At 48.6% G+C, this 66621-nt stretch overlaps 2 protein-coding genes across 6 annotated transcripts; both read right to left on the bottom strand.

Moving 5' to 3' along the window:
• Positions 1 to 6273: 6273 nt before the first annotated feature.
• TMEM184A (transmembrane protein 184A) lies at positions 6274 to 27688 on the bottom strand. 2 transcript variants are annotated; one of them, XM_048495365.1, is made up of 9 exons: positions 27569 to 27688; positions 17006 to 17263; positions 15282 to 15447; positions 12602 to 12692; positions 12042 to 12117; positions 11138 to 11229; positions 10682 to 10851; positions 9111 to 9308; positions 6274 to 7817 (listed from the first exon to the last, which is right to left on the bottom strand). In XM_048495365.1, the coding sequence occupies exons 2-9, from the start codon at positions 17261 to 17263 to the stop codon at positions 7570 to 7572; spliced, it is 1299 nt and encodes a 432-aa protein (XP_048351322.1). In that variant the 5' UTR covers positions 27569 to 27688; the 3' UTR covers positions 6274 to 7569. The 2 variants fall into 2 exon arrangements, with proteins under 2 accessions (XP_048351322.1, XP_048351321.1); XM_048495364.1 differs by having other exon boundaries at positions 17006 to 17266; positions 27569 to 27677.
• A 4102-nt stretch (positions 27689 to 31790) lies between these two features.
• PSMG3 (proteasome assembly chaperone 3) lies at positions 31791 to 38171 on the bottom strand. 4 transcript variants are annotated; one of them, XM_048495368.1, is made up of 4 exons: positions 38021 to 38104; positions 37505 to 37605; positions 34128 to 34358; positions 31791 to 32765 (listed from the first exon to the last, which is right to left on the bottom strand). In XM_048495368.1, the coding sequence occupies exons 3-4, from the start codon at positions 34341 to 34343 to the stop codon at positions 32613 to 32615; spliced, it is 369 nt and encodes a 122-aa protein (XP_048351325.1). In that variant the 5' UTR covers positions 34344 to 34358; positions 37505 to 37605; positions 38021 to 38104; the 3' UTR covers positions 31791 to 32612. The 4 variants fall into 4 exon arrangements, with proteins under 4 accessions (XP_048351325.1, XP_048351326.1, XP_048351323.1 ...); XM_048495369.1 differs by having other exon boundaries at positions 38004 to 38090; XM_048495366.1 differs by lacking the exon at positions 37505 to 37605 and having other exon boundaries at positions 38021 to 38171.
• Positions 38172 to 66621: the final 28450 nt, after the last annotated feature.

Genomic DNA, 66621 nt, shown 5'->3' with positions numbered 1-66621 from the left:
TCCCGATTCTACCGGCATTCCACCGGCTTACCAGGATTTAGCCAGAGTATTTCAGGAGCAAGAATGCGATCAATTGTCACCCCATAGAGACACTGACTGCAAAATCGTATTACAGCCAGGGGCGCAACTGCCCAAAGGTAGGAAATCTACCGCATGAGGTCCCAATGAGAGGAGAAGGAACTTAGTGCCTTCTTAGACAAGAACCTCGCTCGCTGGTTCATACGGCCGGGCTACCAAACACACGCATGCTGCTCCTGTATTGTTTGTGAAAAAAAAGGATGGTCTTTACGGCTCTGCACAGATTACCGAGGACTCAATGCGTGTCTCCCTGTCCAATAGAAATACCCTTTGCCATTAATCAAGGACCTTTTAGATGCATTGGGCAAGGGACGCATTTTTACTTTAAGTTGGACTTGAGAGAAGCTTACTACAGAGTCAGAATTGCGGAAGGCTATGAACATTTGACTGCATTTAACACGAAATTTGGACAGTTTGAATACTTAATAATGCCATTCGTTAAGTGGGGCCCCCGGAGCTTTTATGGCCCTTATCAACTAAGTTCTCCATGATTTATTATACAAGGGAGTAGTGGTGTATTTAGATGACGTTTTAATTTATTCACAAACCATGGAAGAGCATGAAGCATTGGTTCGGGAAGTATTAAAACGCTTGCTCAACAACTCCCTCTTTGCCAAACTTTCTAAATGCTGTTTCCACCAAACCTCTATCGACTATTTGGGTTACCGGATCTCTCCCGAGGGGCTAAAAATGGATCCTGCTAAGGTTGATGCAGTCCTCCAATGGCCTGCCCCTACCAATCGAAAGGAACTCCAATCTTTCCTAGGGTTTGCTAATTTCTATCGGGACTTTATACCCCAATTCGCTGAACTGACTCTCCCGCCACAGACCTCTTACGCACTAAGGGTAAAGATCCTCAGGCTGCCAAGCCCGACCCCTTTCCTGGTCTAAAGAATGTCAGACAGCCTTTCAGCTTTTAAAATCAGCTTTTACTACCGAACCTATCCTGAAACACCCTGACCCAGATCTCCCGTTTGTGGTGCACGTGGATGCCTCGGACAAAGCGCTTGGGGCAGCCCTGTTGCAGAGAAATAAAGATGATAGGCTGGTTCCGTGTGCTTATTTATCAAAGAAATTCTCCGGTGCTGAACTCAACTGGACTGTAGGGGATAAAGAGACTGCGGCCATCAAAGTAGCACTTTCCACTTGGCGCCACTGGTTGGGGGGGCTAAACACCCCTTTCAAGTTTGGTTGGATCACAAGAACTTGGCCGCCCTCTCCACCCCCCTCAAGATGTCCGCGAAGCAACTCCGTTGGGCCGATTTCTTTTCTCGTTTCTCTTTCACTGTCCATTTTTCCCCCGGAAAAAACCAATAACTGGCTGATGCGCTCTCGCTACTACCCGAGGGGTGGAGCTGCCTTCACGGGATATTCCACAAGCACTGTTCTCTCCCCCTCCCAATTGGGGCTGGCTGTCACCCGATCTCAGACGTCCACTCCTCCTTCTCTACCCATTCCCAGCCTGGTCTCTCCTTTCCTACGGGAACTCGAAGAGGCGGGGCTGCGCGAGCCACCAGCGGAGGAAGGTGACTCCCAATTGCACTGGAGAATGGTGTTTGGAGGCTTGGGGATTGTTGGTACGTGCCTCCCCCCCTCCGTAGCAGGTTCTCGAGGCCTGTCATGATGCCCGCCGGCTGGACATTTTGGCTTCCTAAAACTCTGCATTTGGCCCGCCGTCAATTTTGGTGGCGCAGCGATGCGCAAGGACATTGAGACGTATATTAAAGGTTGCTCTGTTTGTGCGGAAGCCAAGAACGTTCCGAAAACCCCATGGTCTGTTGAAACCTCTCCCGTGGCCTCCCCGCCCTGGGAAGTCATCTCCATGGATTTTATTACGGATTTGCCAGAAAGTCAGGGCAACACGGTCTTGTGGGTGGTGGTGGACTTATTTTCTAAGCAAGCCCATTTCATCCCATGTGCTTCCATCCCCTCCGGCCTCCTAAGCTAGCTGCGTCTGTTCATTCAGCATATTTATCGTCTACACTCACGCCCAAGTTAAGGTGGTCTCCGACCGCTGGCCCCAATTCATTTCAACGTTCTGGAAAGCTTTTCTGGGTTTGTTAGCCGCCCCGGCGGTTGCCGCCCCCTACCACGTTCAAAGTGACGGTGAGTCAGAGAGAACGTAACAGAACCCTGGAGCAGTATTTACGTTGTTAAGCACCAACTACCACCAAGACAATTGGTGCGAGCTAATTCCGTTTGCAGAATACGCCTATAATAATGCGTTCATAGCAGCACAAAAAATCCCCCCCTCGAAATTGTGTCTGGTCGGTCCTTCCCTCCGTTGTCGCAACTACCTGCGGAAGCGTTGAATCCTCCGGAGTTTCAGCAGTGGATTTCATCTCTGGCCGAGGGGTGGAAAACGGTCCAGACTGCCTTACAGCAGGCTAAAGACTCCCAAAAACTTCAAGCGGATAAGCACCGCCGGATTTCCCTTTGCGTGTGGGCGCCTGGGTGTATTTGTCTACCAAAAATCTCAGAGACGTGCATAAATTTTCAAAACTAGGCAAAAGATTCGTGGGACCTTTTAAGATTACTAAAGTGATTAATGATGTCACTGCCCGATTGGACTTGCTCTAATTCTCTAAGTAATATCCATCCTGTCTTCCATTCCAGTTTGCTCAAGGAGGCTCCCGTTTCCGATGCCTGGCACGACCCGCCGGAGAGACCCCCACCGACTATAATTGATGGCCACAAGCATTACGAAATTGACGCCATCCTGGACTCTCGTTTTAATCGCAAACGCTTGCAATATTTAGTCTCTTGGGTGGGGTATTCCTCTGGGTATAATCAATGGGTTTATTCCGAAAATATTGACGCCCCCGCCCTCATTTCTGCTTTCCATCGCACCTTTCCGCACAAACCTGGGGGGGAGAAGTCTTTTTTAAGGGAGGCAGAGTGTAAAGGATTCAATGGTGTTGATGATCGGGTCAGCCGCCTGGCCTTGACTACATTCCACAACCCGGGCGATGGGCCAGCTTCTGCAGCGGAGACCTTATCTCTGCGAGGGAGATGAGACCTCCGTTCCCATGGGAATCCGGGAGGGGGGATGGGATGGACAGAGTTATAACCTGTGTTTCTGGCGGGAGACCTTATTCCTGCCACGTCGTGTATGTGAGCTTTCTAGGATGTCTGAATAAACGGTCTTTTACACCAAAAAAGCCTTTTATTTCTGCTTCTATGGAATTCCTTACATTGAGTGCCCAGATTGCAACCCAAACCCCATTTATTTATTGCAAAGTGCCAACCCGGCAATTTAACCTGAATGCTGAGGTTTTAGTTTAGAAAAAACCAGTTGGCTCCCTCTTCCTCCGCCCCACCTGCTCGAGCAGGGGCCAGCCTGCTCTAGCCTCCAGCAAGTCCCACACACGCACCACTCTGTGCCTCTCTAGCATCTCTGCCTCCTCTGCACCCCCCCCCCCTCGGGCAGCAGCCACCTGGAGCACAGGCACCAGGCCCGCCAGCCGAGTCCTTCCTGATCACCGCGGTGCGTGCACGCATGTCACGCTCAGTGGCCCAGGCCAACCTAGATGTGGGTGCGTGATTTTCCGCCTCCCCACATGACGAACTCTGTGTGCGCGTGCCCACAGGGAGGGCTCCGAGTGCCACCTCTGGCACCCGTGCCATAGGTTCGCCATCACTGATTTAAGTGCTCGTCAAGACTGACCCTGCCTGGTCTTTGAGAGCGGATGAAATCAGCCCAATTTCCTCTTGCTGCTTTTGGAAAGGCTTGCTGCTACCAAGTGCCAGACCTCCCCTCCCGTCCTTGGCCTGCAGAGAGGGAACGGCAGACGTCAGAGGCAAAGCTATCCTCGGATGGGGATGAATCCCCCAGAGCTGTGGCCTCCCTGCAGTGCCCTGCCCCACTCCCATCTCCTGGGTTGGGGTCTCTGTCTGCTGTCCATGGTGCTGGCCTTGTTACTGTTGGAAGTCCTGACAGTGGCTGTCCCGCTTCCTGGTTGTCACATGCCAGAAGCTCAGTGGGTTCCATGTGGCTCGAGGATTACTGGAAAGTTCCAGGTCTGGGTCTGCTCATGATTCTTGACAGGAGAATCCTGCAGTAGGGAGGGGTCACACAAGCCCCCTTCAAGCCCAACCCCCTGCTCAATGCAGGATCAGCCTAAAGCAGTGGTGGCGAACCTATGGCACGGGTGCCAGAGGTGGCACTCACAGCCCTCTCTGTGGGCATGCGCAAACAGAGTTCATCATGTGGGGGGGGATCGCCCCCACCCCCATCTAGGCTGGCCTGAGCCACTGGGCTCAATTTGGGCACTCGGTCTTGAAAAGGTTCACCATTACTGGTGTTGTGGGTTTTCCAGCTCTTTGGAAGGAGGATGGGGGTCTGTCTCCTACAGTCTGGCTGGCTGCTCTATCAGAGGGGATGCTGGACTGGGCAGACCACGCCGGACCCTTTCTAAAATCTCCTATTCGCTTTAGTAATAAAGACGTAGCAGTGTGAACTGTTTACTGCGTGCCATCTTGGGTCTTCCGTAATAGGCAGCAACTCTTTTGAGTCACAGGCGATGTAATTGACGATGCATTAATGATGCTTTTCTTAACCTTGCAAATTATGATGAAGTAATTTATTCGTATTTATTATTTATTAGTATTTATTAGTATTTGCCACTTCCACCTCGGTCTGAGGACTGATTTATTCTATTGCAGTGAAATAAATTCTTTTATTTTATTCCTGTGACACCTGTCGCCACCAGAGTCCCTGATCGACGTTTTGAGTCTTTGGGGATCCAATTCTGATGCATGAACATGCCGTATCAGTCTGATCCACCAGAGCTCTGTTGGTGATCTTATTCCCTCTATTCCCTGTTGCTGGATCTAAGGATCCAAGGACGGTTTCTTTAAGAAGAGAAGAAGAGTTTGGATTTATATCCCCCCTTTCTCTCCTGCAGGAGACTCAAAGGGGCTGACAATCTCCTTGCCCTCCCCCCTCACAACAAACACCCTGTGAGGTGGGTGGGGCTGAGAGAGCTTGGAGAAGCTGTGACTAGCCCAAGGTCACCCAGCTGGCGTGTGTGGGAGTGCACAGGCTAATCTGAATTCCCCAGAGAAGCCTCCACAGCTCAGGCGGCAGAGCTGGGAATCAAACCCGGTTCCTCCAGATTAGATACACGAGCTCTTAACCTCCTATGCCACTGTCGCGCCACCCCCTTGTTTAACCTCCCCAGGGGAAAAAAACCCAATTTAAGGGAGGCGTTCTTACGGTCAAAATGCACTCGGTAGAACCCGTGGCCACATCAAACAGCACTAGACATATTTCATTAGAAAAAAACAAAACTTTTAATAAATAAGATTTTGGAAAACGTACATGTTTTTTACACTTTTTATAGTTTCTGGCAGTTGCTGCTGCAGGATTTCCACGGTCATTTATCACAGTGGGGTGGGGGCGGAGGGAATCTCTCCCATTCCAAAACTGACAGATTTCTCTTCCATAATCAGGCTCAGAGGCAAAAAATTTCCGAAATGATCACTACGGGGGAAGAAGGGGGGAAAGAGAGGGAGACACCCGGCAATAATTCCCAGCCAAGGTACCTCTTGTGCTTTCAACAAAGGAGAAACAACCCCCTCTTCCTTTCAGGTTAGAAAACAGGCCGTCTTCCCCTTGGTTAACCAGCTGCCTTTGGCCTCCAGATCCTCAAGGGAGTTGGGGGCGGGAACGTGAACTCAATAACAGACTCCTCTCCTGTGCCATAGGTCACTTCTGACACCGTCGGGCAAAGGTGCTGATTTTATCTGAGTGGGGCTCGCTCAGGCAGAAGTGGCACAGATTTTAGTGTGGAGAGGGAGAAAAGTTGGCATAGTTTCTGACATAAGTACTACAAGCACTCCCCATAAGCAGACAGCCAGATTCGAGTCCAGCCAAATCTTGCAGATCAACACGATTTATTTGGGAGCAGGGTACGAGCTTTCCACGATTTGACAAGGGTGCTTCGACTCTCAAAGAGACAACCCAAAGATCTTAATTGTCTCTAAGGAGCTACTGGACTCGACTCTAACTCTTCTACTGCCGACCAACACGACTACTCTTTGAAGCAGGGGTCTTCAAACTATGGCCCTCCAGATGTTCATGGACTACAATTCCCATCATCCCCTGCCAGCATGGCCAAGTGGCAGGGCTGATGGGAATTGTAGCCCATGAACATCTGGAGGGCCATAGTTTGAAGACCCCTTCTCTGAAGCTAAATATATGGTTTCAGAGAGTAGCCGCAGAGAGTCTGCAGACAAAGAGCTGGGTTCGAGTCCAGGAGCACTTCAGAGACCAAGAAGATTTTTGGCTCATAAACATTCAAGAGTTAAAAGCCACCCAAAGCAGAGTTGAACGACGCAGTATGCCCGTCAACTTTAACAAGCTTACGCCTTTCTGACGCCACTTAGATAACATCACTAGTGGGGAACGTGTGCCATCTTCCCATAAGTGCAATATGAAGGGGTATGGGGCGTACAGCTGTACCAAACGTGCCCATAACTGGGGGGGGGGGGGGGGGAGAACAGGACCTACACACAACACAGCTACGTTCATAGCACCTACGTCGAAGCATAGGATGCAGACTCACTCCAGGTATCGAATCCGCAAGGACCCAGGTGCGAAACTAACCCCTGCAGTAATATACCCAATGAAACACGGCTTTTCCGCCTGCGTTCCTCAACACCCTTTCCTTCCCCACGTACAGGCATAAGCAAGAAGTACCCTTTCCAACTGCTCTGTGACACCAAGTTTTCTGAAACTGGACACTTCTCTGTTTCAACACACTACCATTCGAAGACACGTATACAAAAAATTCAGCGTCCAGAACAAAATGGCACCATTGATGCTTCATCGGATAGCCTCCAGTCGATCTTTTGGGGACCAAAGGCCTGTCCTCTCTGGGGCCAAAGGACACCATCTGGAGAAGAACAGGACCCTGGTACCCCATTGAGGTCTCTCAATTTCCGTCCCAACACAGTGGGTCGCATCTTGCAACTGGCCCGGTCCCATCGGAAGCGACGTCCGGATCCTACCAACACAGCTTAAGAAACAATTGTTAGATTGGGGCTGCTAGGTTCCCTCTGATATTCTTCTTTAGGAAAAGCTGAGATCTGGCCCGTTCGACTGCTCTTTTTCTGCCCAATTGTGAAAGTAGTTTTTGTGTTTTCAGCCGGAGATGCTGACCCAGAGTCCTCCTCACTCACAGAAGGAGGACAGAGGTACATCTTGATACACCTGGAACCCAACATTCATTTCTTCCTCTCCCGCCATTAGCAGGAGAGAACAGCTCTAGACATAGTCCAAAATCAAAGACTAACACTTTCGAAAAGCTGGGCTTTCAAGTACTCGGTTTCACCTGAGCGTTAGCCGATGGAGCAAATAAGAAACCCCACCCCCACCCCGCCCCGGTTTTCTCCCCCTGCCAGTTCATTTGAGAAAGTCCAGTTCTGGAGGGAGGGGAAAGGGGGGGGGGAGTTCACCCCAACCCTGCTCTCCCTCGGGAGCCGATCTTAGGATTCGTCGTCTGAAAAGATCAGCATCCTTTTCTCAATGTTTTTGCTCTTCTTGCCGGAAGACTCGGCTTTGGGTTCCGCGCTTCCGTTCTCGGCGGGTTCCTGGGTCTCCGCGTCTTTCATGGACTGCTGGGTGTAATGTTGGTACGCCGGGGAGAAGTTGTGGATGGCGTCTTGGACGATGTCTTGGGGGCTCATGGTCTCCTTCAGTCCGCTGGAGATGCTTTGCATTGGGGCCAGGTTTGCTGGGAAGGAGAAAGGAATCGTGGCCGGGTGAAACCAATCCAACATACTTTCTAATAAAAGGCACTAAAGAAGAAGAGCTTGAATTTAAACCCCTCCTTGCAGATGACACCAAATTAGGAGGGGTAGCTAATAGCCCAGAGGACAGAGTCAGGATTCAAAATGACCTGGACAGATTAGAGAGCTGGGCCAAAACAAACAAAACAAATTTTGTAAGATAAATGTAAGATACTCCACTTAGGCAGAAAAAAATGAAATGCACAGATATAGGATGGGGGACACCTGGCTTGACAACACTACATGGTAAAGGGGTCTGGGAGTCTTAGTAGACCACAAACTGTACATGAGTCAGCAGTGTGGTGCGGCGGCCAAGAAAGCCAATGCGATTCTGGGCTGTATCAATAGGAGTATAGTGTCAAGATCGAGGGATGCAATTGTACCTCTCTATTCTGCCCTGGTTAGACCTCACCTAGAATATTGTGTACAGTTCTGGGCACCCCAATTCAAGAAGGATATTGACAAGCTGGAACAGGTCCAGAGGAGGACGACCAAAATGGTCAAAGGTCTGGAATCCGTGCCCTGCAAGGAGAGACTGAGGGAGCTGGGGATGTTTAGTTTGGTGAAAAGAAGGTTAAGAGGTGACATGATAGCCCTGTTTAAATATTTGAAGGGATGCCATGTTGGTGAGGGAGCAAGCTTGTTTTCTGCGGCTCCAGAGACTAGGACCAGGAGTCATGGGTTCAAGGTGAAGGAAAAGAGATTCCACCTAAACATCAGGAAAACTTCCTGACAGTGAGGGCTGTTTGACAGTGAATGCTTTACCTCAGAGTGTGGTGAAGCCTTTTTCTTTGGAGGTTTTTAAAGAGAGGCTGGACGGCCATCTGTCAGGAGTGTTTTGATTGTGTGTTCCTATATTCCAGGGGGTTGGACTTGATGGCCCTTGGGGTCCCTTCCAGCTCTATGATTCTATTCTATAACTCTCTCCTGTAAGGAGACTCAAAGGGGCTTACAGGCTCCTTTCCCTTCCTCTCCTGACAACTGTCAACAGATAGCTGAGGCTGAGAGAGTTCTGAGAGAACCGTGACTAGCCCAAGGCCACCCAGCAGTAATGTGCAGGCGCAGGGAAACAAACCCAGTTCACCAGGTAAGACTGTGCCACTCATGTGGAGGAGCGGGGAATCAAATCTGGTTCTCCACATTAGAATCATTACTGTGCTTAGTTACCCTCAAAACCCCACTGAAGCAATTCAGCCTAATCGAGTTGCATGAATGCCAAAGCAAGATTGACAACTCACTTGTCGAATTTTCCTTTTTCTCCCTGTACACTTGGCAAGTGAACGCATAGCGGAGGGCAATGGCGGCAAACAGCATCTCGATGCAGATGATAAAGTTCTGGTAGCCGGCGGCTACTGTCCCAGCCCCCACCGGCTTCCCGTCGATAATCTGGACCTCTGGGATCACCCCACACTTCTCCAAGATAGCCAGCAACATCCCTAGAAATTAAAAAAGGAACAGTCCCCAAATGTGAAGGTGTATTGGTCCGCATCTCAAACTTCTCAGACCTACAAACCTTTCTCATTGTAAACAAGTATTATTAATCCACAAGCACATGGACAATTTCAACAGAAAGGAAGAAACCGTGAAAACAAACAGAACTTGGCTGCCAGTGTTGAAAAACACTAGAGTCAAGTGACTAATCAGATCCACACAAACACAGGATGACTACAGACAATATACAATCAAAGGGAACAAAGGCCAGGCTACTTCTATTCAGATGCCCTCACCTATTGACCTAGCTATCTTAATTGCTACTCACAGGTATATATACTCCACTTGCTTTCCTTTCCTACTATCAGATCCTCTGAAGATTCCAGCCACAGATGCAGGCGAAACGTCAGGACAGAATGCTGCTAGAACACAGCCATGCAGCCCGGAAACCACACAACACCTCAAGTATTATTTTGGCCTGACCTCTTGGCCACCGGGTGGTACCAGAACATTACGGGAAGGGCGACCAAGAACACCTTGACCTGACCTGGTCTCCCGAGCACCTGGACTGTTAAGGCATTTGCAATCTCAGATCAAAGAGGATCAAGACTGGTAGCCATAAATCGACTTCTCCTCCATCAATCTGTCCAAGCCCCTTTTAAAGCTATCCAGGTGAGCGGCCATCACCACCTCCCTTGGCAGCATATTCCAAACACCAATCACACGTTGTGTGAAGAAATGTTTTCTTTTATTAGTCCTAATTCTTCCCCCCAGCATTAATAAGCGTGGTTGGCCAAGGGGCATATTTGGGGCATATATTCTTTCGTTTATCGCATTGCCCTTATACCCGTGGTGGTGAACCTTTGGCACTCCAGATGTTATGGATGTCAGGTCATGCCTATCAGTGCTTAGATGTCTTGCTGTGTGGGAATTGCAAATGTTTCCTATAAATGCTTTCCTGTTTCCCTCTCCCCTCCCTGGCAATTCCCTGGCGCCAGCCCTCCTGCAGGAAGGTGCGAACGTTCCCAGGTTCCTTGAAGCTCTGTAGTGCAAATGTTATACACTCTGTGAAACACATTTGGTGGGAATCAAATGGGGGGTGGGATTGAAGGATATAATCGCTGGATCTAAGTGGGAGAGCTTAGATTCAGCTTTCTCTGTTACTCTACGCGTTGTAGAAATAAACTGCTTTAGGACTTTCCTACGGTCTCTGTTATTTCCACGTTGGAGAGCCTGACAATGGACTACAATTCCCATCAGCCCCTTGCCAATTGGCCATGCTGACAGGGGCTGATGGGAATTGTAGTCCATAACATCTGGAGTGCCAAAGGTTCGCCATCACTGCCTTATACTATATTATAGAGATCGAGAGACTCACCTTGCCAGAACGAGAGAAAGATGACTGCCTTTATGGTGAGGAACTTCAGGACGGGCTCAAAGGGACGCAAAAGGTCCTTGGTGGCGAAGTAGAAGAGGAAAAGGGCGTAGAGCGCCATGCTGACTGAGAAGTTGTAGATGATAGTGATATAAAGGTATCCGCTACGGATGCTGCAAGAGACAAGAAGAGCGAGGGGAGGGGATGTAAATTCAGCTGGATTTTGCTGTGCGGAACAGCAAAATCCACACGCAAACCGTTGTGGAAGTGGACTGAAAGTGCATTATTCTGTATGTGCGGAAGGGGCCACTGTCTGACAGGCCCTGCGGAACTGCGTAAGATCTTACAAGCACCTGGCCTCACTAGGCAGAGCGTTCCACCAGAGAGAACGATGTTCTAAGCTGCCTTTGAGTCCCAGCCCTTCCTGCCTCCCCCCAAAGAATGTTTCAAAATCCTCACTTGAAGTCGCCGTCGTTGTATTTGCCAAAGGCTTGTAGGACAATCGTGAGAACGGCCATCAGGGGCTTCACGATGCAGAACTGCAGCGTTGCCTAGACGGATGGATCAAAATTGGGTTAAAAATGTAAGAATCATAGAGTTGTAAGAGACCCCCAAGGGCCATCCAGTCCAACCCTCTGCCATGCAGGAATACACAATCAAAGCACTCCTGACATATGTTCATCCAGCCTCTGTTTAAAAACCTCCAAAAAGGAGACTCCACCACACTCCAAGGTAGTGCATTCCACTTTCGAACAGCCCTGACTGTCAGGACGTTTTTCCTGATGTTTAGGTGGAATCTCCTTGAACCCATGACTCCTGGTCCTAGTCTCTGGAGCCGCAGAAGACAAGCTTGCTCCCTCACCAACATAAGGTCCCTTCAAATATCTAAACATGGCTATCATGTCCTCCCTTAACCTTCTTCACCAAACTAAACACCCCCAGCTCCCTAAGTCTCTCCTTTTGGGGCATGGATTCCAGACCTTTGACCATTTTAGTCACCCTCCTCTGGACTTGTTCCAGATTGTCAATATCCTTCTTGAATCGGGGTGCACAGAACTGTACACAATATTCCTGACCAATGCAGAACAGAGAGGTACAATGACATCCCTTGATCTAGACACGATATGCCTATTAATGCAGCCCAGAATCGCATTGGCTTTCTTGGCTGCTGCATCACACTCCCAGGCGTGGACCCTGCATTACCATGGCGTGTTCTCCTCTCCACGTGCAACTCTCACGATCCCCATAAGGGGCGGTGGCTGAGCTTTTGAGACCCTTGGACAAGGGGTGCTCCATTCCCTCAAAGTTATTGTGTCATTCCCCTACCCACCCCCGAATGGTTTTCCACTCCAATGGACCTCACCTGCTTGCAAAACCGAAGGAACCCAATTGAATACGACATCCCTTGCAGGCAGCACGTCCCATAGAAACAGCTAGACCTGGGATCAGAAAGAAAAAAGCGCTGGGTCAAAATTCAGCAACAGAGAGGATGAGAAAATGTTTATACCCTACATTCTCTGCAAGAGAAGTTCAGTGGGACCACCCCTGCCTTGGGCAGAAGATTCCGGGCTTAATCCTAGATGCTTCTAGTTGCAGGTAGCAGGTGTTCTTACTTGCTTATTAAAACATTTATATCCCACCTTTTCTCATGGTTCAAGGTGGCATACAATGCTGAATGGTGATATAGGGGGTAATCTTGCTCCTGGATTTCATTTGTAAAAAATGCCAATCCATCCCTGAATCTGAGGTACACTGCCCCTGACCGTGAAGGTTCTGTTTATCTTCACTTGGTGATTTAAGGTCAGCTGCGGCAGCCATTTTGTGACCCCCCACACACACACAATGTCAGAACTCCAAAGTTGCCTGCAGGCTCGATAAGGTCAGGGACCTCCCCGATATAGGGGAACAGCTCTGCCGACTCACACGATGGGTTTCCCCCGGATCTCCGCCATGATAGTGCTCTCTCCGCCGAGGTACTCGAAACAGAGGCTCAGGAAACTGTAGATCACAAACGCTGTCGGGGAGAAAGAGAAGACATGATCATGCAAAACTACTAATGTCTTTAAGGATAACGCTCGTGGAACACAAAGGACCATAGAGTTGGAAGAGACCCCCCCAAGGGCCATCCAGTCCAACCCTCTGCCATGCAGGAACACACCATCAAAGCACTTCCGATATATGTTCATCCAGCCTGTTTAAAAACCTCCAAAGAAGGAGACTCCACCACTTTCTGAGGCAGTGAATTCCACTGTTGAACAGCCCAGACCATCAGGAAGTTCTTCCTAATGTTTAGGAAGTGGTGTAGTGGCTAAGAGCAGGTGCACTCTGATCTGGAGGAACCGGGTTTGATTCCCAGCTCTGCCACTTGAGTTGTGGAGGCTTATCTGGGGAATTCAGGTTAGCCTATGCACTCCCACACAATGCCAGCTAGTCACAGCTTCCCGGAGCTCTCTCAGCCCCACCTACCTCACAGGGTGCTTGTTGTGAGGGGGGAAGGGCAAGGAGATTGTAAGCTCCTTTGAGTCTCCTACAGGAGAGAAAGGGGGGATATAAATCCAAACTCTTCTTCTTCTAGGTGGAATCTCTTTTCTTGCACCTTGAATCCATTACTCCTTGTCCTACTCTCTGGAGCAGCTGCTTCATATTCAGTGTGACACAAATGCTAATAACATACTAAGGAGAATATAGGTTCCACTCCTATTCCCCTGATAGGGACTTCCTTGAGGCAGACAGTGAGCATTGCAGAGTTCCAGCTTACTCAGAAGGTGAAGACAGAGAGGGGTTTTTTTAGAGAATCATCACAGCAATTATTCTGTTTCAGTTGTCTTGGCATACATTCTACACAATCAAATCTTCACTCCTCTCCTCTCGGTCTCGTCACACACTTCAGGGCAAATTGTCCACTCCCCCCCTTTATTTAAAAATGCCAAATCAACCCTGTCTGCTTTTGTCACACCAAGAAGAAGAAAGTTCCCCTTTTTAGAAATTAGTTGCAAAATTAGTTGCAATTAGTTGCAAAATTTAGAAATTAGTTGCAAAACTGCTTCAGGGACCCAAGGTGACAACACGGGTGTTGGCCAGTCAGTGCTGTGCAGAATCCACTTTTCGCAGCAGGCTGGCTGAATTGCTTCCCCTTCACAATAAGGACAGGACAAGTGAGGTACTGAATGAACTTTCTGTTTAGGGGCCTTCTGTTTACAAGTCTGTAAACGTCTTAACCGTGAGTATCCGAGCCAGGAGCAAAATATATTATAAAGCGGCATTCAGGGATCCAGTGTCCCCTCACCAAAATGTTTGTGGTTTACTTCAACCTAGACATTTTCAGCGTGGATTGGCCATTAGGAACTAAACATTCTGCAGGTTTAGTTTTGCCATTGACTTATTTCCTTTCTGCCTTTATTCCTTACAGAGCTCAAGGCAATCAACAAGATCAATAAAATACATAAAAAATACATTTTAAATCCCCCATAACAACCAAATGTTAATATCGCCATTTCAGACTACTAGAAAACCAAACATAGTTCTAAAGCCAGCGTGGTGCGGTGGTTAAGAGCAGGTGGATTCTAATCTGGAGAACCAGGTTTGATTCCCCACTCCTCCACCTGAGTGGCGGAGGCTTATTTGGTGAACCAGATGTGTTTCTGTAACCCCCATGCTCAGAATGGGTTGACCCAGAAAGGGGTGGAGACTCAAAGCTGCAGAGCTCATGTAGTTTGGAGGAGACAAGGCTACCAGACTCGGACCTTGATTTCTATAAGCCCTTAACACCTTGTTAAGGTAACTGCAATGTTGTTGGGAACTACTGGGAAGGTAGTTGTTTATTTTTGCTATGTTGTAAATGTTGGGGTTTATTGTTTCAGGGTTTCTTTTTTGTGGTTGTAATGGGTGAGAGTTCTCTTGGAAACCTTCATCATGTTGAATCCTGTTCATCAAGCCCTTGGAGTCTTCAGGAGCCAACCCACTTGCAAAGAAGAATTGGACTTGGCAGTATCAGCAGACTGTAAATATAAGGACTTGAAAATGCAACCTGAACAGGACCTTGAAGTGTGATGTTAGATGTTGATGTTATATGTTAAGAAAGTAAACCATTTTGTTTTTAAAATTTGTTGTTGCAAACTCATGCCAAGTTCTGCCCCACAGAACCCACAGATAGAGGTTACATTTCTGCACTCCTACATCCCTGCTGGGTGATATTGGGCTAGTCACAGTTCTCTCAGGACTCTCTCAGCCCCACCTACCTCACCAGGTGTCTGTTGTGGGGAGAAGAAGGGAAAGGAGCTTGTAAGCCACCTTGAGTCTCCTCACAGGAGAGAAAGGGGGGATATAAATCCAAAACTCCTCCTCTTCAAATAAACCCAGCTTCAACGGCTTCCTAAAGACTGTAAGTCGGGAGGCAGACATTCCACCCTGGGGAGACTGTCCCATAATGATAGGGCTGCTACTAAGAAGTCTTGTGTACCCACCCAACGAGTTTCCTTGATGGGCCACTCCAAGGGGCCACTCCCTGTAATAGCAATTCCTGGGCTTCAAAGTAGTCTGGGTAAAGCGAAATTGCCCTCCGTCTACTGAGCGATCCAGACCCGGAGAACCAAGCCCATCTCACCTTCGTAGCAATCGCGCACAGAGTCGAAATAAACATAATACTGGTGGCTGCCGATCAGCAAGAGGCTGAGCCAGGAGTCAAAGGCATAGATGGGGACGATGAACAGGATCCGAATGATGTACCGCTGCTCGTTGGGAATGGTGTAATTTTTCAGGTGAAGAAAGATCTGGGGAGGCGGGAAAGAGAGCGAGAGAGAAGACGGTGATAAATGGATTCGAGGCAAATGCTCAGATTCAAGAAGAAGAGGAGGAGTTTGGATTTATATCCCCCCTTTCTCTCCTGTAAGGAGACTCGACGGGTTTACAATCTCCTTCCCCTTTTCCCCCACTCACAACAAACACCCTGTGAGGTGGGTGGGGCTGAGAGAGCACCGAAGAACTGACTAGCCCAAGGGCACCCAGCTGGTATATGTTGGAGTGCACAAGATAATCTGGTTCCCGAGATAAGCCTCCAACAGTTCAAGTGGCAGAGCGGGGAATCAAACCCGGTTCTCCAGATTAGAGTGCTCCTGCTCCTAACCACTAAACTACATGAGCGGTAGAGTCTTCTCTGGGGAACCAGACTTATTTCCTCGCTCCTACACATTCTTTCTGGGTGACCTTGGGCTAGTCACAGTTCTCTCTGAACTCTCTCAGCCCCACCTGTCTCACCAGGTGTCTGTTGTGGGGGCAGGAAGGGAAAGGAGCTTGTAAGCCAGCTTGAGTCTCCTTACAGGAGAGAAAGGTGGTGCATAAATCCAAACTCTTCTTCCTCTGTTAGGTACCGTATATACTCATGTATAAGTCGAATTTTTCAGCACATTTTTAATGCTGAAAAGCTCCCCTCGACTTATATGCAGGTCATTAAATTTTTTGTGTGTTTTTACTTTGCCGGCCAGCAGGGGGCGCAGTTTTTATGCTAGCGACACCAAATTTTCAGGGTACCCTCAGAAGACACTCCTGATGATACCAGCCAAGTTTGGTAAAGTTTGGTTCAGGGGGTCCAAAGTTATGGACCCCCAAAGGAGGTGCCCCATTCCCCATTGTTTTCAAAGGGAGCTATTAGTAAATGGGGTCCATAACCTGTAGATGGGGACCAAACCTGGCTGGTCTCATCAGGAGAGTCTCTTTATGATACCAGCCAGGTTTGGTGAAGTTTGGGTCAGGGGATCCAAAGTTATTGATCCCCAAAAGGGTGCCCCATTCCCCCATTGTTTACAATGGAAGCTAATAGTAGATTTTCCATTTCTGATAATATCCCTCTTAAAATCTAAGTTGAGTTACATTTGGATGATGAGGAGGAATCCAGTTTTGAAGGATTTTAACTCTTGTGTTTTAGCTTGGTTGCTGATTGAGCTAAGGTTTTTGTACTTTTAAAGTTATTGTTGATACCATATTGTTCTTGTTGACCCTCTTTTCCACTTACGGAGCTAGTTTACTGTTTTTCTTTGAAATAAATATTCAAAAACATTTAACCTACTGATGCCTCAATTGATGTAATTTTATTGGTATCTATTTTTATTTTTGAAATTTACCAGCAGCTGCTGCATTTCCCACCCTCGATTTATATGCGAGTTAATAAGTTTTCCCAGCTTTTTGTGGTAAAATTAGGTGCCTCGACTTATACACGAGTATATATGGTACATTTTTATTCTCCAAGAAGCTCAAGGTGGAATTTCAAACTCCGCCCTCTCGTTCGTCCCTCCCCATCAATCTACTGGTTTATCCCAACCATTCTCCTCTTACCTGGTGGAACGTGATCAGCAGAGCAGACCAAACAAAGAGACCGGAGATCGCCTTGGCTGCTGAAGTGGTCAAGAAGAGGTCCTGACCATCGTGGGACTGGTTTTGCTCTGCCCTGAGACGGGAGCCGTCACCCACGACCAAATAACTGAGGTCTGAAGGGAAGAAGCCCAGCCCCATCGTCGTCGTCGGCACCAGGCCGGTCACTTCGCTTCCCGTCTCGGCGAGAGACGACTCGGAAACGTTAGTTGCGTTATTCATCTGCTGTAGGAAAGGAGAGGCAGATGAGGGCGGAGAGCCAGAGAAGCAGGAAAATGTAGGACTGTCTATAAAACAGTGGAGCCCTGAGGGAGAGAATCCATGCCACCAGTAAAGGCACGGGATATCCAGAGACCCCACATAGATACAGAACACAAGATGGAGTCATATAGGCCCCTTAGAGTGATAGAGTTGAAAGAGACCCCCAAGGGCCATCCAGTCCAACCCCCTGCCATGCACGAACACACAATCAAAGCGATCCCGACAGATGGCCATCCAGCCTCTCTCTCTCTCCAGCAGCAGTGGCGTAGGAGGTTAAGAGCTCGTGTATCTAAATCTGGGGGAACTGGGTTTGATTCCCAGCTCTGCTGCCTGAGCTGTGGAGGCTTATCTGGGGAATTCAGATTAGCCTGTACACTCCCACACACGCCAGCTGGGTGACCTTGGGCTAGTCACAGCTGCTCGGAGCTTTCTCAGCCCCACCTCCCTCACAGGGGGTTTGTTGTGAGGGGGGAAGGGCAAGGAGATTGTCAGCCCCTTTGAGTCTCCTGCAGGAGAGAAAGGGGGGATATAAATCCAAACTCTTCTTCTTCTTCTTTAAAAACCTCCAGAGAAGGAGACTCCACCACACTCAGAGGCAGTGAATCCCACTGTCAAACAGCCCTGACTGTCAGGAGGTTTTTCCTGATGCTTAGGTGGAATCTCTTTTCCTTCACCTTGAACCCATGACTCCCAGTCCTAGTCTCTGGAGCCGCAGAAAACAAGCTTGCTCCCTCTCCAACACGACATCCCTTCAAATATCTAAACATGACCATCGTGTCCCCTCTTAACCTTCTCTTCACAAACTAAACATCCCCAGCTTTTTCTCTCCTCGTAGGACACTTTCTATAAAGTAACACTTGAGGCTCCACGGAAAGTACCCACGGCTTAAAGTTCCTACTCCCTCAAATCCATGGTAGTACCCTAAATCCAGCCCCAGAATAAAAAGAAGAGAGTGCTTCTGAGCTTGTGCAAAGTTTATTTCCCACCCAGGCCCTGCAGGGCAAACACCTGGAGTTAAAAATACAGGCAAGGGCTCACAGGTGCTTTGGGAATCCCAACAAATTCTCCCAATGCTAAATGTTAGCAAGCACAAAAAGCGTGGAACGCCGACCAACACTCCGTCTGCCATTAAAAACACCAGCAGAGACGCCCGCCCAACATACCCCGGGCGCTGCGTTCCCAGCAGCCTAATAATACCCTTTTATTTTTAGGCTACTCGCCCAAACAAGGGTCCAGAAATGGACGTTTCCATCTTTAGACGTTCATTCCTGAGTTTCATCTGTTCTTGGCCACAGAGACAATCCCTGAAAAGGAGACTTCCCCCCTCCCCTGATGAAGGCAAACTTCGCCAAATGCGCAGTTTCTCCTAAGGATGAGACTGCTGCTCTGCAGACCAAAGCAATCCCCCAATCCACCTGATTCCACCCAATCCACCTGATTCCACCTGAGACAGGGCAAGCTCCGACCCCGACTTGCAGGGTGGCTGTTGCAAGACGAAATAGAAGGCCATTTGGGGAGAAGAAGAAGAAGAGTTTAGTATTTATATCCCCCCCTTTCTCTCCTATAGGAGACTCAAAGGGGCTGACAATCTCCTTTCCCTTCCCCCCCCCCCCCAAAACAATCACCCTGTGAAGTAGGTGGGGCTGAGAGTGCTCTGGGAGGAAAGAGAAGTATAAATATCTGAATACTTTTTCTTATCGTAGCTTTAATAAAGTTCGGAAAATACAAACAGAGGGTCAGGATCCCATTTCAGGACAGCCCCCCCTTTAAAAAGAAGTCATTAAAAATATTAAAAGCCTGAATGCTAAAAAATAAGTTGGGCTCCATGTTCTCAAAATCTGAGCTCGGTGAATATTCCCTCTCATTTTTTTCTGCTACCGTTAACATGCTGCGACCAAACCAATTTTTTTTTAAAGCATCCAACCAAGCGTGCGTTTATTCTGGCCCCTTGGTTAGTCATTGTCCTCGCCGATCGATAAAAGATTTCACGCAGCCTAATCTAGCAATTAAACCAATCAGGACTTGCAACCCGTGTAATAAAACTTGGCCGGCAACCCTGTCCAAACACACAGAAGATAAACATCTTATCGTTGTCATCATTCGCCCAGAGATGAGATTTCCCTTTGCGTGTCGAGCCAAACAAGATTTCCTACCATCAAGATCCAGCTAAAGGGAGCTTTTAACTCCCAATAGTTATATCCTCCAAAAACCTTGTTCGTCTCTGTATCAACCCTGGTTAGGTATCGATTCCCATGTATCCCCCAACTGCAAAACATTCGGCTTACGTACTCACCCGCCAAACATTTACACTTTGCACGAGAAGTCCTTTCAACGTGTCTGAGCTGCAACAAAATACACAGTAGTGCCTAAAAATACAGCTGCCCCAAACAGAAGGGGAAAGCGTTGGGTGGAGGAAGAGGAACAGACTCAGCTGCTACGGGGCTGGATATTTCCGTCGTTGGAAAGGGCTCCAGTGTCCCCCCACGGACGCCCACGTCGTGGCAACAGAGAGAAGCTAGGATTACCGAGACATCAGCTGACCACAGGAATCCCCCGAAGAGTCAATGCCCCTTGTAAGTCAACAACACTAGCTCATTCGTGGCCCCTGGGGAGCTGGCCGTGGAAACAGGCCTCCAAGCCAACCTTGGCCCAGCCTACCCAAGTAAACATTAACCAGGCTGCGGAGATAACGCCACCGCGAAGGATCCTTTCTCGCTTTTATTTTCCGGCCTCTGTCCTCTTCCTTGTCGACTTTGTGGCCGACCATTAAACGTGGACTGAAAATGGTCACCTTCCCTTTGGAAAACTGCTGGGAAAGGCAGGGTTTGGGGAGGGGGGACATAGATCCCACCCCCCCTATCCAAAGCTGTCGGTTTCTCCTGGTGCTTGTAGAAAGGATCCTGGACTCTGGAAAAATTACGCTCCTCAAGAAATCTGGTCAATCTCTAGGGCAGTGATGGCGAACCTTTGGCACTCCAGATGTTATGGACTACAATTCCCATCAGCCCCTGCCAGCATGGCCAATTGGCTGTGCTGGCAGGGGCTGATGGGAATTGTAGTCCATAACATCTGGAGTGCCAAAGGTTCGCCACCACGGCTCTAGGGTGCTCCTGGACCCGAAACTCCGCTACTCCAGTCCAACATGGCTATCGGCTTGAAACTGAATTTTTTTCCACGGGGACACATCTCCGTCGCCTGAAATGAGATGTAACTCCAAGAGGCCTCCAGACTTTTCCTGTAGGTTGGCAACTGTGACTGCTCAATATTGGGTACAGTGTAAAACAGGAACGCGGAGGAAAAGTCACCATATCCCATAGCTGCCAAATGTGACTCAGCTCAAAGTTCCTGTGAAATTATTTACTAATGAAATAAGTGCAAGCAAGTGCTAAATGCACAGAACCTATGATACGTACATACACAACATATGTTAAACAACGTCAATCATTGGAGTGTTGTGGGGTTTCTGGGCTGTAGGGCTGTGTTCCAGTAGCTTTTTCTCCTGACACTTCGCCTGCATCTGTGGCTGGCATCTTCAGAGGATCTTCAGAGACCTAGCATCTTCAGAGATCCCCTGAAGATGACAGCCACAGATGCAGGCGAACAGTCAAGAGAAAATGCTACTGGAACACGGCCCTACAACCCAGAAACCCCACAACACCTCAGTGATTCCGGCCATGAAAGCCTTCGACAATACAACATCATTCTCGGGAGAAGGAATATCTACAAAACCGTATGGAAGTCTCAGCACAGTACAAAAAGACACTAAAAATATCAAGACTGCTTCACGGTGCTTTAAAATATGGCGATTGTCATGCCCTGTGATTATAGTCTCAATGGAAAAACTTGGGATGGGAACATGTTGTTCCTAATTGCAGAACGACAGCAGGATATTGGCAGGTAGGAAACCATAGACAGGTGTGGAAATATATCACAAGCTGCCCATAAGAGCCCCTTCCCCCTTTTCCAGTGCCAGGTGGAACCGGTTTGATCAGACAGCATAATGTAATAGGATGTTTACATAACGGCGGAGCTAGGTTCTGAGGGCAGAGCAAGCTATGCTATGCTTACACCAAGCAAATGCAATGCAAGGAGGCAGTTTTCCCAAAGAGCCGAGAACGAATATGCTGCCACAGGAGGTGGTGATGGCCACTAACCTGGATAGCTTTAAAAGGGGCTTGGACAGATTTATGGAGGAGAAGCTGATTTATGGCTACCAATCTTGATCCTCTTTGATCTGAGATTGCAAATGCCTTAACAGTCCAGGTGCTCGGGAGCAACAGCCACAGAAGGCCATTGCTTTCACCTCCTGCCTGTGAGCTCCCAAAGGCATCTGGTGGGCCACTGTGAGTAGCAGAGAGCTGGACTAGATGGACTCTGGTCTGATCCAGCAGGCTCTTCCTTATGTTCTTAAGGCCCTTGCTTTCACATCCTGCCTGTGAGCTCCCAAAGGCACCTGGTGGGCCACTGCAAGTAGCAGAGAGCTGGACTAGATGGACTCTGGTCTGATCCAGCAGGCTCTTCCTTATGTTCTTAAGGCCCTTGCTTTCACATCCTGCCTGTGAGCTCCCAAAGGCACCTGGTGGGCCACTGCAAGTAGCAGAGAGCTGGACTAGATGGACTCTGGTCTGATCCAGCTGGCTTGTTCTTATGTTCTTAACGAGTGACAAGGAGGTAAGCGAAAGAGCAGATAAGCGCGCGCGCACACACACACAGATACCAAGATCTGTTCCCAAACGCCTGGCAGGAAAAGCCACAGTACAAAGACTCCCAGTAGAAGAGGATAGCAGCACTATGGCAGGACTGTTGGGACATGGCAGTAATGGAGCACAGCCTTAATTGGAAGTCCATAAAACCTCCTGCTTTGTAGCTTTGTGAAGGAAATCGAGGGTGATCCACAGCTGGAATCGGGGAACCACAGGCACTGAGAGGCCTCGAAGAGCTCGCGCCTCAGTTTCCCAATCAGCGAGTGGAAATTATCGTCATTACAAACATACAATACTGCCTTATTGGAGCAGCAGTGGCGTAGGAGGTTAAGAGCTCGTGTATCTAATCTGGAGGAACCGGGTTTGATTCCCAGCTCTGCCACCTGAGCTGTGGAGGCTTATCTGGGGAATTCAGATTAGCCTGTACACTCCCACACACGCCAGCTGGGTGACCTTGGGCTAGTCACAGCTTCTCGGAACTCTCTCAGCCCCACCTACCTCACAGGGTGTTTGTTGTGAGGGGGGAAGGGCAAGGAGATTGTCAGCCCCTTTGAGTCTCCTACAGGAGAGAAAGGGGGGATATAAATCCAAACTCTTCTTCTCTTCTTCTTATAGCGAGTCGACCTAGCTCAGTATTATTGGGAGACAGGTGGCCATGGTGGCAGGGGCTGATGGGAATTGTAGTCCATGAACATCTGGAGAGCCGCAGGTTGCAGACCCCGGACTAGACGGACCACTGGTCTGAAATGGACGATAGCAACAAGTTCTGTATTTGCCAAAACAATCAACGCACCGATCAGTCGAATTTACCAAGACTTAATGCTGTGCAGACATTACAGCTAGCTTTTCTTATTTGTTTCGATCTTAACACAAAACAGCTTAGAGCTTCGTTGCCGGCTCATCCTCTTTGTCACGCTGGAATTAGAAAACCTGTTTTCTGGTGCAAGCGAACAAATCTGGCAAGAACACACGATTATTATTTTTTTAAGGGACGGAGTTTTGCCCTAGTTTGTCTTGCCTTTAACCCATGACCCCATTCCGAAAGAGGCCAGCCCATTCCCACCTCCGGGACCCTAGTAAATAAGCAGAACATGTGGTTTGGGAGCTGCACCCTAAAGCTTTTGTTTACCCTGAGCTAAACATGTGCTCCGCGCAAAGCAGCTATTCACAGCACTGGCTAGACAGGTTAGCCAACAATGCGCCGTACGCACATTTCGGGACCCCGTTCTGGGCAAGAGCCAATTGAAGCCAGGGGTGGCAAATCAGGAATCAGCCCGACAAACCAAATTGTCACGGTGCATCGTGCGCACAGGGTGGTGGCAGCTAGTAACCGAGAGAGAGAAAGGAAAGATGCAGAGTCCAATCTTTCCCCTCTAAGCTTCATATCCAGCCCCTTAGATTGGCTCTGATGCCTCTGGTGTAGTGGTTAAAGCAGGTGCACTCTAATCTGGAGTTTGATTCCCTGCTCTGCCACTTGAGCTGTGGAGGCTTATCTGGTGAACCAGATTAGCTTGTGCACTCCAAGACATTCCTGCTCGGTGCCCTTGGGCTAGTCACAGTTCTTCTGAGCTCTCTCAGCCCCACCTACCTCACAAGGTGTCTGTTGTGGGGTGGGGGGAAGGGAAAGGAGCTTGTAAGCCGCCTTGCGTCTCCTACAGGAGAGAAAGGTAGGGCATAAATCCGAACTCTTCTTCTTTTCACACTGTTAGGGACGCATGACCCTCCCACAGCCGAGAGAGAAATTTCAAAGCCTGTTGCACTGGCAGATTTTAAACAGGAAAGCAATATCTAGGAGACTGGTTCTGGTGGGTTTTCCAGGCTGTGTGGCCGTGGTCTGATGAATCCACCAGACCACGGCCACACAGCCCGGAAAACCCTAGCCAGTTGAATCCGGCCATGAAAGCCTTCGACAATATCTAGGAGAGGTTAGGCGTCGCTCTACCCCCTCCCCTTGTGCTCTTGGAAGCCCCAAACTCCAAAACATTGTTAACCCTTCTCGTGCTGGAGGAGGGATTTTCAGAGACGCCGCTTGATAATATTGGGCATGCCACTCTGACTGTCGTTATCAATTGGAATTTGAAGCTGCGTGCGAGCACATGAAAGCTTACACCAAGAGCAAAACTTTATTACGGCAGTCCTCCGGTAGTAACTTCCGGGCGATCCTTGGCCCAAAGGATGTTTAATTACCCTTAACCAGAGCCAGGACTGTTTCCGCCCTGGCTCTAGTCGGCTGTGTCATTATGTCAGCTGAGACAACAGCCCTGCGGGGCCTTAGCCAGTCCCAGAGGGCCTACAAGTCAGAGACTTTCCACCCGGCTTCCATTTGTCCAATCCATCCTGCTGTCCTCTCAACATTTTCTGTCCCAACAGCATATATGATGAATCATAGAGTTGGAAGAGACCCCAAAGGCCATCAAGTCCAACCCTCTGCCATGCAGGAACACACAGTCAAAGCACTCCTGACAGATGGCCACCCAGCCTCTCTTTAAAAACCTCCAAAGAAGGCGACTCCACCACCCTCTGAGGTAGTGCATTCCACTGTCGAACAGCCTTTACTGTCAGGAAGTTTTTCCTGATGTTTAGGTGGAATCTCTTTTCCTTCCCCTTGAACCCACAACTCCTGGTCCTAGTCTCTGGAGCCACAGAAAACAAGCTTGCTCCCTCACCAACATGACATCCCTTCAAATATCTAAACATGGCTATCATGTCACCTCTTAACCTTCTCTTCCCCAAACTAAACATCCCCAACTCCCTCAGTCTCTCCTTGCAGGGCAGGGATTCCAGACCTTTGACCATTTTGGTTGCCTTCCTCTGGACCCTTTCAGACATTGGGATGAGGGATTTGGGGCTATGCTACCTGACCCTTCACCATCCTCTGAGTGAAGATTGGTGTTTTTGGTGTTTGGAATATGCTACCGCAGGAGGTGGTGATGGCCACTAACCTGGATAGCTTTAAAAAGGGCTTGGACAGATTTATGGAGGAGAAGTAGATCTGTGGCTACCAATCTTGATCCTCCTTGATCTGAGATTGCAAATGCCTCAGCAGACCAGGTGCTCGGGAGCAGCAGCAGCAGCAGGCCATTGCTTTCACATCCTGCCTGTGAGCTCCCAAAGGCACCTGGTGGGCCACTGCGAGTAGCAGAGAGCTGGACTAGATGGACTCAGGTTTGATCCAGCAGGCTCTTTCTTATGTTCTTAAGGCCATTGCTTTCACATCCTGCACGTGAGCTCCCAAAGGCACCTGGTGGGCCACTGCGAGGAGCAGAATGCTGGACTAGATGGACTCTGGTCTGATCCAGCAGGCTCCTTCTTATGTTCTTCATGTTTTCTTACCATTAATTAGTTAAAATCTTAAGCTAATTTATTCTAATAATTGACAGCTAATTTCCACGCTGTTCATTTTTGCAGAAATTAAGAAAGTTAATTTATTATAATTTATCCTACGTTCCACCTTTTCGTTACGTGTCAGCCACCCTGAGCTTGGTGTTAGCCAGGAAAGGGCGGGGTACCAAATTTAATAAAATAAAAAATAAAGGTGCCACTAGACCCCATTTTTCCCCCATTAACAACAGGGGTTTTGCAGTCTGGTTGTTTGCCGCCACCAGAGGCTAGCAATGTGTAAATGCAAGGTTTTTATTTGGGTTGCCAACCGACCCAACCTGCTCCTGCCAAGTAAACATGGGTTGGATGCGTGGGCGTGGGCAGGAGCGAAAAGGAGTTTCCCCCCTGGATTGTGGTTTCCTCGAGGAAGATAGAGTCAGCCTAAAGTTGCCAATTCTCGATTTGGAACTACCTGGAAATATTTCTTCTTCGTGTATTAAAGTCACATGCGTTTCTCCCCAGATCGGGGGATATTCCCTTCTAGATGTAGCTCCTTCATCGTTTCTTGAAGAGCTACAATTAATTTTTGTAACATTCTGGGATTAAACGATCAGGCCCCCAAACTTTCCCTTTGCCCTCTTTTAGGGCCTGGGATAATTCCCAAATGGATAGGCTCCTGTTCAAAATATCGCTCTGTCCTTCTGTAAATTTCTCCGTGGGAGCCCTGCCAATTCAGCCTTTTAATGGTTGTTCCTCCACTTTTGTGTTTTTTATAAAGCTCAGAAAGGAACTACTTGGGGATGGGAATATGGGTTCTCGGGAGAGTGGGTGCCAGGGAGGGAACCTCGGTAGTTATGTTTTCTGCTGGATACCGTGTTTAACTATTTCTGGTTTCCATTATGAGATTGTAATTTATATTTTTAATAAACTTTTATCCTCTGTACACCGCCTAGAACCCTTCGGGGGTGGGCGGTTGAACAAGTTGAACTAATAAATAAACAAACCATAAATAACGCTGTGCGATCTGCCTTCCAAAGCAGCCATTTTAGTCCAAGAATAAATGTTTTCCATAACCAAACCAGTCATTTCTGCAGTCCGGAGAGCAGGTGGACTTCTTGGGGGTCCCCCAGCCCCCACCCGGGAGTGATCAGAGATAATATTCTGTACCTTTAAGGCTCGCCTACTGTGAAATCAGCGGATAATAGCCCTTTGTTTACTGTATACTTATATTTATGTCAAGAATTGTTGGGTTTGAGACATATCATTGTAAGGGTATACAAATGAGGGTGGTAGTGAAAATATCACGGTGAAGGCAGGAATACCTTTGTGTTCATTAAGCACTGTTTAAGGCAGTGATGGCGAACCTATGGCACGGGTGCCAGAGGTGGCACTCAGAGCCCTCTCAGTGGGCACGCACAACAGAGTTCATCATGGGGGGGGGGGGGAATCGCCCCCCCCCCCACATCTAGTCTGGCCTGGGCCGCTGGGCTCGATTATTAGCATTAAACCTAAGACCTAGTTTTGGGGAAGCAGTATAGGAAACCCTGTTAAGCGCTGTTAAACCCCACTGATTTTCATGCAAAGAACTAAAGCGCGATCCTTTACCTGGGAGTAAGCTCGGTTTGCTGGCAATGTGGCTTTTCTGCTTCTGAGTAAACCCTCCTAGGCTCGCGATTCACCTGTTCAAAGAGTTGCCTGGTTGCTTCAAAGCAAAGCCAACAACTACCACCAAGTTTACTCCCAAGTAACGCAGGCCTCGGAGCCAACCGTTTTTTCTAAACAAAAAACTCAGTATTCAGGTTAAATTGCCGTGTTGGCCCTTTGCGATAAATAAGTGGATTTTGGGTTGCAGTTTGGGCACTCGGTCTCGAAAAGGTTCTCCATCGCTGGTTTAAGGAAACTGCGTTTCACGGTGTTTGAGCCTCGAAGGTTCAGAATATACTTTTTAATAACTTTCAGGTGTACCTACCCTTTTCTTTCTTACGGAAGCTGGCAACCGCAGTCCGGGGGGGGGGGGAGAATCAGGGAAGGGGGTGCCAGAAAAAGGCTGTGGGGGCGCAGAATGCCTTAATGGGGAGGGGGCAGGCGGGGGGGAAGCCCCCTTCTGATCCTCAAAGGCGTTTGGAAATTGGCAAAAGTTCTCCCCAGAGAGGTCCAGGAGCGCGTGTCCTGCCCGCGACGCCCGGAGCTTCCCCCGCGCCCCTTTTCCCCCCACCCAAGATGCTACCCCGGAGTAACTCACCCCGCTTTGGAGCCGGCGAAGGCGCACCGGAGCAGGGGCGCACGAAAGCGCGCAGGGGCGCACGGAGGCGCAGCTCCCGGGACGCGCACCGCTGGGCTCGGCCTCCTTTCCCAGCCGCCCCGAGAGAGCCCTCCCCCGGCCGGCCGACACCTGGCCTTCCTCCCCGGAGACTCCTCCTCCTCCTCCTCCTCCTCCACGCCTCCAGCTTTGTTGGCTGCGCTCCCTAGAGATGGGTCCCCGCCCTCCGCACCTGGCGCCGGTAAGCACGGAATTCCACCTGCGGGCCAGGCGAGGGCAGGCCCATTCTGAACCCCAGCGAATTGAAGGGGGAGACTAAAACCGCCCCAAGCAATAAGAACAATATCTACCTACCTACCAATCCATCGATCTACTTACATACTTAAGAAGAAGAGTTTGGATTTCTATCCCCCCCCCCCCCTTCTCTCCTGCAGGAGACTCAAAGGGGCTGACAATCTCCTTGCCCTTCCCCCCTCACAACAAACACCCTGTGGGGTGGGTGGGGCTGAGAGAGCTCCGAGGAACTGTGACTAGCCCAAGGTCACCCAGCTGGCGTGTGTGGGAGTGTACAGGCTAATCTGAATTCCCCAGATAAGCCTCCACAGCTCAGGCGGCCGAGCTGGGAATCAAACCCGGTTCCTCCAGATCAGAGTGCACCTGCTCTTAGCCACTGCTCTTAGCCACTACGCCACTGCTGCTCCTTACCTATCCACCTATTTACCATTCATCTGCGTCTGTATGTCTACCTACCAACCATTCATATATCGATTATCTAACGATCCATGTATCTATCCATCCATCAATCCATTCCTCCATTTCTTTCTATCTAAACACCCACCCACCCATAAGTGTCAAACTCGCGGCCCTCCAGATGTTATGGACTACAGTTCCCATCATCCATTGCTGGCAGGGGATGATGGGAACTGTAGTCCATAACATTTGGAGGGCTGTGAGTTTGACACTTATGAATCAATCCATCCATCCATCTACCTACCATCCACCTGTCCATGAGTCTGGCTGTCCATCTTTCTATCCATGCATGCATGCATCTATCTTGTATGTATGTATGTATGTATGTATGCTATCTATTCTATCTATTCTATCTTTCTATCTATCTATCCACTCACCTGTCTGCCTGTCCATCTGACAGCCAGCGTGGTGTATGGTGTATTGTTCAAGACTTTCATGGCCGGAATCACTGGGGTGCTGTGTGGTTTCCAGGCTGTATGGCCGTGTCCTAGTAGCATTTTCTCCTGATGTTTCGCCTGCGTCTGTGGCTGGCATCGCCTCTGAAGAAGGAGCCCACACAACACCCCAGTGCGGTGTAGTGGTTAAGTCCAGGTGGATTCTAACCTGGAGAACCAGGTTTGATTCCCCACTCCTCCACCTGAGTGGCGGAGGCTTATCTGGTGAAACACATGAGTTTCCGCACTCCTGCATTCCTGCTGGGTGACCTTGGGCTGGTCACAGTCCTCTCTAACTCAGCCCCACCTGTCTCACCAGGTGTCTGTTATGGGGAGAGGAAGGGAAAGGAGCTTGTAAGCCTCCTTGAGTCTCCTTACAGGAGAGAAAGGTGGGATATAAATCCAAACTCTTCTACTTCCACCCCCCCACCCACCTATCTGTCTACTCCTTCTGGATTAGACCCAGGCTGGCAAAGTCCAGCAGTCTATTCACTCAGGGACCAAGCAGGTGCCTCTAGGAAGTTCACAAATAAGACACCGGGGGGCACTCTCCTGCATGCACAAGCTTCGGAGTCACACTGTCCCCCTGCAAAGCAGAAGCAGGGTTTCTCTCCTGTAAGGAGTCTCAAAGCAGCTTACAAACTTCTTTCCCGCAACAGACACCCCGTGAGGCAGGTAGAGCTGAGAGAATCCAGAGAGAACTGTGACTGGCCCACGGTCACCCAGCAGGCTTCATGTATAGGAGCGGGATAACTATATTCTCTTGCCTCTTTCCCAGGGCATGTTTCTAACTACCCACTTTCCCCCCTGCATTTGGGCTTCCTGCCTCTCTGTCGCTCTGCCTCCTGTCACGATTCCAAAGTTGCCCAGACTCAAAAAGTGACCCGCAATCTGCCCTGTACCCTTAGAGCCATCTAAATTGGTACTTGTCACAGTCACAATCACCTTTATTGGCATTAGGTATGAGACAGAATTGGTACTTGTCTTGTGGCCATGAGTTCCACAAGATCGTTACGCCCCAGGGCAGGAAGGAGGGCTTCCTTTAGTCTGCCCTGACAAAAATCTACCCTAAGACCATACAAATTACAGCTATCAGTACACAAATGCCTGTGTTATCTTCTTTCCCTACCCAATCAGGTGATACCATGAAACAAGATATCGCTATACAAATCCAGTTTTAAAAATATATATCCCAAATAAAATATACTTAACCATTAACCTCAACAATTTACATGTAAAGCCTTCATCCAATGTTCATCCACAAAGTTAATGGTGAAGTATTTTTTGGTTCTGGTGGGTTTTCCGGGCTGCGTGGCTGTGGTCTGGTGGATTTTGTTCCTAACGTTTCGCCTGGATCCGTGGCTGGCATCTTCAGAGGTGTATCACAGAGAGAAGTCTATCTTTTCTCTGTGATACACCTCTGAAGACGCCAGCCACAGATGCAGGCGAAATGTTAAGAACAAAATCCACCAGACCACGGCCACACAGCCCGGAAAACCCACCAGAACCAGTTGAATCCGGCCTTGAAAGCCTTCGACAATACATTGAAATATTTTTTATTTGCGATATATTTTTTTAAAATTGGATTTGTACAGTGGTATCTTGTTTGTACCCTTTACAGACTTGGTATAAAAATCTTTGGGATTTGTATCTTGTTTCTTACTTTTATAGAATTTGGTAGCACTCCCCCCAATATTATTGGGGGGGGGGGAGGTGGTACCAAACATCCAGTTAACTCCATAGAAACAGGAAGAACAGAAAACCCATCTTGAATTCTCTTCTTTTTCTTCATTGGTGATTAAACCAACTTACCTTCCTTCCTGAACACTGTCGTAGGGAGGAGTCGAACACGCCGCTCGGGTTTGCACAACTGGATACTATTTTTGGAAAGCAAGCAAGAACCTGTTTGGTTCAGTACAGATTCCATCTTTGGCTGGTGCCGTCATCACACCCAGCGTGGATTCCTAAAAACCCCGTCTTTTTGTTTTGAAAAAAAAAATCAAGCTTCCAGTTTTCGTGGTTTATCTATTTAAAACAGTGCTGGCGAACCTATGGCACGGGTGCCAGAGGTGGCACTCAGAGCCCTCTCTGTGGGCATGCGCACACAGAGTCGCCCCCACCCCCATCTAGGCTTGTCTGGGCTGCTGGGCTCAATTATTAGCATTAAACCTAAGACCTAGTTTTGGGGAAACAGTGTAGGTAACCCTTTTAAGTGCTGTTAAACCCCACTGATTCTCATGCGAAGAATTAAAGCGCGATCCTTTACCTGGGAGTAAGCTTGGTTGCTGACAATGGGGCTTGTTCTGAGTAAACCCTCCTAGGGTTGTGATTCACCCGTTGGAAGAGTTGCACGGTTGCTTCAAAGCAAAGCCACCGACTACCACCAAGCTTACTCCCGAGTAACACATGCCTCAGAGCCAACCGTTTTTTCTAAACTAAAACCTCAGTATTCAGGTTAAATTACTGTGTTGGCACTTTGTGATAAATAAGTGCATTTTGGGCAGCAGTTTGGGCACTCGGTCTCAAAAAGGTTTGCCATCACTGATTTAAAATATCGACACTCCTGCCTCTCCTTCGGGCGACTCAAGACTGAAGGCGGGTCGCCACCATCGGAAAACCAATTTGACGAAGCAAGCGCTAAAATGACAGATGTGGAAGAAAAATGTAAGAGTGACAGAACATCGGCTTGGCTTGCAGAAGGCCCCGGGTTCAATTGCCGGCATCTCCATTTAAAAGGACGGGGGAGCAGGTGATGGAAAACATCCCGGGGAGCAGCTGCCGGTCTGAGTGGGCAATACTGATCCTGATGCACTGATCATGTGATTCAGGATAAGGAAGCGTCCTGCGTTCATCACCCAACTGCCTTTATGCTCCCACTCATTGGGCATTCCCACCCTTTCCCCAAGGCTCAGGGGACTTTACTTCACACCCAGTTGCTTGAGTTACAAACGCTGAAAAAGGGAAAGATACAATTTCCACAGAGGACCAGATTTAACCAGGGAAAGAATTGGGACACACAGTGACTACTTTTATTTTTTATTATAGAACATCCTTGCACTGCATAGACACTCAGTACACCGGAAGTACGCTGAGGTTAGCTTAGAACATTTCGAGAAAACTTTTTTTTCCTTAATAACCAAAAAGGACATCCTTTTCCGAAGACCGGACGCATCTCTTCAAACACGACCCGAAGCGCTTCTTTTGACTGCAGATCTCCAGGAAGCACACTCAGTTCAGCAGGGGAAAAAGGTATCCGCAGTCTGTTATATCGGTGTAAAGAACTTGCAAAGTCCAGGCCAAAAGTAACATTTGAGTTCTTTATTGAGCTGGCATCCTAAGTCAATCACAAGCAATGCGGGAACTGGCCCCCCAGCGTTCAAGCAGCCGCTTTTACGGGCTCCCATCCCAGTTCCCGCCAGATAAACTCACCTGTAGCTCCCATCCGAAAACTACATTGAAACAGTTTCATGCAGACAGGCAGGGGAAACAGAAGATAGAAGAGTTGGAAACTACAGATACTGGAAACACTCCCCAATTCTGGGCTGCGCACCAACCTTGGCAGAGGAAACCCTCCAAGGTTCAGCAGCAACCTTACACTCGGGGTTTTCCCCCCAGCGGGCTGAACGTTCGGTTTTCCAGCCTCGCTTCCTTTCTTGTTTTGGGATGCAGGCTGGGATCTGGAGAGCTCTTGGGCCACCACGCCCGGTGAAGTCAAACCCAGATTCTTCGCTTCACCCATAATGCACGGCAAAACAGGACTTAGCCGGAAGGGTCAAAGTCTACCTCCCAGAGAGACAGATGACTCAGGCGTTATGTATCCCTCCCGTGCCGGCATTCTGCCGTCACCACACACGGCACCTTTGGATCACCTCCCGCAAAGTCCGGATTCCTTCGATGCTTTTCTCCTTCAAGGCCAGGGCGAGCAGGACGGGCTTGTTCCCAGCTTCCTGAGAAACAGACGTCGCCAGATGTTTGGCACAGATGTGGACGAGAGGCTGGGAACCAAAAGGGACAATCTCTCAGAGGTGTTTTCCCAAACCTGGGAGGGGGTCCTGCTCTACAGGAAGAATCACAGAGTTGGAAGAGACCCCCAAGGGCCATCCAGTCCAACCCCCTGCCATGCAGGAACACACAATCAAAGCACTCCTGACAGATGGCCACCCAGCCCCTCTTTAAAAACCTCCAAAGAAGGAGGCTCCACCACACTCCAAGGCAGTGCCTTCCACTGTCCAATGTTTAGGGGGAATCTCTTTTCCTTCACCTTGAACCCGTGACTCCTGGTCCTAGTCTCTGGAGCAGCAGAAAACAAGCTTGCTCCGTCACCAACAGGACATCCCTTCCAATATCTAAACAGGGCTATCATGTCACCTCTTAACCTTCTCTTCCCCAAACTAAACATAGCCAGCTCCCTAAGTCTCTCCTTGTAGGGAATGGACTCCAGACCTTATACCATTTTGGTAGCCCTCCTCTAGACCCATTCCAGCTTGTCAATAACCTTCCTGAATTGTGATGCCCACAACGGCACCCAATATTCCAGGTGAGGTCTAACCAATGCAGAATAGAGAGGTCCAATTATATCCCTCCAACTAGACACACCTCAGAGTATTCCCCGTGCTGCACAAATCACAAATACCAGCCGATGAAATGAGTGCAGTGAATATGCTCAGAGGTCCTCTTTCCCTTCCCTTCCTACCTCACAGGCACCTTGTGAGGTAGGTGGGGCTGAGAGAGTTCGGAGAGAACTGTGGCTAGCCCAAGGTCGCCCAGCAGGAATGTAGGAGTGGGGAAACACATCTGGTTCACCAGATAAGCCTCTGCCACTCAGGTGGAGGAGTGGGGAATCAAACCCGGTTCTCCAGATTAGAATCCACCTGCTCCTAACCACTACACCACGCTGGCTCTCAGATCCCAAACGCTACAACTGAAGAGAGAATCATCAAGTTGTTGGAGGGTTACAACGACCATCTAATCCAGTGGTGGCGAACCTTTGGCACTCCTGATGTTATGGACTACAATTCCCATCAGCCCCTGCCAGCATGGCCAATTGCCATGTGGCTGATGGGAATTGTAGTCCATAACATCAGGAGTGCCAAAGGTTCGCCACCATGGCCCTAAAGCATCCCTGACTAGTGTTGGTCCAGTTGCTGATTGAGGACGGTAAAGACGTGGGAACTCACCACCTCAAGAGGGACGGCACTCCTTAAGCAAGGTACCACCACTAAAAAGGTCCTGCTTACGGGAAAGATCCGAACCACAAGCCCGTTCCCCACATATCTCAGCTCCTCCGTTGGACTGACCACCGATTCGTGGATCTCTTCCCTCTCCACCTTCCGGGGATCGCCTGGTTCCGGCCTTACCTCATCCTTGCCCAAGAGGACTTTGGTCGTGAACAGCGGTTTGGTGACGCCGTCAGCCACCACGTTGGGTTCCAGCGAGACGAGGGTGCCCATCTTTCCGTACTGGGTCACCACCACGAGGAGGGTGTCGGCAAATGCCGTGCACACCACCTCCGTCCGGATGCCGTTGACCACCGCCTCCGTTTGCTTCGAGTCCACAACGGGTTTAGAAGCCATGCCTGCAATTTACAACTGAAGAAGAAAGAAAGCAGACGTAGGGAAAATCAGAAGTTCAGTCCTATTTGTGGACTGCCCTGACAAGCACCTCCCAGGCTGGCCTGATCTCTCTCTTTCTTTTTAATGATGTGTTTATTGTGTTATATATAATAAAACATCGCTCAAGTGAATACATACAGTTTGTGAGAAATAGAAATGTACAAGGTGATTGGGGAGAAGTCAACTAGCTAAGTGCATAAATGCACATAATTTATATCTCTTATAGGGTAATACCATGTTTCTCTGAAAATAAGACAGGGTCTTATATTAATTTTTGCTCCAAAAGATGCATTAGGGCTTATTTTCAAGGGATGTCTTATTTTTTCCCCATGAATTTGCACACACACACCATATGACCAGACCAGCTGTGCTGGGGAATATGCAACTAGGGCTTATTTTTGGAGTAGGGTTTATATTTCAAGCATCCTCCAAAAATCCCGAAAAATCATGCTAGGGCTTTTCGGGGAAACAGGGGTATAATCTTTTTCTTGACTGCCCTACTATGTTTATTATTATTAGCATCTTTTCTTTTTTCTTTCTTTTCTATTTCTACTTTCTTTTCTTATCTCTTCTTTCTTTCCTCGCTTTCCCTAAACTAGTTTGTAGTTCTATTCTCTCACAAACTGTATGAAACATACAAGGGCCCTTTCTAATAATATTTGCAAGCAAAGGGTGATAGTTTTCCCATATAGAAACAGAGAGAGAAGCAAGCCTTTATTGGCATAGACAGCCGTACAACAATAATAAAAACAGATTAAAAAGCATATACAATAGAGGATATACATGTTAGGACGAAGGAAATCTACTGGCATTTAATAATTTCCAGGAGAAAGTCTGCCACTATCATACAGAGAGAAGGATCAGGGCTGTCCAACAAGTAGTGTAATCTAAATAAATTGGGGAGATCGGGTAAATGTAAAGGAGTGAGATTCACATACTTGGATCTGATTTCCTTGAATCTGAGACAGTGAAGTAATTGGTGGGCCAGAGATTCAACTGAGCCATCGTTACATGGGCACAATCTTTTAGCCTTTTTTTGCTTATTAAATCTGCCATGTAACAAGGCAGAAGGCATAACATTGAACCTGGCGAGGATTATGGCTCTCCTTTGAACAGGCTTTATTAAGCAATACAGGTAGTGTGCCAAGTGGCCCCATTCAAATGGGAGAGAAAAATACAGGGGGGAGCACGTTTTCTTGGCTGTGGTGATTAGGGTAGAGAACTCTCTATCCAATAGTTGACCTTTTAATTTCCTATAAGCTTCTGCATAGGACAAAGGGCAAAGTGAATCCACTGACAGTCCAATACAGGCCATTTTTTCTTCAATTATGGAAAACCAGGGGTTGGAATGGGTGTCAGAGAGCAGACGGTGGACCAGGGAATTACAGTCCGAGAGAAAATGAATTTGCAGCCAGAATCTAAAAGTCCTCAGCCAAGCGGCTGATTCCAAGGAGTTTTGACCTAACTCCAGACAAAGGGCTGCATAGAGCACGCAATTTGGGAGTCCAGTTATCTTGTGAAAAAAATTGGATTGAAGAGAATTCAAGGAGTGGTTAATAGCTTGAATCCAAATTGGGACTCCGTAAAGCAATCTCGAGGTGTCTTTGGCATTGAAAAATTTGAGGGCAGGAGGGATAAAGGAGTGGCCACTGCTGTAAAAGAAAAGTAGTAGTGCTGACATACTATTAGATGCATATAGAAACAGCAGAAATATACATGGGTCCTTTCCAATAATATTTGCAAGCAAAGGGTGATAGTTTTGTCCACATAGAAACACAGAACATAAGAACATAAGAACAAGCCAGCTGGATCAGACCAAAGTCCATCTAGTCCAGCTCTCTGCTACTCGCAGTGGCCCACCAGGTGCCTTTGGGAGCTCACAGGCAGGATGTGAAAGCAAGGGCCTTCTGCGGCTGTTGCTCCCGATCACCTGGTCTGTTAAGGCAATTGCAATCTCAGATCAAAGAAGATCAAGATTGGTAGCCATAAATCGACTTCTCCTCCATAAATCTGTCCAAGCCCCTTTTAAAGCTATCCAGGTTAGTGGCCATCACCACCTCCTGTGGCAGCATATTCCAAACACCAATCACAACGCTATGCGAAGAAGTGTTTCCTTTTATTAGTCCTAATTCTTCCCCCCAGCATTTTCAATGAATGCCCCCTGGTTCTAGTATTGTGAGAAAGAGAGAAAAATTTCTCTCTGTCAACATTTTCTACCCCATGCATAATTTTGTAGACTTCAATCATATCCTCCCTCAGACGTCTCCTCTCCAAACTAAAGAGTCCCAAACGCTGCAGCCTCTCCTCATAGGGAAGGTGCTCCAGTCCCTCAATCATCCTTGTTGCCCTTCTCTGCACTTTTTCTATCCCCTCATTATGAAACAGACACGGGTCCTTTCTAACAGTATTTGCAGGCAAAGAGTGAATTCCCCCCCCCCCCAGAAATATACATGGGCCTTTTCTAAGAAAAAAGAAAAAAGTTACAATTCTGCAAGAAAAAAGTTACAATTCTGCCCATACAGAAACAAAGGGGAAATACATGGGCCCTTTCGCACAATATTTGCAAGCAAAAATTGATATTTTTGTCCACAAAGAAACAGATGAAACAGACAAGGGCCCTTTCTAATAACATTTGCAAGCAAAGCGTGGCAGTTCAGCCACACAGAGTTGAAAGGGACCAGAGGGTCATTTAGTCTGACCCCCTGTCCAATTCAGAAAACAAACCACTACGTTACCCCCCCATGGGCCAACTACCTTCCTCCCGCCTGCCTCCCCCAGTGAATCAACTCTGTGTCCAGAGGAAGGCATAAGACAGTGGTGGCGAACCTATGGCACTCCAATCGGCCATGCTGGCAGGGGCTGATGGGATTGTAGTCCATGAACATCTGGAGAACCATAGGTTCGCAACCACGGGCATAAGATATTTATGATCTCTGGGCCAACCTGGCCTGGAGAGAGATTCCTTCCAGATCCCAAAGTGACATTGGCATTACCCTGAACATGCAAGAAAGTGTGTCCCTTTCTGCCCCATCTGCCTAAATTCACAACACACTACAATGTATGTGATGTTACCATTAAATAGATCCAAGTTTTCATTGTTTATAACCCAAACTAGCTCCTACCCGCGTCACGGCTGAACAGACAACCTGTTTTCTTTCCACAGACAACCTGTTTTCTCCTCTCCAAACTTTGCGTTGCTTTTCCAACTTGCTTTTTTCCCTACCTAAATAAAAAACAATTCCCTGTTAAGCCACAAGAGGGCGCGGGAGGCTGCCATTCTCTCTCTATAGCAGTAGTTCCCAACCAGGGACACGCGCCAGAGTATATGGAGGGGGGGGGGGGCGTGAAAACCCCATTTAATGTGCAATCGATGTAATGTGTAATACTTTCTCTCACCCAGCCTGAAGTTATTTTCCTGGTGCATAGAATAAGCTGCATAAAATAAACAGAATGTTGTTTAAAAGGAATGGGTTTTGCTAATATGGGGGTACAATTTTTTTGTAATGGGTGCGAAAAAGCATTACACATATTTCAACTTATTGCCCCCCCCCCGTTTATTTCTTTTTGGAGACCCAGACCCCCCCCCCCGTCTCCCCCAATACATTTCCAAAAATGTGGCACCTCGAGCAAGATCCTACCAGCGTGCTGCTACAGTGCAATATTAAAGGGCCGCTTAGATAGCCCATCCGTTCCTCCCCATGCTGAGCAATAGGAGACTCCCAAGCAGGAAGTGACGAAACGAATCGTGCTTCGTTTTGCATCCGATGAGAATCACCCATAATGCAAGACGACCGTTGCACCCAGGCGCCCTTCCCCGTTTTGCTCCTGGCAAAAAAAAAAAAAAAGAAAGGCGGTCTTTCTGCAAGTGTATAATGCAAGACTGCACAATGTGTACAATGCAAGGCTGCGCAATCTGCACACAATGCAAAAACGCAACGTAAATCCACGAGGAGGGAGGGGGCCACAGGTAGCCCCCCCCCTTTCTAGCCACGCAACGCAAGCCCTGGAATTTTTGCACGCGCGAAAGGTGCGCAAAATGCAAAAAGCCAGCCGCGATGCAAAATGCAAGAAGGGAATCCTGTCTGCGCTCACCTACTGGGAATAGCCTGCAAAAAGGGGAGGGGGGGGTATTCCTGTCCAGTTTGCAACGAAGGGGGTGGAGCCCCCGGAGCAGTGTGTGTGTGTCAATCTTCGCTCCCCACTCCCCCAAGTCCCGGGCTCTGCTGGATACATTGCTTTCCAAGCGTGTCACGAGTGCTGACATCTAGTAAGTCTCACAACAGCCCTGCGGAGTAGGCCCCCTCCCATTGCAGAAGTGGAGTCGCGACTGGAAAGCACGAATTCAGGGCAGGCTGGAATTAAAGCAGATCAAAACTTGGATCATTTCGCTTTTACAATTGGAATACCGACCTCTTGAATTATTGCAGTGTTTCTATGTACACCAAACTATAGGCATCTGCCTCTTAATTTCTTTAAATATAATCAATGAGAATGCGGTTAAAATTAATTGGACTGCTCAAATGATGAACGACCGAGGCTGTTCCTAGTCAGGATACTAGTTAATGTTAGTTCATCTTTATTAACATGATTAAGAGCTTCAGAAGTCTGTAAATGCAGATCCGTTTAATAATTCATTTTTGATATCCTTGTAATTGCTTTTTTAAAAATGCATTGTTAATATTGTCTCTGTTTTCGTATTTTTGTTCTGGTAATCTTTCTTCCTTTGCTGTAATTTTTTGCGGGCAACATAAAAATTGTTTCAAACACAACAAGATCGTTTGGGTTTTATGGACGTCGCGGGCTGCCCAAAAAAGAAAATAGATAAGCGGATTCTAGATCCAATCAAGCCTGAATTCTATGGAAGCTAAAATGACTAAACTGAGATTATCATAGTGTGATTCACATCCTGAGATGATCAGACTCACTAGAAAAGACAATAATGCTGGGAAAAGTGGAAAGTAGCTGGAAAAGAGCAAGGCCCCTTCCGCACATGTAGAATAATGCACTTTCAATCCACTTTCAGTGCACTTTGCCGCTGGATTTTGCTGTGTGGAATAGCAAAATCCGCTTGCAAACAATCGTGAAAGTGGATTGAAAGTGCATTATTCGGCATATACGGGTCTAAGACTCAGCGATGGGATGTTTAGGAGGTCATTAATGCACAAGTCTCTATAAATGATAGTCGGGGCAATAAATAAAATCGTAATAAATGATAGACGGGGCAATAAATACAATCGTATTTTAAAAAGACACGGCTCTCTCAACCGTTCTGAAAGTCTCAAGCGAGGTTCCTGAGTCGGGAATCGAACCTGGGTCTTCCTGTAATCTTTCCCTCACCAATGTCCAGCTAGGACCTTTCTGCCCGTAATTTATACCCATGATCTCGAATCCTATCCTATGTTGCCAGCAAGATTTGAACAGGTTGGCCTTTTCAAAGATTGACATTTTTCGCTTAGTTTCCCGTTGGCAGTTTTGTTCCAGAAACGGTCGCATTTGTTTTCTTTGGCTTTTATTTCTTAATTGTTCAACTGTACCCAGTTTTTGAAATCTTCCATACAGCATTCCCTTGTTCTTCTGGTTTGGCCTGTCTCAAGGAGACCGATAAGATTTTGGGGGCTTTCGACGGCCAAAGCACCCTTTGCTGGGAACTGTCCTCCGAATATGCTGGGGAAAGCGCAGAAAGGGGTGATGGGATGGGAACGCTTTCCCTGCGAGGGAGGCTTAAGAATTCCATTAAGAATCAGAGGAACTGGTAATGAGCAAACCCCGAAGCTGAACGAATCAAAAGGGAGATAACTTGCTGATTAAATATTATTTTATGAAGAAGAAGAAGAAGAAGAGTTTGGATTTATAGCCCCCCTTTCTCCCCTGTAGGAGACTTAAAGGGGCTGACAATCTCCCTGCCCTTCCCCCCTCACAACAAACACCCTGTGTGGTGGGTGGGGCTGAGAGAGCTCCGAAGAGCTGTGACTAGCCCAAGGTCACCCAGCTGGCGTGTGTGGGAGTGCGCAGGCCAATCTGAATTCCCCAGATAAGCCTCCACAGCTCAGGCGGCAGAGCTGGGAATCAAACCCGGTTCCTCCAGATTAGATACACGAGCTCTTAACCTCCTACACCACTGCTGCTTATGATGCTAGCAGGCCTCTTTTCCCCCCCTTCCTTAAAAAAAATGCCATAGAAAGTTAGATTTTAATCCGGTTTGCCGTTGAAGCGGACAGGCAGGAACCTAGTGTTGCAATTTCTAGGTATCCCTCTAGAGGGCGACAGAGTTCCACGGGAAAAGTTGACTTCATTCGAATGCAGGGCTGTCTATGCAGCAATGGAGGCAATTCTTATTTTCCCCTCAACAGCAATGGATGCCTTCTTGCCCCTGCGGCCCAAGAAAACTCTTCCTCTCTGCCCCTGCATTAGCAGCCCTTTGCCAAAGATGCCTTCCCTCAGTGCAGACCCTCGATAAATCCCCCCTCGTGGACAAAAAGAACAGGCTAGCAAAGCCTTTAGTTTATTCTTGACCAAAGGGAGAAAGAGATCTGTTTCATTGCTAACCTTCCAACCTTTGGGGGGACACGGCTGGTAGCTTAGGGGTACGACCCCTTTCGTTTGGACAGAGCTGATTAGCACGCATGCTGCAAACATCCAAATAATGCCACGATTCTCGCCTGCAGACTGCTAAGCTTGGCAGTTGAGCACAAAACCATCCGAACGCCATTTGGGCCTGGCCTAAAACTCGGCCTCGAAGAATGACACGGCCCCAGAGATTTGCGGTTGCCGTCGGTGTGCTTGGAACGAGAATTGCCTGCAGCCGTGAATCTTTTTTTCCGATTCCCTCCATTATTTATTTAGGTGTGTACCATTCCCACCCACCCCTTTCAATTCCTTTGTCGGAGTGCTTTTTAAAAAATGTACTCGAGCCTACGCGGCACTGTTTTCCAAGAGCCGTGGAGGAGCTCGGGGGCGAGCCGAAGGTCGTTTTCGGTGATCGATACCGCCTATACTCTGCTAGGAGCGATACTCGGAGCAAACAGAGCACTCCCCCCCCTCCAAGACCAACTGCAGCATGGAAATATTTCCCTCCCCCCCATCTTTTCTGTACAAAACTATAAGCTTTTCGCTTCAGAACGGCCATTAACGATCGGCGCTCGCGGGAGAACTGTGCTATCAAAGTGTCTGGTCAGTTTATTAGTTTACCGGTTATTACTTCTCTGTGCCGCGCTCAATCGTTTTCAATGTTTGTTTTGTCTGGGGCGGAAATCGAGTTATTTTTTAAGCGTGATTCATGGCGGGCCTTCGCCTCAAGGGCCCCAGCCTGCGAGCTGCAGTCCTTGACACCGAGTGGAGGTGAAAAATGATCCGGCGGAGATTGTGGTCTAGGTGGGAAATTATGCAGGTGTCACCTGTCCTACCTGGGGGCACAGCAGGAGTGACCTAAGGTGTCAGCCGTAGGGGACACTAAAGAACCTGTGTTCAGTTCTGGTCGCCACATCTCAAAAAGGATATTGAGGAGATAGAAAAAGTGCAGAGAAGGGCAACAAGGATGATTGAGGGACTGGAGCACCTTCCTTATGAGGAGAGGCTGCAGCGTTTGGGACTCTTTAGTTTGGAGAGGAGACGTCTGAGGGGGGATATGATTGAAGTCTATAAAATTATGCATGGGGTAGAAAATGTTGACAGAGAGAAAATTTTCTCTTTCTCACAATACTAGAACCAGGGGGCATTCATTGAAAATGCTGGGGGGAAGAATTAGGACTAATAAAAGGAAACACTTCTTCATTGGTGTTTGGAATATGCTGCCACAGGAGGTGGTGATGGCCACTAACCTGGATAGCTTTAAAAGGGGCTTGGACAGATTGATGGAGGAGAAGTCGATGTATGGCTACCAATCTTGATCCTCTTTGATCTGAGATTGCAAATGCCTCAGCAGACCAGGTGCTCGGGAGCAACAGCAGCCGCAGAAGGCCATTGCTTTCACATCCTGCCTGTGAGCTCCCAAAGGCACCTGGTGGGCCACTGCGAGTAGCAGAGAGCTGGACTAGATGGACTCTGGTCTGATCCAGCTGGCTTGTTCTTATGTTCTTATGTTCTTAACCTGTCCTAGCTCCGGTACCAAGCAGCGGGTTAGTTGTGAACCTCCTGATATTTGTCTTGCCCTTGTCCAGTTCAGTAACAATTTCTTCGTTATGAAACGGCAACCGGATTCAGCTTCCAGACATCTCAGCATCTAGAGCGTAAGCAGCAAAGCTCCCTCTGTTATACCCCACGTAACCCCCAAGTCAAATCGCCCCATCCCTGCCTACCAGTTCCCAAGGGGGGCGACGGCACCCCTCCAGTCCCACAGTCTGGAGACGAAACCCAGCTCTGCATGATGTAATATTAGGTAGAGATAAAAAACAATCACCGATAACGATGGCGCTTCTTGATATAAATTCTAATAATTCAAAACATTGATGAATGCCTCCTAGGATAATTTTCCAAAAACGTCTCGCCCAATAAAAGTTGGATTGGCATAGTTTCGTTTCTCATGAAGTGATTGTTTGTTAGTTCTTCTTTATGCCCCTTTTCAGTCCAATAGAAGAAGAAGAAGAAGAAGAAGAAGAAGAAGAAGAAGAAGAAGAAGAAGAAGAAGAAGAAGAAGAAGAAGAAGAAGAAGAAGAAGAAGAGTAGTAGTAGTTTGGATTTATATCCCCCCTTTCTCTCCTGTAGGAGACTCAAAGGGGCTTATAATCTCCTTGCCCATCCCCCCTCGCAACAAACACCCTGTGAGGTAGGTAGGGCTGAGAGAGCTCCGAAAAACTGTGACTAGCCCAAGGTCACCCTGCTGGCGTTTGTGGGAGTGTACTGGCTAATCTGAATTCCCCAGATAAGCCTCCACAACTCAAGCAGCAGAACTGGGAATCAAACCCAGTTTTTCCAGATCAGAATGCACCTGCTCTTAGCCACTGCTCTTAGCCACTACGTCACCTTTATACCCCACCTTTCTCTCCTGTAAAAAGACTCAAGGTGGCTTACAAGCTCCTTTCCCTTTCTCTTCCCACCTTCTGAGGTAGGTGGGGCTGAGAGAGTTCTGAGAGAACTGTGACTAGCCCAAGGTCACCCAGCAGGAAGGAAAAATCAATTTTAAAAACCCCCTCTCTTTTTCTCTGCACAGTTTCATGGCCCCAGGGTGGTTTTCATAACCCGGCCTCCCTTCGCTTGTTTTCCCATATATTTTGCACTCCACCCTGGTTTTCCTCCCACCCAGGCCCTCCAGAGGGCTAGCGAAAGGTTTTAACTCAAACTGAGATAGCCCGAGGCAGCGTATGCAGGGCAGACAAGGGCAGTATTGCCGGAGGGGGTGCGTGGGGGAAAGTACGCTGCGCCGACACATTCTTTCCCCGCTGGGAGAAGGATCCATCCGCATCTCGTGGACTCCGACCATTTTCGAGGGCAAAAGGCCTTGCCTCCGTTAGCAAAGACTCCGTGCGCAAGAACAGCCCCCCCCCCCCCCAAGCTGTGCCAGCCGGTTGAAACTGGTGGGCGGCGCAAACAAATAAAGAAATCCATATTTTGTATTCAGGAAACCCGAAAGCGCCTTCCTGCCGCCGTGAGTCACGCTGTTTAGTGATGCCGGGCTATGCAACGGGGGATAATGAACGCAAATGGGCAATTCCGAACATCTGGAATATGAGTCAAACCCATATGCTGCAGGCTGTGTGTTGGGGGGGGGGGGATAACCAGTTTGGGCTGGCAGTGTGAATTTAGTAGGGGGCCTACAGCATCATTGGCAAGGAAGCCAAATTTGGAATGGCGAGGCCTAGATACTAGGGATAGAATCATAGAATCATAGTTGGAAGAGACCCCCAAGGGCCATCCAGTCCGACCTTCTGCCATGCAGGAACACACAATCAAAGCACCCCTGACAGATGGCCATCCAGACTCTCTTGAAAAACCTCCAAAGAAGGAGATTCCACCATACTCTGAGGTAGTGCATTCCACTGTCCAACAGCCCTTAATGTCAGGAAGTTCTTCCTGATGTTTAGGTGGAATCTCTGTTCCTTCACCTTGAACCCAAGACTCCTGGTCCTAGTCTCTGGAGCAGCAGAAAACAAGCTTGCTCCCTCACCAACATGACATCCCTTCCAATATCTAAGCAGGGCTATCAGGTCACCTCTTAACTTTCCCTTCACCAAACTAAACATCCCCAGCTCCCTAAGTCTCTCCTCGCAGGGCCTGGACTCCAGACCTTTGACCATTTTGGTCGCCCTCCTCTGGACCCGTTCCAGCTTGTCAATATCCTTCTTGAATTGCAGTGCCCAGAACTGCACACAATATTCCAGGTGAGGTCTAACCAATACAGAATAGAGAGGTACAATTACACCCCTCGATCTAGACATTGTACAGCCCAGAATCGCATTGGCTTTCTTGGCTGCTGCATCACACTGCTGGCTCATGTTCAGTTTGTGGTCCCAGATCCCTTTCGCATGCAGTGTGGTCAAGCCAGGTGTCCCCCGTCCTATATCTGTGCATTTCATTTTTTTCTGCCTAAGTGGTGTATCTTCCATTTATCTCCGTTGAAACTGATTTTGTTTGTTTTGGCCCAGCTCCCTAATCTGTCCAGGTCCTTTTGAATTCTGGCTCTGTCCTCTGGGGTATTAGCTACCCCTCCTGTTTTGGTGTCATTTTGGTATAGGGGACATGAAAGACCCCCATCTGAGACACCAGGTGCCAGTCCAAGTAGGCAATTCTGACTTTGATGCTATGATTCAATATAGGGTGGCTTCACTATGGCCCCTTCCACACACGCAAAATAATGCGTTTTCAAACCACTTTCACAACTGTTTGCAAGAGAATTTTGCCATTCCGCACAGCTTCAAAGAGCACTGAAAGCAGTTTGAAAGTGCACTATTTTGCATGTGCGGAACGAGCCTATTTATGTGACAGACTCTTTCCTCTCATTGGCCGCCCCAGCTCTCTGTCTCTCCCCCCTTCCTCAAAAATCCCATTCATTGCTCCTGGGGTCAAGAAGGGACCGAAAAGTTTGCATCCCCAGAACAAGGTTTTGCGCCGGCTCTGCTGATTGAACTCTCCTCGTTTTGCAATCGGCCTTCGGGGTTTCAGATATAATTTGCTCAACAGCCCCCAATCAGCCCGAAGTTAACTCAATTGGGCTTTTGTTATTTATTCATGCCTGCGTTCGCTCAGTGTCGCCACAGAGACAAGAGGTCTCTTTGAGAGTTAGATGAGATGGTTTCATTAGGCCGACGTGGATTTCATTGTGAGCTGTCTCTCGAACACACAAACGCTCCGCTTGGCACCCTTTCATCTGTATAAAGTTCCCCTGATTTTATAACGTGGCACTTATTTGGTGATTGTGAAGTGGAAGAAATTTCTGTCATATTACGGGGAGCACGAACCAGGATCAGCTACTGGATTTCCCTCTGCCATCAAGATATATATGCATGAAATTACCTTGTACTGAATCAGGCAAACTCAAACAGAAAATAAACAAACTATACCCAGACTACTCAGAAATACAATTAGGAATAAATGCAACGAAACTGTGCAGTTGTAATACATAAGACCGCGTGTCAGCATGCAGAGAGGAAGCAAAAAGCAGATGCAACCGACATAGACATATCACAATATCTTTTGCAGATCCACAATAAGCAGATAAGCTACACTAGTCTCTGGAAGTAACTTGCAAGCAAGTAGGACTCTAGAAAAAATCCATAAAAGTTCAGATATCAGAAGAGCAGCCCGGTATACGAAGAAGTCAATCGACTTCCTCAGTGTAGTATTCAATCTTTCCTGTTTTGCTCTGGGATCACTGCTAGATAGACTCTTGATCTGGAGAAACCGGTTTGATTCCCCGCTCCTCCACGTGAAGCCTGTTGGGCAACCTTGGGCCAATTGCAGTTCTCTCCAGACCTTCTCAGCCCGTGTGGAGACAGGCAAGGACAAATCGCCTCCAAATGTCCCTCGGCTCGAAAATCCTACAGGTTTGGCAAAAGTCAGCTAGGATTTTGCGGCGCTTTGCGTACACCCAACTCTGGACTGGTTGCTTTGGCGCACTTTCACCTACTGTGAAGATAAAACAAGGGGAGGAGAAATAGGTATGCCTACCTGTGCTCCTTTGAAAATGGGCAAGACGAAAATGTACAAGACAGAGGGGCTTTTCTCCGTTTTTATTAGCAAAGGCCTCGTCTTGAGTTGGGAGTGTTTCTGGGAGCATAAATGGAGCCGACACTCTCTTAAAGTTTCGGGTGGAATTGGCACAGCATACGGCTTGATGGCTTCCTGTCGCGGGTGGCTGGCTTTTATTGTTTTTAGATTGTGTTGTTTTAGGCCTAATGCATAGCTTTGTTTTGTTTCTGTGTTGTTTGATTTTGGGATTGTTGTTTGTCCTGTGAGCAGCATTTGGGAGCTGAAACAGAGAAACTGCATAATGGTGAGGAAGCGCATTAGTAGTGGATAAGTAGTGAGAAGATAATAGTAGTGGATAAATAGTGAGTGGATAATAGCAGCTTACTGGGTTGATGCAAGTTATGGAGGTATTGGGAGGCATCCAACCCCCTTTCCTCTTGTAGTAGGTATTATCCTTCTGGAAGAATATCCAGCTGCCCGATTCAGACACAACACAATGGGCTGGATCTGGATTCAATTGGCACTACCCTCTTCCCACTAAGGAATGCCTCCCATTCATCCTTCAGGTGCCCTCTACTTCTTTCTGTGTCCCTTTCTCTTCCTTCCTTCCTTCCTTCCTTCCTTCCTTCCTTCCTTCCTTCCTTCCTTCCTTCCTTCCTTCCTTCCTTCCTTCCTTCCTTCCTTCCTTCCTTCCTTCCTTCTTTTGTTCTTTCTTTCTTTCATTCATTCTTTCCTTTCTATTTTTATCTCCTTCCTTCCTTCCTTCCTTCCTTCCTTCCTTCCTTCCTTCCTTCCTTCCTTCCTTCCTTCCTTCCTTCCTTCCTTCCTTCTTTTGTTCTTTCTTTCTTTCTTTCTTTCTTTCTTTCTTTCTTTCTTTCCTTTCTATTTTCATCTCCTTCCTTCCTTCCTTCCTTCCTTCCTTCCTTCCTTCCTTCCTTCCTTCCTTCCTTCCTTCCTTCCTTCCTTCCTTCCTTCCTTCCTTCCTTCCTTCCTTCCTTCCCTTCTTCCTTCTTTCCTTCCTTTTTTCTTTCTTTCTTGGATCTTTCTTTCTTTTCTTTCTTTTCTTTTCTTTTCTTTTCTTTCTTTCTTTTCTTTTCTTCTTTTCTTTTCCTCTTTTCTATTTTCCTCTGTCTCCTTCCTTCCTTCCTTCCTTCCTTCCTTCCTTCTTTTGTTCTTTCTTTCTTTCCTTCCTTCTATTTTCCTCTGTCTCCTTCCTTCTTTCCTTCTTTCCTTCTTTCCTTCTTTCCTTCCTTCCTTTGTTCTTTCTTTCCTTCTTTCCTTTCCTTCCTTCTATTTTCCTCTGCCTCCTTCCTTCCTTCCTTCCTTCCTTCCTTCCTTCCTTCCTTCCTTCCTTCCTTCCTTCCTTCCTTCCTTCCTTCCTTCCTTCCTTCCTTCCTTCCTTCCTTCCTGTCTCTTTTTCTTGCTCTCTTTCTCCCTCCCTTCCTGTCTTCCTGTCATTCTATCTTGTAAACAAGTCCCCCAGCTTCTGGGTTTATTGGATGGGTATTTCAGCGGCACGGCTGAGGTCTATTACCCGCGGCCCTGAGGGGTGCTGCCGTGCGGCATCCCAGTGATTAATGGCCGTATCCGTCATCGCACCTGCGCCCGCCCGCCATTTTTCAATTAAATTAGAACTTGGCGCTTTCGAGATCAGCGTCATTAACTTCAAGGAAATGGTCCTCATGCTTATCTCCATCCCTCCACAAACACTGTCATGGTTGTGCGCCGTGAAATATGCTTCGCCCACCCAACAATGCATCAGCGCCAGACCGCCAGTCCCCGAGAAGAGGTGTTTTGCTGGATTTGGGCGTGAACGTCTGCCTGCAGGTCGAGGCCCCCCCCACAGTCATACAAATACCGATTAGAACAGGTGTTTTCGAGTCTTTGGGCGTGAACGTCTGTCGCCAGGTAGCTGCAAAGTCGTACGATAGCTTGAACGTGTCAAAATGGCCGGCACAAATGGAGCTCTTCTGTCATCCGAAGCTCATGAAGGCTGTCCCAGTGCTACAGTTGGTACAGAACACAGCCCGAGGTCGTGATAAGTAATCGCCATGATCAGCAGTGGTTAAGCAGTGGTTAAGAGTGTAGCCTGGTTATCCGGGTTTGATCCCCCGCTCCTGCACATGAAGCCTGCTGGGTGCCCCTGGGCTAGTCCCAATTCTCTCTCAGCCCCACAAGTTGCTGTGGGGAGGGCAAAGTTTAAACCACTCCTTAAAGGTAGAGAAAAGCAGGGCACCCAACCCAAACTCTTCTTTTCCTTTCCTTCCTTCCTTCCGATCTGACCGGCCTCGTCTTCTGCCCCAGAGGTTCCAGCCAGCTTTCTAATCTTTCTACCCTGCTTCGTTTCTGGATATTGGAGAGAGATGAGTGAAAGGAAGCCCCCTCCTCCCCCCCCCCCCCGAGGAAACAGGACCCTCTGCGGAGTGGTGGGTGAAAGACCTTGACCAGAAGTCCCTGGGGCAAGAGCATCGTTGACTCCTCCAGCGTGGAACGTCTTGGCCGGGCGCGTGCTCTCGGAGAGGCAAAAGCACCGCAGCATTTTGCCCCGGGGGACTCCCACACCTTTCACCACGTCCTCCTTGGGGGAGACTCGAGCCACGGCACCTGCGTCAGGAGGCTTTGGGTGAAGGCTCCTGGGGGAGGTCTTTTTGGCAGGTGGCCTCCAGGGACACAGAGCCCTGTCGGCAGACGGGTCCTTCAAAACAGATGGCAGGTGAGCGAGTGAATATAGAATAGTGATTCCTAACAGGAGCGGATCGCTTTTTGAGGTCTGGGGGTAAGCAATAAATCAGTGAGAACTTTAACAGGCAACTGGGATTTTAAGCCGCCCCCCCTGCCACCACCCCCGCCGCAACTGGCAATGGCTTCGGCGGTTTTTAAAAATAATTTAATCTGGAGAACCGGGTTTGATTCCCCACTCCGCCGCTTGAGCTGTGGAGGCTTATCTGGGAAGCCAGATTAGCTTGTGCACTCCAACACATGCCAGCTGGGTGACCTCGGGCTAGTCACAGTTCTTCGGAGCTCTCTCAGCCCCACCCATCTCACAGGGTGTTTGTTGTGAGGGGGGAAGGGAAAGGAAGTTGTAAGTCCCTTTGAGTCTTCTTACAGAAGAGAAAGGGGGATGTAAACCCAAACAACTCCAACTCCTCCTCCTCCTCTTCTTCTTTTCCTCCTCCTCCTCCTCCCCCTCCTCCCCCTCCTCCTCCTCCTCCTCCGAATCATAGAGTTGGGAGGGTACATGCAGGCCATCTAGTCTCATTTGGGGAACATTCCAGGGAGCTGGTACCACATACCTTGCTTGTGTTCCTAAAGAGGGTTTTGTGGGCTGGACACACATAGTCTATAAAGTCTATAAAATTATGCCTGGGGTAGAAAATGTTGACAGAGAGACATTTTTCTCTCTTTCTCACAATACTAGAACCAGGGGGCATTCATTGAAAATGCTGGGGGGAAGAATTAGGACTAATAAAAGGAAACACTTCTTCACGCAACGTGTGATTGGTGTTTGGAATATGCTGCCACAGGAGGTGGTGATGGCCACTAACCTGGATAGCTTTAAAAGGGGCTTGGACAAGTTGATGGAGGAGAAGTCGATTTATGGCTACCAATCTTGACCCTCCTTGATCTGAGATTGCAAATGCCTTAGCAGACCAGGTGCTCAGGAGCAGCAGCAGCAGCAGCCGCAGAAGGCCATTGCTTTCACCTCCTGCCTGTGAGCTCCCAAAGGCACCTGGTGGGCCCCTGCGAGGAGCAGAGAGCTGGACTAGATGGACTCTGGTCTGATCCAGCTGGCTTGTTCTTATGTTCTTATAGCTCCAAGAAAACCACTAGACTATATTCCCAGCCTCTTAAATTAACAAATCCCTTTGTGGTTGGCCTTCCCCAGTGAGGCTGAAGACAGATAACCAAATTAGGTGGGGCGGAACTCCACAATATGGACACGCCATAAACAATGCAATAATCACACCACAATAGTGATAAGGGAAGGCAGTAACAATGAGATGAGATGCCCTTAGGCGTGCTTACTCAGAAGTAAGCCCCAGTTTATTCAATGGTCCTTCTTCCGGTATAAGCTAATGTAGGATTTGCAAGTCTTGCAATGGCAATTAGTTGAGCACTTTCCTGGGAGTAAGCCTCATCGAATAGACTCAAGTAGACCTGCTTTTCCTCCGACTCTGGCGTTTGCGCTGCGCACCACGGAGTCTAGCTCTCTCCCACAAATTTTTCCATGTGCATTTTGATGCCATAAATTCTCCGGACGGTCTCGGGCCGCTTATCATCCGGATCTTTGATGTGCACACTAAATATTGTCTTGGAAGTCCCGACGTCTGCATTTGTGAGATGTCTGAGCTGCGTGTGACACCCGGCGGCCTTTAGAAGCCGACATGCAGCCGTATTAGGATCCGGTGGCATTTGACAGGCGACATGCAAAATGCATTGAGCCTTCGGCGGCCAGTGGACACACGATGAGATTTCATCTTTGATGCCGTTTGGAGAATCACGGGGCAGTCTCCTCCTGGGCTGCTTTTGAATCCTGCTAGAACGTGGTGCATAGCTGAGTGGCGCATGGGAGCCACGGGCAGTCCAAAGGACTCGAAATCCCAATTTTGACACAACCGTCAGGATTTAAGAGATGGCTTTTGGGGCTTCAGATGGAGCAACAAACCAGCAAATTGCACATCACTGGGGGTGTCTGGGTAGAACTCTGGCAGCGCATAGATGAGTATGCGCAAGTCCCACAATCCGATTACAGTCGAACATCTGAAAGGTGATTCCTTCTCTCTCTCTTGACCGGTTCGAAAAAAAGCTCAATTGAGAGGGTTGATCTTTAGTATACAAAAACAGCCACCAATCACAGTACTGAACGGGTGCTCAGCAATGCCTCATCTTCATCCTGGAGAAAAGTGACTAGTGGCGTAGGAGGTTAAGAGCGCGTGTATCTAATCGGGAGGAACCGGGTTTGATTCCCCTCTCTGCCGCCTGAGCTGTGGAGGCTTATCTGGGGAATTCAGATTAGCCTGGGCACTCCCACACACGCCAGCTGGGTGACCTTGGGCTAGTCACAGCTCTTCTGAGCTCTCTCAGCCCCACCCACCTCACAGGGTGTTTGTTGTGAGGGGGGAAGGGCAAGGAGATTGTAAGCCCCTTTGAGTCTCCTGCAGGAGAGAAAGGGGGGATATAAATCCAAACTACCCCTCCTCCTCCTCCTCCTCCTCCTCCTCCTCCTCTTCTTCTTCTTCTTCTATTGGACTGAAAAGGGGCATAAAGAAGAACTAACAAACAATCACTTCATGAGAAACGATACTATGCCAATACAACTTTTATTGTGCGAGACGTTTTTGGAAAATTATCCTAGGAGGCATTCATCAATGTTTTGAATTATTAGAATTTATATCAAGAAGCGCCATCGTTATTGGTAATTGTTGTTGTTCTCCTCCTCCTCCTCCTCCTCCTCCTCCCAGATGTAGCCATTGCAGACTAAGAGTGTTGGCCAAAACACCAGAGCCAGTAAAGACAGGGTGATGTGAGGGTGGGGGGGAGGAGGCAAAATTCCTGGAGGGGCCCAAGTTAGCTGGAGGACCCCTGAAGCCAGACCATGTAACGTTCAAAGGCATTTCCGTTTCTTTTACTTGTCACGTAATTGCGCACGACAACCACTGGGGGCGCAGGGACGGCAGAGCAGGGTAAATAGTTTACTTTCTTCTCGCTCTGCCTTTCTGCAAAGTGTGCTGCAAGGAGGCAAGCGCTTGCATGTCTTGCGAGAGCCAGCCCTGCAGCAAGGCAATACCAGCCAGCACACTGCACGGCTGCCTCGGTCGTTTACAAGCTGAAGCCCCCGAATGAGACTGTGTTTCGTTCACGTCAGTCTGTTTCCCTCTTCTTTTCCTTCAGCTCAGCTCCAGCGTGTTTTGTATGGTCAGCCAGATCTTCCCTGTTAGTGTTACAGAAAATAAAACCTTTCTTTCTTTTTTTCTTGATTTCTCTTCCTTCTTCCCGCCCTTTTCTCCTTTAAATGTTCCCTTTTCATTAAATGCCTGCCCCTTCTAATTCCCACCCTCCTTTTTCGTCAGTCTTGGTCTCGGCTCCTCCTCACTCCTGGTTGGCATCTTAGAATGAACCCCATAGCAGCTAACCTTGTTAATACTATGAACAGAAGCAGGCGTAATTGGGGGAGTGAATATTTCCCTCATGGTCTATCGAAGTCGGAAAAGGATGCCTCCCTTTGCATGCATGGTAGTGGAATATTGATCTGTTTTACCGGTTACATGTATGAACAGAAGTTAACCCTTCGCACCATAATTAGATATTCTGCAATATTACATTTTAGACACTGGTCAGGCAGTGAGTTGTGGCGGAACATCTGATACCCCGTAGTAAATACTACTTTGCTATTGTAGACATTAAATGTCATGTTATATGAGAAATGACACCTTTTTAGAAAGCAGAGGCGTAGTGAGGAGGACAAGGGGGCACTTGCCCCAGGCCCCAGGTACTTGGGGGCGCTCTGGCCACTGCCCCGCCGCCACCCTCCCAAAATGTTTTTGTGATTCTTTTAAAATTCATCTTACTTTCCTTCTAGGCCAACAAGAGATGGGGGGGGAGGAGTAGAGACAAGGCGGGGGGGGGCATGCTTCTTCCCTGGCCTTTCCTCCGCCCCCTGACCCTTGCCATCCTTGGTACCACTTGACTAGAAGGAAAGTAAGATGAATTTTAAAGGAACCACAGGAGTTTTTCCAGAGGTGGCTGGGGCAGTGGCGGGAACATTGTGGATGTTGGAGGGGGGGGGCACCATTTAACTTCTTGCCCCGGGCATTGTTTTCTGTAGCTACACTTCTGAAATCAAGGTTCCCCCCAAAAATGACGGTTACAGTTAGTTACAATGATATGGGAGTAGGTGGTCCTTAAGGAATGCAGGTCCCAAACCATCTAGGGCCATGATGGCGAGGGGATGATGGGAATTGTAGTCCATAACATCTGGAGTGCCAAAGGTTCGCCACCACTGATCTAGGGCAGGGGTCTGCAACCTGCGACTTTCCAGATGTTCATGGACTACAAATCCCATCAGCCCCTGCCAGCATGGCCAATTGGCCAATTGCCAATTGGCCATGCTCCCAGGGGCTGATGGGAATAGTAGTCCATGAACATCTGGAGAGCCGCAGGTTGCAGACCCCTGATCTAGGGCTCTAAAAATCATTACCTGTAGACTGGAAAGCAATTCCTATGAAAAACAAATAAGGGTTGCTAATGCTAACCTCTATGATGACTGAAGATCATCCAGAGATTACAATTGATCTTCAGGCTACTTTGGAAGGTGGACTCTATGCCATTACACCTCAGTGCAGCCCCTCCCCACCCCAAACCCCACCCTCCCCAGGCTCCACCCACAAAATATCCAGGTATGTCCCAACCCAGAGTTGGCAATTCTGCAAATGGTAAATGATCAGAGTGCCAAATAGTAGGGTGCTGGATGGCCACCTGGCAGGAGTGCTTTGATTGTGTGTTCCTGCATTGCAGGGGGTTGGACTGGATGGTCCCTGGGGGTATCTTCCAACTCTATGGTGCTATTGTAACCCCCATGCTCAGAATGGGTTGACCCAGAAAGGGGTGGAGACTCAAAGCTGCAGAGCTCATGTAGTTTGGAGGAGACAAGGCTACCAGACTCGGACCTTGATTTCTATAAGCCCTTAACACCTTGTTAACGGTTTCTTTCTTGTGTTTGTAATGGGTGAGAGTTCTCCTGGAAACCTTCATCATGTTGAATCCTGTTCACCAAGCCCTTGGAGTCTTCAGGAGCCAACCCACTTGCAAAGAAGAATTGGACTTGGCAGTATCAGTAGACGGTAAATATAAGGACTTGAAAATGCAACCTGAACAGGACCTTGAAGTGTGATGTTAAATGTTGATGTTATATGTTAAGAAAGTAAACCATTTTGTTTTTAAAAATTTGTTGTTGCAAACTCATTCCACGTTCTGCCCCACAGAACCCACAGATAGAGGTTACACCATAGGTGTCAAACTCGCGGCCCTCCAGATGTTATGGACTACAGTTCCCATCATCCCCTGCCAGCATGATGCTGGCAGGGGATGATGGGAACTGTAGTCCATAACATCTGGAGGGCCGCGAGTTTGACACCTGTGGGCTACACTATGATACTTTGGAAACTGGGAATTGTATTACAGTGGGCCCTTTGAACCAGGAAAGGACGGTCAAGATTAAAACGCTGTCGTGCCGCCATCTGCCACACACTCTCCAGGACGCTAGTGCCATTTCCCCTCATCTTCCTCAATCGGAGCGCTGACCCTTCGCAGGGCATGCTCGGGAAATGGGAGTGAAACTTCTGAAGAAGAAGAAGAAGAAGAAGAAGGAAAAATGATAATTAAATTTTTTAAAAAGCCTTTGAAAATCCCATTGACGATCTTCTCTCCGGAGATTTCCATCCCTGCTCCTTTCCTCTGGTCTAGTTTGGCTTGAGTACATAATATTTGATTGATTTTTCCACCATGGCTTCCTCTATCTCGTCCTCTCCCTAGATCTTCTGCATATTAAAAAACCGGCGTGTGTCATTTTTATTTAATCAAAAGGTTCATTAAAAGAGAATCAAGACACGGCGGTGTGGGGGGGAGGGGGATGATATTTCCGCCGAGTTACAAACGGATCTTGGGGAAATCGGTCGAACGGCCCCCAGGAGGGAGATGCCATTCCCCAATAAAAAGATAAAAACTTGCATAGTAATATACCGGGGCAAATGTCCTCTCCCTTGCGTTTCTTCTTTGCCCTGCTGGGAGGTCGAAGTGGATGGCCCAGCGGTGCGCAAAACCTGTTTAATGTACAAAGTTCCCCCTTCTGTCTCCGACAGTGCAATATTTTCATTTCCCAAACGTTGCATTGAAGCTCTGAGTATCCCTTCCCTCCGTCGGCTAAGAGGAAGATGGAGGATTTTAATATTCTCCGGTCCCAAGTGTCGTCCTTTGCGGCGTCAAAGTCTGCCAGCGTTCGCAGCCCCAGATCTATGTGACTATAACTTTCCCCCCTTTCGTTCAGGCTTTTCAGCTGGGCTTTGCGGCTGACCGGAAGCCGAAGCTGTTGGGAGCGGTCAGTCTGGAACAACATAGAAACAAAAATCACGACAGGGAAAGGCCGGTTTCTAGTCCTCAGTGGTCCTGATGGAGGAAAGATTTCAGTGTCTGCTAAATCACTCGATTCGCTGCCCCACAGGGACAATGTGGTATGAATTAACGTGCGCCGGTATGGCAATAATGTGAGCCCAGATGTTATGGAGTACAGTTCCCATAATCCCCTGCCAGCATCATACTGGCAATGGGATTATGGGTAACGGCAATCCACCTACATCTGGAGGGCTGCTGGTTTGACACCTGGAATGGAATAGGCCATCAGGCAAGGATATGAAATTTGCAATGGTTCGAATCTCCCTGCTGGGCCGTGGAACCATATTCTGCTGTCCCCGCCCCATCCCCCAAGTTATGATCTATTTATGCCGATCAATTGCAGGGAGATTGAGTCTGCGACGTAGCCGCCATCCCTGCCGTCTGAATCCGAGCATGATTCGTTCCAGGGTCTCAAAGCAATTATGGGCCTATGCCAGCCGGGCCAAATACCAGTTTGCCTTTTCGGTTCCCCCAATGATTTAGCTGTAGTACTCTGCAGCAAGAGAGAAACGGGCCCGGTCTGCAGATCAACGCGCGATTCATTTGCACCGCGAAGATCTGGAGAGTTGCGGTGTGCTTTGGATTTAGTCTTCTAACTATCGGTTATTATTACAAGAGATGCGCGCGGGTTTTCAGGTGAGCGCGAGGCTGCAATTATGCCCCCCTCCTTCCGGGATTCACTTTGCCACCTGGGTTTTGCCTAAGAGAGTCGGGGAATATTGCCAATGTGAGCGTTCCAGTGAGGAGGTTGTCTCTCAGGAAGATATTGCAAATCAAGGAATGGCGTTGTGGCCAGATCTGGGACTCTGGCAAATTTCCAGAATTTAACAGTGGGGTTACGACTCCTCCACGTGGCTTTCCCCCATTCCAGAATCGAAACCAGACATGGCTGCGCAGGCCGAGAAAGGAATCTGCAGTTAAAAGGAACATGCTGGAGAGACAATGCAGGGTAGAATTCAGCATGTCAGATGAAGAGTGGGAGGCCTGCGTTCGAATCCTCACTTTGGCATGGGAGTGCCCTCTTGTCTTGGCCTACCTCGTCGGGTTGTTGTGATGATAAAACGGAGGCAAAGGGAATCATGCATGCTAGTTTGGGGGGAGAGCGAGTTAAAGGAAGGAAGTCGACATTCGAGAGACTCCGAGTTCGTCAAGCTGAGGCAGAAATCGAGGAGGGGAGATATAAGAATGTGCCGTGGATTGTAATCTCATCAACGGGGGATTTGTTCCTGCTTCCCCCATCGCTTTTAACCTGTCAGAAGCTGTAGAAACTTTAATGATTTCATCCCCCCCTCCTCTCTCTCTCCCTCCCTGGAAGGGCTGAATTTGAATGAAGGAAACGAGTGGAGAAATCCTACATGCCTCTTTTCCCCGCAAATGAGCTTAAAAAGAGGCAGCCGGGCCTGTGTCATCATGAAAAGCTACTTGTTCTGACGGAAACCTTTCATGGGCTTTGGCGCTCTTTGCCTTTTCTATCCGCCCCAAAAGGCGCTCTGAATGGCCGCCCGTGTGCTCGACGGGAAGGGTTATTTTCGAAACTGGATGGGCGCTGCATCTATTTATGTCGCCCGCTTTATTCCAAAATAACACCAAGTGTGTGTCTTTGAGAAGGCCGGGGCAAAGGGCATCACAGACTGTTCAGGAGGGGACAAGCAACAGGATCTGGGCCTAGAGCCAAACGAGGCGTTCTTGGCAAACAAAGGGATTGTCCATTTGGTTAAATCTCTATGGCGATATGTCGAGGCTTTGGTTGGTAGTCGAATCCAGAGCTGTCAAGATTAGAGAACTTGGCCAGATTAGAGAGCTGGGCCAAAACAAACAAAATGAATTTCAACAGAGATGAATGGAAGATACTACACTTAGGCAGAAAAAAATGAAATGCACAGATGTAGGATGGGGGACACCTGGCTTGACAACACTACATGCGAAAAGGATCTGGGAGTCTTCGTAGACCACAAACTGAACATGAGCCAGCAGTGTGATGCGGCAGCCAAGAAAGCCAATGCGATTCTGGGCTGTATCAATTGCATTATAGTGTCTAGATCGAGGGATGTAATTGTACCTCTTTATTCTGCATTGGTTAGACTTCACCTGGAATACTGTGTACACTTCTGGGCACTGCAATTCAAGAAGGATATTGACAAGCTGGAACGGGTCCAGAGGAGGGCAACCAAAATGGTCAAAGGTCTGGAATCCATGACCTACGAGGAGAGACTTAGGGAGCTGGGGATGTTTAGTTTGGTGAAGAGAAGGTTGACGTGATCACCATGTTTAGATATTTGAAGGGATGTCATGTTAGTGAGGGAGCAAGCTTGTTTTCTGCTGCTCCAGAGACGAGGACCAGGAGTCATGGGTTCAAGGTGAAAGAAAAGAGATTCCACCTACACATCAGGAAAAACTTCCTGACAGGAAGGGCTGTTCGACAGTGGAATGCACCACCTCGGAGTGTAATGGAGCCTCCTTCTTTGGAGGTTTTTCAAGAGAGGCTGGATGGCCACCTGTCAGGAGTGCTTTGATTGTGTGTTCCTGCATTGCAGGGGGTTGGACTGGATGGCCCTCGGGGTCTTCCAACTCTATGATTCTGTGATTCTAAGATCTGCATGCACCGCAAAGGATTTTCAAAGATGCAGTGGCAGACTCATGGGAAACCTTGAAGGGAAACATTTAGAGGGTAGCCATGACAGTGTGTCGTAGAAGAGCGATACTTGAGTCATGACCATTTTTAGGTTTTGGAAGGAGCCCTCTTTTCTGCCCACCACCAAGGTTTGCCAGTTCCACGTTGGGGGATTCTTGGAGATTTAATGCCAAAGAGTCCCTCTTCCAAAGCAGGTTTTTTTGGGGGAATCTCTGTCTCCTGTAATCACAGGCAATCTCCAGCCACGCCCTGGAGGTTGGTAGTCCTAAGGTGCAACTGGGCTTAGATCTAGCTGTAAAATTTGGAAAGCATTTCCATTGAATCTACAAGACCATGTTGCATCCGGCTAGGCTACTGGTCCATCTAGGCTGCTCTCTTGTCTGCTCTGAGAGTCCGAGGCAGAGACCCTCTTTTCCAGAGCCCACGCTGAAACCAGACGAAGAAGAAGAACGCTGGAGGTTCGTAGAATACATGCACTGGAAGGATGTATTGAATTGCAGGGGGTTGGACTTGATGGCCCTTGGGGTCTCTTCCAACTCTACAATTCTATGATTCTACAAACAGACAGCCCCTTCCCCCCAGTGCGGAGCAAGCACAGAAGCTATTACGCCCCAATTTAGCCTTGCAAATTTGCGTTCGGCAAACCAATACTTTGTGGGCATCGGTGCGGCGGAAAGTCGGAGGGGGATACGCCACTTTCTGAGCTGGTTGCTTAGATGAGCCCGTTTTCCATGGGCCCGTTTCCTTCCGAAATTGCCTGCGTCCTGAAAAGCAGCGTGGCGCGCTTATCAGCCCAAGTGGCAGGCTCCTTCTAATGAGGTTTATCCAACTTCCGCAGGCCGGCTTAGCCGCGTCCGCCCAGGCCAGGCGGAAAGGATCTTTTCTCTTCCGAAACCTAATTAATAGCAATAAGCTGGTCCTGGGTGCACTGCGATAGCAATTTATCCCTTGCGTTATGTGCCGGGGATTTGGTGGAAAAGTTTGTAACGGAGGGGGGCTTCTGCGTTGCTTTTCTGGATCTTGGTAGCTCTTTGGTGTTACACGGTAGGAGGGTAAAGAATGAACCCTGTCTGGAAGAGACCAATGGACCCAAAGCCTCCCAGTGTACAAAATGGGTGTTTGCCAATACCCTGAGCATTGGAGGATTCCCTAGCGAAGTAGGACGTAGAGTTGGTGGGGCCAACACCCAGAGGGTCATGATAGGAGGAAGAAGTGTAACCCACAGAGGCAAGGTGGGTAAATTATGGGGTGGTGTGAAGTAAAAGGTTACCCTAAGACGGACGCCTTTCCAGTGACAAACTGAAACCAGGGTTCTTTATCCAGGTACTCTCAAACAGCTGAGATTTGAAAAAAAAAGATATTAAAAAGAAGTGTTGGAGTGCACAAGCCTTCAGTGTGGTGTGGTGCTTAAAAGCAGGTGCACTCTAATCTGGGGAACCGGGTTTGATTCCCTGCTCTGCCATTTGAGCTGTGGAGGCTCATCTGGTGAACCAGATTAGCTTGTGCACTCCAACACGTGCCAGCTGAGTGAGCTTGGGGGGATATAAATCCAAACTACTCCTCCTCCTCCTCTTCTCCTTCTCCTTCTCCTTCTTCTTCTTCTTCTCCTCCTTCTCCTTCTCCTTCTCCTCCTTCTCCTTCTCCTTCTCCTTCTCCTTCTTCTCCTCCTCCTCCTCCTCCTCCTCCTCCTCGTCCTCCTTCGTCTCCTCGTCCTCCTCGTCCTCGTCCTCCTCCTCCTCCTCCTCCTTCTCCTTCTCCTTCGTCTCCTGCTCCTGCTCCTGCTCCTGCTCCTGCTCCTGCTCCTGCTCCTGCTCCTGCTCCTCCTCCTCCTCCTCCTCCTCCTCCTCCTCCTCCTCCTCCTCCTCCTCCTTCTCCTTCTTCTTCTTCTTCTTCTTCTTCTTCTTCTTCTTCTTCTTCTTCTTCTTCTTCTTCTTCTTCTTCTTCTTCTTCTTCTTCTTCTTCCAGCATAAGGCCCAGATAATAATCTCTTTTCTGGCTTACAAAGGCAGATCCATTGGCTGCTGGAGTAGGTTCGGGGGGGGGCGGGGGGCTGTAATGGGAAAGGGAAGCTGAAGTCTTAAGAACGGGGAAGAGGTTCTTGCAGGAAGATTAAAAGCATTAAAATATTTGCTGGCAGGAAAATGTCCAGGCCAGGGGGGGATACGACCCGCCAATAAAAGCTCATGAAAGGATGTGCAAATGAGAACCGGAGAGAAATTGTTCTCCTTAATTAGCAACTGATAAGGCTGGAGATAATGGGCTTAGATGGAGAGCCGAGGAAAGAAATCAATTTAAATAAAGGAAGAGGGCGCATTTGAACGGGGCGGGCGATCCGCAAGGGATTGGGGGGATGCTCCCGAAAAATGTGGCAGGCGGCAAACAAAAACGAACATCTTCACACGAGTTCTCTTTTGGGGTCAGTGCGCAGTGGCAGAGATGATAGAGCGGATGGATGTTTACCCTGATTGAGTTTTGATTTGGCCAGCGTCAAAAACAAGTCTTGTTTTTAGCTCTTTGTTTCTTGGTCGCAAGAGCGCCAACCTATTTTGCTTTTCGGTGTGAAATCTGTAGGTGTTTCCTTCCATGAAGACTAATCTCTATTAATTTTACCCCACCTTTCTTCCATGAGGTGAGAGAAGGGGATATACGGAGGGATTTTATTTGTTCCGATATTTATACCTGTTTTCTCTGTGGTGGGGACCCAAAGCTTGCTCCAACTTTGTTCTCTTCCTTCTCCTCTGTACAAGAACCTTGCAAGGTAGACTAGACCAGGGGTCTGCAACCTGTGGCTCTCCAGATGTTCATGGACTACAGTTCCCATCGGCCCCTGCCAGCATGGCCAGTTGGTCACCCAGCAAGCTTCCTTGGCAGAGTGGCAACTCAAACGCGAGTTCCCCAGACCCCAGTCCAACACTTTAACTGCTGCCCCATGGCGGCTTCAGGAGCTCCCTACAAGACTCCTATCTAACCATGGACTGGAATATCTCCAAATGGTACCCAACTATTAGGATCTCATTGATACCCTCAACACAGTCTAGCCTAAACTGTGACATTGTCATTTTATGGCAAAATCTGGCCCAGCATTGAAGAAGAAGACGACGAAGAGGAGGAGGAGGAGGAGGAGGAAGAGGAGGAAGAGGAGGAAGAGGAAGAGGAAGAGGAAGAGGAAGAGGAAGAAGAGGAGGAAGAAGAAGAGTTTGGATTTATATCCATATATTGGATTCATATTCCCCCTTCCTCTCCTGTAAGGAGACTCAAAGGGGCTTACAAACTCCTTTCCCTCCCCCCCCCACAACAAACACCCTGTGAGGTGGATGGGGCTGAGAGAGCTCCGAAAAACTGTGACTAGCCTAAGGCCACCCAGCTGGCTTGTGTTGTGCACAAGCTTATCTGGTTCCCCAGATAATCCTCCACAGCTCAAGTGGCAGAGCGGGGAATCAAACCCGGTTCTCCAGATTAGAGTGCACCTGCTCTTAACCACTACACCACGCTGAATAATCAGATGACTGGCTGTTGTGGGTTTCCCAGGCTGTGTGGCCGTGGTCTGGTTGTTTGGGCTCCTAACGTATTTCTCACATCTGTGGCTGGCACAGTGCCGCAGAGAGAAACACATGTCACCATGACAGATGCTAGCCAGAGAGGCAGGCAAAATGTTTGGAGCAAAACCTACCACACCGCAGCCACCCAGCCTGGGAAACACGCAGTAGCCAATCCGATTCTGGCCAAAACCTGACGAATAGCAGCAAAATGGTCTGAGGATACTTTGCACACAGAACATGATAACCTCTTGTGGTGAGAATGGAAGTGACAAAAATGAGGAAAATTTGGGCACTGTCTCCCCTGGAAGTTTTCCCGGGCCCTGTTGCCTGCCGCCAGACTCCTGCTTATTTTCCACTGCAGTAGATTAGCACGGCTGCCCTTTGGCATTTGCTTAGCTCCGGGCAGTAGCTGATCAACACCTGTCTCCGCTGGGATCTGTTCCAGGTCCTGAAGAGTGTGACAAGATCCCTGCTGGTTCCCACTGTGATGGGTTAACATGGCTGCTTGGAATTTGCTAAACTCTGGGCACTGTTAGAGCAACATCTGCTTTTTGCGAGAGCTCTCCAAGGTCCTGAAGAAGGCCACGAGTCTGTCGCTCCTTTCTGCCGCAATTGTTCGGAATTTGCTTGACTTTGGGGGCTACCCGATCAACGTCTTCTTTCTCTAGGAGCTCTCTTAGGTTCTGGGACCCCGAGTCTGGGCTCTGCTTCTCTGAAAAGTGGGCCCTGCGCCTCTTTTTCTTTGCTGCTGCAGCCAACTTATGGTGGCCTTGTGTGGTTTCCAAGCCAAGAGATATTCAGAGGTGATTTAAGAAGAAGAGTTTGGATTTATACTCCACATTTCTCTCCTGTAAGGAGACCTAAAGTGGTTTACAAGCTCCTTTCTCTTCCTCTCCCCACAACAGACATCTTGTGAGCTAGGTGGGGATGAGAGAGCTCAGAGAGAACTGTGACTAGCCCAAGGTCATCCAGCAGGAGCGTAGGAGTGCGGAAACACATCTGGTTCACCAGGTAAGTCTCCGCCACTCAGGTGGAGGAGTGGAAAGAGGGGAATCAAACCCGGTTCTCCAGATTAGAGTCCTCCTGCTCTTAACCACTATACCAGGCTGTCTCCTTCACCATTCTCTGCCTCTGCAGAGCAACCATAGATGTCCTTGGTGGTCTCTCCAAGTACAGACCATGCTCGGCTCACAAGATCAGGCTATCCTGGGCTATCCATGGCAGAGTTATCTACTGCAGCTATTATGTGCCCTTGAATAACCCCAGTCCTTTGTCAGTACTGACTAGGTTTGACTTAACATCTCATAGACCAGTCGCCCCGTTGGGCCATCTAAGCCAGGGGTCTTCAAACTATGGCCCTCCAGATGTTCAGAGACTACAATTCCCATCAGCCCTACCACTTGGCCATGCGGGCAGGGGCTGATGGGAATTGTAGTCCACGAACATCTGGAGGGCCATAGTTTGAAGACCCCTGATCTAAGCGGTTGGTTAAAGGGCACAGCAAACTAAAAGTTTCCAAGTGCGCAATGAGAACCTGAAAGGAGCAATATGAAGACCATCGATAAGATTGTCAGAGAGGATTTGTGAGTTTGGAGCGCGCCAGCAAGACGCAATGCCATCGCAATCATAATTGGATCCCCGTCCCCCAAGGCGATCCACCTTCTGAAAGATGAGGCAGAGCCGGGCATCGGCCAGGCGAGCGGTGCTATGCGACGCGAAAGCAGGCAGCCGCTCGGAGCTTGGTGGAATTTGAAAAATATCTTTAAAAAGTCCTTCCTGCGAGGAGCTTGAGCCAATATAGAGGAAAGGAGACAGGCCGATATAACACTTGACCTGACCACGAGGCTAAGTGGTGGCTCAGCATGAAAATGTTTACAGAGCAGCTGTTGATTTACTACCAAGTTCTTCAAATTGACTTTAAACCCAGGCCGAGGGTGTGTGCATGTGTGGGGGGCTCTTCTTAGCTCGACTGCTTTCATCCTTGTTCCCATAGCAAGGAAGTACCTCTTGCTCCCAAACAATTAATACCTCTGGCTTTATTTACTCAGCTGCCGCTTTCTGCGGTGAGCAAACGGGCTCCGTGCCCCCACTTGGAGAGAGGGCAACGTGGCGTTCACTTAAGAGGATGGATACCTGAACACTGTTGCTTAACAAACCCTGCTGTTTGTGACGCTACCTCGAGAGAAGTTAAAAAAAAAAAGCCGCAACTGCTTTGTGGGAAGTAGATGGACTGTAAAGATCTCAGTGGTGCTGAATCTCTTCACAGCCGTTTGGCCTTGACTGAGTTCCCTGGCACGGGCGACGGGCCAGAATCCGCAGCAACCACACTGTTAGAGGGCTTATCTCATAACGTGAGATGAGAATTCCGTTCCCATGAGAATGGGACTGGAGACACCGGGAGGGGGATGGGACAAGGGGGTTATATTCTGTAGTTTAAGCGGGAGGCCCCATTCCAGTCATGCTATGAGCTTTCTAAGATGTCTGAATAAATGGTCTTTCAACCAAAAGCCTTTTATTTCTGCCTCGTTGGAATTCCTTACATGGACTTTCCGAAGCTGGGAGTTCTGTTTTACCTTTCCTCTACTCAGAGGCGTATCCAGGGAAAATGGAGCCCGGGGGCAAAATCTGAATTTTCCGCCCCTCCCCTCCCGATGCCCAAGTTATTACCTGGATCTGTCACCAGCGTCCAAGTCTACCACCTGGAGCCAGTTGGGTGGATGTCAGTAGAGAAGCAAGCAAACATGAGTGTCATCGGATGATGGACCTCAGGTCTGATACAGTAGGGGTTCTTCTGAGGTTCTTCTCTGCCCTGTTTTTGGACCTCGGTAAGGAACTAGTTGACCATTGTGTGAGATGGGATGTGGGACTAGATAGACTTTCACTGGTCTGATCCAGCAGGACTCTTCTGAGGTTCTTATCAGAGGAAGGCCTCAGCCTCTATATCTTCTCGATGGCCCCCCAGAGGAAGAGGTTGGCCAATGAGTGAGATAGGATGCTGGTATAGATAGACCTTCGCTGGTCTGATCCAGCAGGGCTCTTCTGAGGTTCTTATCAGAGGAAGGCCTCAGCCTCTATATCTTGTTGATAGCCCCCCAGAGGAAGAGGTTGGCCAATGAGTGAGACAGGATGCTGGAATAGATAGACCTTCACTGGTCTGATCCAGCAGGGCTCTTCTGAGGTTCTTATCAGAGGAAGGCCTCAGCCTCTATATCTTGTTGATGGCCCTCCAGAGGAAGAGGTTGGCCACTGTTTGAGGTGGGATGCTGGAGTAGATAGACCTTCATTGGTCTGATCCAGCAGGGCCCCTTCTTACATTACATGTTTTTAAACCCAAGATATGCAAAGACTGTGTTCTGTCCCTGCGCCCCCCCCCAGCCCCCTCCCAAGAACCTGTGAGAACCTTTGGACGGTTCTCACAGCAAACTAAGCAAACTCTTTCACCGTGTTCTCTGTCTCGCCCTTTGCATAATCGTATTCTTTCCACATCGTCAGCCGGGGTCGCGTTTCCCCTTCCCTTCTTCAGAGAAACCGATCTGAGTCAAGCCAGCCATGTTCCCGACGGGCACCCTGAGGGGAAACAGGGACATCCATGCATGTAAATCTTTTCATTCCACAACAAAACCTCTGCCTGACCCGGTCGCCAGCCCCCGCGGGTGAAGAGGAGCATCCGTTCCGAAAAGCCCAGGACCCCCACTGTGCCGAAGACACAGAGCCTTTGAAAAGACACAAGAGTGTGCTAGTTTTAAATCACAAGTCCTGTTGTTGTTTTTAATTTGGGAAGCTGCTGAGCCCACTGCAACCAGACTTTTTTTAAAGAAAGCTGAGAAATAGTGCTGTAATCTTTTGGTAAAAGTAAAGGTGGTCCTTTGTGCGACCACTGGGTATTTCCGACAAGGAAGAGGAGGAGGAAGAGGAGGAGAAGAAGGAGGAGGAGGAGGAGGAGGAGGAGAAGAGTTGGATTTATATTCCCCCTTTCTCTCCTATAGGAGACTCAAAGGGGCTTACAAACTCCTTTCTCCCCCCCACCCCAACAAACACCCTGTGAGGTGGGTGGGGCTGAGAGAGCTCAGAACTGTGACTCGCCCAAGGTCACCCAGGTGAGGTGTGGGAGTGCCCAGGCTAATCTGATTTCCCCAAATAAGCCTCCACAGCTCAAGCGGCAGAGCGGGGAATCAAACCCGGTTCTTCCAGATTAGGGTGCACCTGCTCTTAACCACTATGCCACTGCTGCTGGTGATGTCACACCATGATGTTTACTTGGCAGACTATGTCTACAGGGTGGTTTGATATCATCTTATGGATCTCTGGAGAAGTCCCTATACCTTCTCTAGGGGAATCCTTATGGAAAGGGGAGGGTCCCTTAAGTGTACTGTGGAGGAGGGCATCGACAGAAGGGTGGATAAACAATATAGTTATATGTATAAAATAATGATTAAAGCAGCCCATGCAACAATAGCTTTGGGCTGGAAAGAAAAGAAAAAAATGGACACTTCAGAAATGGTTAGAATATATCTGGGAACAAGTGACACTTGATATTTTCGATATATTATCCAAAAATAAGACGTGGCAAGATAAACAGAATGGAATTTTGAAGATATGGACAATATACCTGGACTGGATGAAAGAAGCTCGAGTCGATGAAGAAATATGGGAGAAGAGGCTACAGAGAATGAACTTACTGCTGTTTGTGTGACAAAACTATGAAGAAGAAGTAATGGGGGGAGGGAGAAAAGGAAAAGTATCGTTTGAAAATGTATGAAGAAGGAAAATACTATAAACT

This window comes from Sphaerodactylus townsendi, linkage group LG04, assembly GCF_021028975.2.
Source record: "Sphaerodactylus townsendi isolate TG3544 linkage group LG04, MPM_Stown_v2.3, whole genome shotgun sequence".
In the NCBI taxonomy this organism is placed as follows: domain Eukaryota; kingdom Metazoa; phylum Chordata; class Lepidosauria; order Squamata; family Sphaerodactylidae; genus Sphaerodactylus; species Sphaerodactylus townsendi.
This window is presented reverse-complemented; position numbering and strand designations above follow the sequence as displayed.

What these genes read in the sequence shown, in the direction of transcription:
- TMEM184A (XM_048495365.1), bottom strand. Translation starts at nt 17,263, where the DNA reads ATGAATAACGCAACTAACGTTTCCGAGTCGTCTCTCGCCGAGACGGGA. An exon ending in ATCCGGGGGAAACCCATCGT is followed by an intron (nt 12,118 to 12,601) that starts GTGAGTCGGCAG and finishes TTCTGATCCCAG; the next exon opens with GTCTAGCTGTTTCTATGGGA. An exon ending in TACAACGACGGCGACTTCAA is followed by an intron (nt 10,852 to 11,137) that starts GTGAGGATTTTG and finishes TGTCTCTTGCAG; the next exon opens with CATCCGTAGCGGATACCTTT.
- PSMG3 (XM_048495366.1), bottom strand. Translation starts at nt 34,343, where the DNA reads ATGGCTTCTAAACCCGTTGTGGACTCGAAGCAAACGGAGGCGGTGGTC. An exon ending in TCCTCTTGGGCAAGGATGAG is followed by an intron (nt 32,766 to 34,127) that starts GTAAGGCCGGAA and finishes TTTGGTTCCCAG; the next exon opens with CCTCTCGTCCACATCTGTGC.